The following is a 60948-nucleotide window of genomic DNA, read 5'->3' on the forward strand; positions in this document are numbered from 1 at the left end:
TCATTATTTCAAATTGAAGTGAAGATTCCAGTTGATTGAACTGAGTTAAGACAGATACAAGTCTGTAGAGTTGCAGATATTGGCAACCCCTGTCAAAAGCCCAAGCCCTGCCCACCTAAAGCCCAGCTGAGCCCAGCCTTTGTCCAGTCAAATTAGGCAATGGCTAATAGACAATACATACCTCCAATAACTGACTTTGAGACTTGGGAATTTCACTACAATGCAATGTTAAATATGATTGATTGAAATTGGAAATAATATTTGGTGAAATATATATTGAAAAAATTACAAATACATGTGGTGAAATATATTAATGTAAATGTATTCTTAAATGCATTTTAGATATAATTTAGGAAAATGTATTTTGAACTAAATATATTTTACATAATATTGAATGATATGTCCACATATTTTTATAATATATTGCAATATATTTCCTTTCCGTATGGGTTGAGAGCTGCTGTACAGCAGGTTTCTCTAGCAGACTGGCATATTGTACCTCCACTGCTCCATCACACACAGTAGTGTGAGAACAGTCTGCTGTGAACACCACAGAGAGACAACACTGTGCAGGATACTGTGTGTTTCCAGCTATTGCACACACAGCTGTTCTCTATTCAATGATAATGATTTACTCAAAAAATCATTTTGACTGATTAGGTGGGGGGCAAAATAACAAGAAAAAAAATTGGTTGATTTAAACGGTGATATATAAAAAGTAAACTAAACAACACAGTAACAAAATGGTAAGAGAAGTAGATAAGTAATATGTAATATTTGGTCTTTCTTTTTTTTGGTACCAACAATTAGCTCACAAATCTATTTCAGCTCTTTCAGGATATTTGTGTCTGTGTGGATGCCTCCCGTCTCAGAGTAGTACAGCCGGAAAAGCAGTGATTGGACGGGAAGGAGACACCAGATAGGGGGTGTATATAAGGGCATGGTGACGCGACGGGAGTTTGAGTTTGAGTGGGAGATTAATGAAGAGATAGTTCTGTTGTTTTGGGGAGAATCTGAATGAAAGAGGGGGAAGTACCCCGGTGAACAGATTGATATACAACAGTTTTTGTTTTGAGTGCTTTTATTTCATTAGCAACCTTTAAAAGTCAAGGTCGCTACAATATAGTTGATTTCCAACATACCCCAGTGTATCACAATGTCAATATACTGGAGTGTTTACTTTTGTATTCATTTCAAATGAATACATCACAAAACACAAGTCACTACACATTTGAAACATTACTCAAATGTAGATACCAAATTGTTATGACCATCTTCTTAAAGGGGAACTGCACCCCAAATTTGTGTATTTAAATTCTGTTAGCTGTATATATTGCTATAAGTATGGCAATGTTGAAAATAGTCTGAAGTGAATATATATTTAGGAAAACCATGATTTATGAAGGCATAGGTGGCAGTCATTTTCTCTCTAGTTGACAGTCAGTGACGTCATTGCGGCTCCACAGTGCGGAGAAGTGGGGTATCTGTCTGACATTGACAGTGCTGGGGCAGCGCAGTCACCGTCTGTGTGCAAACATACCACAATGTGTGGCTTTTGGCTGCACACAACACAGTGGACACCGTCAACAAGCCAAAGATCATTATCAAGATGACGAGGAGGAAGTAAAATTATTCCCCTTCCCAAAAGATCGCCAATTTGCAATCAGTGGGCTGTAAATATTTCTTGATCGCGTTCGGTTTGATAAAGGTAAAACAAATTCAGGTTCTGTAGCAGGCACTTCACTAGCAGGCACTTCACCTCAGATACATATCAATTGATTGATTCACAAGACATACAATTGCAAAGGCTATATGCGCTGTGCAGTCTGTAAAATATGTTATTATTTATTCCTCGTCAGAGGCCCTAGTTATCCATTGCGACTTACAGGATACGTGAGCAAAACAAAAGTGCTAAATACAGTACAAAATAACAAATTGGGCACAATACACAGTTTTGAAATTACAGAACTGCAGGTAAAATATACAGTTGGTTATTTTAATCTTTGGGGAGGGGTCTTTGTGTTTTGGGAGATTGCCGGTGTGCGGGACAGCAGAGTGTGTGTGAGATAGCCGGAGCCTCCTTCTGTCAGCATCAGTGACTGTGTCGCCGTAGACTCTGGCCATCAATTTGAATGGAAAGATGTACTTAAACTCTAAGTTAAACTCTACTTAAACTTTAGCCTGTATTAGCCTGTGGGTGATGCTATGGCAGGTGTCAGGTTATGCGCTGCGCCAGAGCCACAGCTGAAAGAGCAGAGGACAGAGGGAGAGGGAGAGAGAGTGTTTTCTGGGCAGAGTGGTTGCCACGTCTGGATTTGTTTGTTTTACATTGCTTGAAAAAAAAAAAACTCTGATCAACAATCACGTGTTTGCTAGTTTAGTTAAGAGATACATTGATTGTTTACATGGTTACTTGTTTAGCTAAGAGTTATATATCTTGCACCTGTATTGTAGTAACGGAAGCGACTGTTTGTTAGTTAATTAGCAACTTGCACACTCGACACGCACTTTCTGTAAATCAGAAGCGATTACATTGTAGGCTGTTATTATTTAGCATTGTTGCGAGCTATTGATCAGCGTAACTGCTTGTGTCCAGCACGGTCTTTGTCTGTATTCAGATATAAAGCGGACATTAATTGTGCTATTAGTAGTCCTGCGTGGGAGAGATTGCCATTCTGACAGCCTTGTGCCATTCAACACAACACAGGTGTGTAATGTCCTAATTAGCTACAGGAGAAGTATTTAATAGCCCCCTGAACCTCTGTGCCAGGAGTCAGCACCAGCAGCCTTCAGTGCCCCCCTTCCTAAGGGCCCCATCTCCAAAGGGCAGGGACTCTAGCTGTGGGACTCCAGCGAGGAGAAGACTGCGAGGAGACACTGCATAGCAACAACAAGCAACCATGACGATCTCTCTGATTCCTGTCCTGCTTTCTCCTTCCACTCGGCATGCACCTGCATGCCATTGCCTCCCTAATCCACCTAACCTCATCTCCCTGCCTCTCCCCTCCTCCTCCCTCCCCTCTACTCCTCTCTTTGGAGGCCTGTGGAACTGCTATTCAGCTTCCAACAAGGGCAAATTCATCTCCACCTTCGCCTCCCACCACTCTCTGGAATTCCTCGCTCTCACCAAGACTTGGATCTCCCTTGGATCTCAACCACCCCTGCTGCCCTATCCTCTCTGTTTTTTCTGTCCCACTCCCCCCATCTTACTGGGTGGAGAGGAGGAACAGGGCTTCTGCTCTCCCCTTCTCTCCTCTTCTCTGCCGCGCCCTTCTCTCCTCTATCACGACTAACAGCTAACTAACCACACAGTGGAACTCACCTCTCTCTCTCACCTCTTCCTTCTAGTTCTCTATAGTCCTCCTGGTCCACTCACCTCCTTCCTGGATGAACTCGACTTTCTTCTCTCCTCCCTCCCCTCACTGTCCTCACCTACCATCCTCCTGGGAGACTTCAACATCCACCTCTCCAACTCCTCCCACTCTGCCAGATTTCTTCCTCTCCTTCACTCCTTTAATTTCTCTCTCTCCTCATCTCCCCCCACACACGGCGCAGCCCGCCAGCTAGACCTCATCTTCTCTAGAGGCTGCTGCCCTTCGACACTCACTGTTACACCCCTGGACATCTCAGACCACCACTTCATCTTCTTCTCCCTTTCTCTCCCCTCCCTCCCCAACCCACCCACTCCCTCTGTCACCTTCTGCCGTAATTTCCACCCTGTCTCCCCCTCCACCCTTGCCTCCACTGCCCTCACTCAATTACCTTCCAATGACTGTTTTTCCCATCTGTCTGTTAACTGTGCTACCTCCTCTTTGTTCTCCTCCCTCACCTCCTCCCTTGATTCTCTCTGTCCTCTCACGTCTCATCCTGTCCGTCCCTCCCCTCCTCAGCCTTGCATCTCTTCCGTTCTCCACTTGACCCGATCCAGTCTGCACGCCGCTGAACAAAAGTGGAAAAGGTCCAAACTCCCAGCTGCCCTCGAAGTTTACCGCTCTCTACTGTCCACATTCTTCTCCTCACTCACCTCAGCCAAGAAGTCTTACTTCCAATCACTCTTTGTATCCACTGTCCACAACCCCCACAAACTCTACTTCACATTCTCCTCCCTCTTTGCCCCCCTCCCCCTCCTCCTCCCTCATCTCTCACTGCAGATGATTTTGCCTCCTTCTCCTCCAAGATCACAGACATCCGCAAGTACTTCAACAGTCCCCCCTCTGCTCCCACCACGCCCAAGTCTCTCACCAACCAAGCTTCCTTTTCTTCATTCTTGCCTCTCTCGGACTCTGAACTTTCCTCTCTCCTCCTAGCTCACAAACCTACAACGTGTGCCTTGGACCCTCTCCCAACTCGCCTCCTCCAAGCAACTGCTCCTCTACTCCCCTTAATCTCCTTTCTCCTCAACTCCTCACTACTCACTAGCTGTACCCTCTGCATTTAAACAAGCTGCTGTCATCCCACTCCTCAAGAAACCTACCCTTGAGCCTACCTCGCCACAGAACTACTGCACCGTCTCCCTACTCCCCTTCCTCTCAAAGACCCTCAAGCGTGCTGTCCACCACCAGCTCTCTGCATTTCTTTCCCATCACTCACTTCTTGATCCTCTGCAATCCAGCTTCCGCACTGCTCACTCCACTGAGACTGCTCTCCTGGAATCTCTGGGACTGCTCTCACCTGGTTCTCCTCCTACCTCAACAACCGGACCTATCAAGTGACATGGCGAGGTTCTTCATCCACCACCCAACCTTTCCTTACAGGTGTACCCCAAGGCACCGCCCCCCCTCTTCCTCACCTTCCTTATCTCTCCATCTCAATCCCCTTGGAATCTATGACACTCTCTACTTCCTCTGCTAAGAATCTAGGAGTCACCCTCGATCCTGCGCTCTCCTACACATCACAACGCTGACACGCACCTGCAGATTCTTCCTGAGCAACATACGCTGAATCTGACACTTCCTCACCAACTACTCGACTCAGCTGCTTGTCCAGTCACTGGTCCTCTCCCGTCTGGACTACTGCAACTCCCTCCTGGCTGGCCTGCCTGCAACTACTACCCGCCCGCTCCAGCTCATCCAGATCTCTGTGGCTCGCCTGGTATTCTCTCTGCCCTGATTTGCACATGATACTCCACTGCTCCACTCCCACCACTAGCTCCCAATACAGGCACGTATTCAGTTCAAGACATTGACCCTCACCTACCGCTGTCTCGACCACACTGCACCAAGCTACCTTTAGATCCTTGTCTTCCCATACATCCCCTCCAGACCACTGCGGTCTTCCAGCGCCAGAAGACTCACTCTACGTCCTCTGCACTCTCCTTCCTCCAGAGCCCGCTCCTTCTCATCCCTGGCCCTTAAGTGATGGAATGACCTTCCCACTGAGGTCAAGACAGCACAGTCCTTGACCTCCTTCCAGCGCTTACTCAAAACACATCTTTTCAGACAGTACTTGTAATTTAGTCATTTACTCTCCTATAAGATAGCACTCATACAACGTTTATAATACTACTTGCCTTGCATTACTAGCACTTGTATTGTTTATTTTGACCTCCGCTATGCTCCCTTCCCCTGACCCTGGACTGTGACCGAAACATCTTGTCTGCACTTATCAGCTTTAACAGTCCAGGATGTAAGACCTCATATATTGTGTAAATTGGAATTTGTAAAATGTATTATGCCTTGTACTGCACTGTATTTTTGCACTTTGTATTGTGCTTATATTTTGTAAGTCACCCTGGATAAGGGTGTCTGCTAAGAAAAAAATATTATTAATAATAATAATAACAACAATAATAATTTACCTATCTTATTCAGATTGTAGTGCTTTGTAAGCCTGGTGTGTGAACAAAAGCACTTTGGTCCACCACTACGTCACGTTTGTATCATAGCCTCATTTTGAAATCCAAAATGGCGCTGACCATAGGGAGAAAAAGTTAGCCGAAATGCGTACAAAGTTGTCAATTTCTTTAAAATGGAACATATCCTGGCTCAGATGACTAGTGGTATGCAGTTGTTATATATATAGCTAACAGAATTTAAGTAAAACAAATTGGGGTGCAGTTCCCCTTTAAGCATGGATTTTGCATCATTGGTCGTTTAATATCTGGGTCTGTTTCAGATGCATTGGTTATTAACGGTGATGGTTCTGTAACTCCTGATTTGAATTTTGTATTTTTTAATCTTCACCCTTTAAGACAGTGGTGGGCAACCTGTGGCCCAAAGTGCATCCACCACCCCTGACACCCCCAAAATCTAAAAAATAAAGTAGTATATTTATGACAACTGCTTATTTTGAATCAGTGTAACCACAGTTACAAACAGTTAATACATTGTTGATATGTATTTATTGCATTATATTGCTATTTTTAAATTAAAATGTAGCATGTGTGGCTTGTAACTGTGGTTACATGGGTCTTGCGGCACATGCACTTATCTGACACCCGTACTTGCAAGCCGCTGATTAATTTAGGTTGCTCTCCACTGCTTTAGGAGGACAGAAGTAACCTTGTTTTACATACTTTTTGACATACAGTTTTGTTACATGTATGTTACATACATAGCTTTAACACGGTACTTCTCGTACAGTCACATAGCAATACACAATTCTCAAAGTTTATATATTATGATGATGATTTTGTCACACCAGTTGCCTACAGATCAATCCCATCCCTCAGCTTCTGAACATTTCAAAACACAGTATTCACAGACTGTGATTGAAAAAATAAGATTCTTGACAGAATAATTATTATATTATTAAATGTTGGACTATTACTCACCCAACATACCAATCAGCAGAGTTGGTTTTAAATTAATTAGCTTTTCAACCACTCCTGAACCTGTAACTAAAACAAGGCTGCCTGGAGACCATTGATGACCCATATACTGTATATGACATTGCCAGAAGCTGATATCTTTTTCTGTTTATTGGAATGTGTTAGCCAATGTTTTAGTCTGCCCTTTAATATAAGGCAGACAAACAAGTTCACTTCCTTCCCCCTCACCCACTCGCCTCCTCCATTTCCATTTCAATCAACAGGCCACAGTTGGTTGGTTGTAACTTTGAAGTGAGCAGACTTTCCTGTATACTTTTTCCTTATTCAACCTATTTTTCCACCATAAAGAAAGTTTTCCTATGTATTAGTATATTTGAATTGGGATGATTTAGTACACAGCACATTGGGTCTTACTTCTTACTTGATTTTGTAATGGTACCACAGTGATCCAGCTGCTTCTGATGAGACTCTGCTGGGTCTCTATTCACACACACCCCGCCCCACCATCCCTGGAATGCATTGTTTCTGCTTCTCTGACTTAATTAGCCTGATAAGGTGGGGGTGGGGGTTGGTGGCCAAAACTACAGGTACATCAATCTGAACAAGTAGTATTTGGTTGATTTAAACTATGTGATGTATGTAAAGATAACTAAACAACACAGTAACACAATGGTAAAAGAGGAAGATTATTTGTAATATCTGATCTTTGACAGTAAGGGAGACTGGGGACAGCTGTATCATGTGTTACCTTGTGCTCAGTTCTGTGAGACTGTTTGGGCTGCTTTTTTTAATACAAAGCACTTGCATCTGTCTGCTGTGATTCCACACTGTTTTCGTCTCTTTAGAGGTAACATGCAGATCGAACAATTCTTCAGATCCAAGGAGTCGGACATTACAGTTGAGCCCATACCCAGAGTCAGTTGTAACAGCAGCCAGAGTCAAATATAACAAGTTGTGAAAAGTAATAAAATAATAGAAACACCATATATTTAACGCAGAAATGCAAATCTTAATTGATATATTGTTTTATATAGATAATACATTTTCCAACAAGAACATTTAAAATATATATATATGCTAAATGATATGACTTGATTATATTCCTTAGGCTGCATATCCAGTCTCATGCAGCCTTGTTCAGCAGAAGCAGGAGCAGGCCCACTTTTCAAGCTGTAAATGTGTGAAACCTGTAGGTCTTCACTGTGACTCAGCTCCTCTGTTCATCTTGCTGCTCCTGTACTTCACGGGTCCAGACTGGCAGGACCAGTGCTGGACACATCCTTTATTCACTGTCTTTATTCATATATTTGCTTTCCATCATCCATTAAGTGTCTCTCATTGCACTGTATCTGAGTGTAAACACACCTGCAGACTATAGACACACATGTATATGATTTTTTTACTTAAGACTTTCTTTTTATGTTTAAAATGTTTTCAAAAGTTTCAAAACTGTTCAATTTTAATAAATAAAATGGAAACATATTGATTTCACCATTCTGTCACAATAAAGAAATGTTTGATCCTATGCTAATCTAATGGTAGTAATCTCATTGTGTGTGTTTCCTGAGTGAGTGACATCAGTCTACCCAGTCTTAATTGCTTAATTGAATCCTGAATTGCCCTAACAAAGCAATAGACCATTCAATTAAGTAATTAAGACCTAGGTTGGAACAAAAAACAGCAGGGCATGGGGTACTCCAGGACCAGTTTGAAAACCCCTGCGCTATAACAGTGGTTCTCAGTCCTGGTCCTGGCGGAACCCTGACCCTACTGGTTTTTGTTCCAACTGAGCTCTTAACTCCTTAATTGAACCCTTAATTGAAGTAATTTGATTACATTTGAATCTTTAAATTGTGTAAATGATAAAAAGTTGGTTCCTTAATAAGATAATAATTTCCTTATACAATTTCATACTTAACATAAAACCCTTATTGTAAAAAAATAATTAAAAGGCTCTGATTTAGGAAATTATACCTTCAATTAAGGGTTCAATTTAGTAATTGGGAGCTCAGTTGGAACAAAAACCAGCAGGGTCGGTGTTCCGCCAGGACCAGGATTGAGAACCACTGCTCTATAGGAAGCTAAAGTAAGTGAGTTCAGAACTGCCAAGCAGATTGCCATTGGGGTATAAAGTCCTTTTTACCTCTTTGTGGCCATCCATACCACTATCATTTCTAAATTGCACGTACGATATATTGCATTATATACAGCTCTGGAACAAATTAAGAGACCACTGCAAAATTATCAGTTGCTCTGGTTTTACTATTTATAGGTATGTATTTGGGTAAAATTAACATTTTTGTTTTATTCTATAAACTACTGACAACATTTCACCCAAATTCCAAATAAAAATATGAATGGAATATGGCTGCCATACATATAGAGATGCTGATTTAAGAAACAATTTCAGTGGTCTCTTAATTATTTCCAGAGCTGTATATAAGAAGCACAGATGCTGAATAATCACCTGCTTATTGTATATATTCATAATGTCAAAGGAAACATAAATCACAATAAAATCACACCTACAAGAAGTCTGCAAAAATCTATTCTGGGTGAAGCCATGGTATCAGTGAAGAGTGATACTGACCCAATAAAAAATACAATCAGAAACGAAATAAGTGGAATTGATGTTTAGGGGCAGGGAGTAGTTAAACATGGGTGTGCCTTTTCTATAACAAATAAATGCTTCCATTCTTGTTCAGTCAATCCTAGTCAGCTGTGAAGAACATGCAAGTTGCTCTCCACAGTTTCCAGGGCAACCACGTGATGCTGCATTCTGGGTAAGGATAGTTATGTAAAGTATTTAAAGCAATTTGGCAGAGCTTCAGAGGGAGTGGAAGGGGGTGTTTGTGTGTATGTGTGTGTGTGTTGAATTACTAGTTACCTTCCATGGGGGTATATTCTGTCTGTGGTTGAAGAGTATGAGTCAGGGGTTAAGAATGAGGGGGGCAGACACTAAAGGAATTCCTACCAGTCTAGGTCACACAGTGTTGCAGTTTAACCCTTGCTTGACTTCAAGACAACATAGTGTCTCTATCTCATCTCTCCAGGTAGCCAACTGCACTGTAGGAGAAATGTATAAGCAATGGAGGGGGTGTGGGCTGGGGAGGAATCAATTGACAGCAGAAACTGGTGAAGATAAATCAATCAGAAAAGAAGTCTGGTTAAAGGCCACCCAAGGATGGACATTTCCACCCAAGTAGTAGTTTCTTTGTTTTTTTCTGCACTCCACATTTTGTTATGTTGGAAAAACAATTTAATTTCCTTTGATTGTCAAAGTGTGGATAAATGTGGCAGTCCTCAGGTTGTTGATAAGAAGGTGCTGAAATCTATCTATCAGTAAGTTAATGGAAAAAAATATACAGTCGTATTTAAGTCTAATGAAAGTGTATTCCTGCCTTACAGCTGCAAAATGTATTAAGTATGACATTGACAAAAATGTTGTGAATGTTGCTTAAGTGTAGTTAAATGGCTTCAGCAGTTTGGACATTCCTTGTATGATTGACTAAAGGAATGGTGGAAGAATGGACCAAGAGTAAAGTTTGGGAAAGCACAGTGAATTTATGATAAACCACAGAGAAGAAGAGGTAAAGCAACCCATGACATGATGCAAACATTGGAAAACTAAGACATGGCAAAGTTTATGCATGGTAAATAAAACAATTCCAAGAGCCGTTCTAAACCATGGAACATATTGAGCTTTTGTCTGACTGAAGGCAACATCATTGATTGATTTTCACCGGAATTTCAGGAATTCAGAATCAGCCATGCCTGCTGGATGCCCGAGGTCAACACTGATCAATTGAAACGGCAGCTGGGAGTTTTCTTTTCTAAATCCACTTGGAATTTTGACTGCTCAGAAGTTCCACTGCTTGTATAGCAGGTCCTGGGCGTAGTCTACCAGGGAGTCAATCTTGGGTGGGATTTTGAGACGACAGCCAGCAACTCCGTCTCACCCACGTTCAGGAAGGAACATGACAGAGCTAGATGTGCTTGTCAGAGCTCTGATAGTAGCAACAGCAGCACAGCAAGAGAATACTAGGGCTTGAGGTTACCCGGCAGGAGGTGGCCTCCATAAGGGCCCAATTGGATACCATGGCGACTCCTACTGCCAGTGCTGGAGCTATACGTCAAGTGTCAGAAAGTTCTGTATCAGTCACAGGTCATGGGTCCTCCAACAGGATAATGACCTTAAACACACAGCTAAAAGCAACCAAGAATGGATAAGAATAAAACATTGGACTGTTCTGAAGTGGCCTTCTGTGAGTCCTGATCTGAATCCTATCGAACATCTATGGAAAGAGCTGACACTTGCGGTCTGGAGAAGGCACCCATCAAACCTAAGACAGCTGGAGCAGTTTGCTCTGGAAGAGTGGGCCAAACTACCTGTTAATAGGTGCAGCAGTCTCATTGAGAGCTACAGAAAATGTTTGATTGCAGTGATTGCCTCAGAATATTAGGTTGAGGATCCCATCATTTTTGTCCATGCCATTTTCATTTGTTTTATTATTTACAATATTATGTTGAAAAACAAAATCAAAAGCAAAGTCTGATTTCTATTAAATATGGAATAAACAATGGTGGATGCCAATTACTTTGTCAGTTATTTCAGAGGAAATTGTACTTACGTCATGTCTTTGAATAAACAGTAAATGCACTGAATGAACTTTCTGCAAACATTTAGACAGTTCTCTGTGGAGCAGCCTTTTGGTATGGGCTCAGATTAGCGCCATTAGTAACGCATTCAAAATAAAAAATATTGTAAACAAAAAATGTTTTATTTTGAGATCAAAAATAAAACAATCGAAAGCAAAATGTATAGAATTGTAAACAAAAAATATATATATCGAGAGCAAAACTCTGACGCGCTCGCCTGCAGTGCCTGTCTTTGGTTGCGTTTTTTTTTTTTTTTCGTTTACGACTTTTGGTGCTGTTTTGTCGTGAGGGCAGGATATACAGGGAGGCGTGGATCATGGGTCTCCATTGGTCCAGTAGGTTTGAGTGACGGGTCTTCGTAACCCAATCAGTGAGCAGGGTGAGCTGGTCTGGTGATCTTTGTGTGGGATGGGAATCGATTGTCTCAGTTTCAACAGCAACGCGGATTCAGCAACTCCTTACATATCCTGTGTGTTCATAGACCTGCAGTCAAAAGCTGGAAAATCACTGGATCCCACCGCCATTTGAGCCCATACAAACAGCACTGAAACAAAACACAGGATTCACCTGCTACGTGCACAGTAAACTGTTTAATATCATGTGCATATTAATGTAACCTGCAGAGCACTTTAATTCAGCTCCTCAGACAACACAGCGCCAGACTGATGGAGCTCACATAATTTAGCAAGAGGCAAATGGAGGGGCATCGTATTCATTAAGAGCATGCGATGTCGCACTTTATGTTTAGGTAAGAAACACACACACACACACACATACAGTGAGGGAAAAAAGTATTTGATCCCCTGCTGATTTTGTACGTTTGCCCACTGACAAAGAAATTATCAGTCTATAATTTTAATGGTAGGTGTATTTTAACAGTGAGAGACAGAATAACAACAAAAAAATCGCATTTCAAAAAAGTTATAAATTGATTTGCATGTTAATGAGGGAAATAAGTATTTGATCCCCTATCAATCAGCAAGATTTCTGGCTCCCAGGTGTCTTTTATACAGGTAACGAGCTGAGATTAGGAGCACTCTCTTAAAGGGAGTGCTCCTAATCTCAGCTCGTTACCTGTATAAAAGACACCTGTCCACAGAAGCAATTAATCAATCGGATTCCAAACTCTCCAACACGGCCAAGACCAAAGAGCTGTCCAAGGATGTCAGGGACAAGATTGTAGACCTACACAAGGCTGGAATGGGCTACGAGACCATCGCCAAGCAGCTTGGTGAGAAGGTGACAACAGTTGGAGCGATTATTCGCAAATGGAAGAAACACAAAATAACTGTCAGTCTCCCTCGGTCTGGGGCTCCATGCAAGATCTCACCTCGTGGAGTTTCAATGATCATGAGAACGGTGAGGAATCAGCCCAGAACTACATGGGAGGATCTTGTTAATGATCTCAAGGCAGCTGGGACCATAGTCACCAAGAAAACAATTGGTAACACACTACGCCGTGAAGGACTGAAATCCTGCAGCGCCCGCAAGGTCCCCCTGCTCAAGAAAACACAGGCCCGTCTGAAGTTTGCCAATGAACATCTGAATGATTCAGAGGAGAACTGGGTGAAAGTGTTGTGGTCAGATGAGACCAAAATCGAGCTCTTTGGCATCAACTCAACTCGCCGTGTTTGGAGGAGGAGGAATGACCCCAACAACACCATCCCCACCGTCAAACATGGAGGTGGAAACATTATGCTTTGGGGGTGTTTTTCTGCTAAGGGGACAGGACATCTGCACCGCATCAAAGGGACGATGGACGGGGCCATGTACCGTCAAATCTTGGGTGAGAACCTCCTTCCCTCAGCCAGGGCATTGAAAATGGGTCGTGGATGGGTATTCCAGCATGACAATGACCCAAAACGCACAGCCAAGGCAACAAAGGAGTGGCTCAAGAAGAAGCACATTAAGGTCCTGGAGTGGCCTAGCCAGTCTCCAGACCTTAATCCCATAGAAAATCTGTGGAGGGAGCTGAAGGTTTGAGTTGCCAAACGTCAGCCTCGAAACCTTAATGACTTGGAGAGGATCTGCAAAGAGGAGTGGAACAAAATCCCTCCTGAGATGTGTGCAAACCTGGTGGCCAACTACAAGAAACGTCTGACCTCTGTGATTGCCAACAAGGGTTCGTCACTCAAACTTAGGTCTATGAACACACAGGATATGTAAGGAGTTGCTGAATCTGCGTTGCTGTTGAAACTGAGACAATCGATTCCCATCCCACACAGAGATCACCAGACCAGCTCACCCTGCTCACTGATTGGGTTACGAAGAACCGTCACTCAAACCTACTGGACCAATGGAGACCCACGATCCACACCTCCCTGTAAATCCCGCCCTCACGACAAAACAGTGCCAAAACTCATGAACAAAAATAAATAAATCGAAAGCAAAGAAACTGGCACCGAAGTTAAGATCGCAGCATCGCAACCAAAGACAAAGACTGCAGGCGAGCACTTCAGAGATTTGCTCTCGATTTAATATTATTTGCTTTCAAGTTTTTTGCTCTCTATATAATTTCTTTTTGTTTACAATTCTATACATTTTGCTTTCGATTGTTTTATTTTTGATCTCAACATCAATTTTTTCTCAACTTTTCTCTCATTCCCTACCCCCCAATTGTATTGGTGGACTACTTATTTGAAACCCCCTAATGTATGCCAGCTGGGCAGTGGAGAAATGAAAAGGCTTCCCTCTCTTTCTCTCTCCCTCTAGCCCCCCCCTCTTCTTACTGTTTCCTTTCTATGTTTTTTATTTGTTCTGTTCTGTCCTGTTTTGTTTTAATTTGTTCTATTTAATCTCTTAGGGCCTCTCCCTGCTTTGTTCACTTCTCTCTGTCTTTCCTCTCTCTCTTTTTTCTCATCACTCTCCTTTCTTCTCATTCCCCCAACAGGCCACCCTTTTTGGCTCCTTGCTATTCCTGTCACTATAAATCTCTATCCCCCAGTCTCTCTCTTTCTCTCTGCCTTCCTTTCTCCTTGTTTCATTCTCTCCCTCCCAGCCTCTGACAGGTTGTTAGGCTTGCGTGCAACTGAGAGGAGTATAGTCTTTCACTAGCCCTCCCAGGAGCAAGGTAAGGGTGGGCAGGAGGGGGATGGGGGGGAGTGTTTGGGAGATCCTTTTTCAAAGCCCATCTTTTTATTTGTCCAATTTTAACAGTTAATTCCTGGGCTGCAGAAAAAAAGCCCAGATGATCATCAGCCAAATAGAAACATTTAAAAAGGGAAAAAAATAAAAACTACTTGTTGACTATGAAGACTTACCACAGCTTTACATAGAATGTTGGCATTCATCTGTTTCAAAAGTTGAGGACCATTCACTTATAGATGCTGTTATTGTGTAGGTTTGATAACTGCATGATGGTGCCAGGTGTACAGTATTGTTTGCAATTGTATTCCCTCCCAACCTACCCAACCTTCCCACATACTCTTGAAAACAAGATACCTAACATGCATTTTTTCTTTTGTTTTTCATAATATGATTAAAACAATACATGAATAAATATATGCAAAACGTATTGTTTAGACAACAAAGGTCTAGCAAGGTGGCTGAAGCCTTCCCGAGTATGTTTTTGCAAGGTTGTGGTGTAATATATCATTTAGACCGCTAATTTAGTAAGTAAATATAGTGTGAATGTAACTTTCCTGATTTTTTGCCCCCACCTCCCTCTGTGGTTCTTTCTCGTACTTTGTGTGCTTATAGTATTATTTGATTTTTATATTGAAGGTTGTTTGCTGTAAGGAGAATATGATACTTGGCTGAATGTATGAGAAATGGTTTGATTATGAAATTCGCTGACTTATTGAATGGATATTGACTTTGAGATTGCGTTTTGATATTGTGACTGTTCTGTTATTGCACAATTTTCATCTTGTATACCCAGTTTTTGTTTCTATATAGTTCTTTCCTGGTGTTTCTTTCTCTCCTTTTATCATAACTGATCTCTAGATTCTCTAGGTTTTCTATTTTTTTCAATTATAACCTAAAATGGAAGCTATTGGTAGTTGGAATTGGAAGTGACCAAGTACAAGTGACCATTACTGGGTATGGATGGGAATGGGCAGATTTGGTAGAACAATTTGAAATGTTTTTTTTTATTGTTCTCTGGCCATGCAAGGGATATATATTGGGGGTTGACTGCTTAGGCCTGCAATACTTATGTCAATTTGAAAGCGGCTATGGAAAGATTCTTATTCTCGTCTGCTAGTGAAGACTGGAGTAGAGTGAATTTTCAAACTATGAAATGTCTAACCACATAATCTTCTAGGGAGTTTGGTAGTAGTTTTACATGTTGGTAGTGAAGATGTACAGATAGGTCGATATATATTTAGACAGTGACACAATTGTCATCATTTTGACTCTGTATGCCACTACAATGGATTTGAAAGGAAACAATCCAGATTTTCATTAAATGTAGACTTTCATCTTTAATTTGAGGGTAGTTTCGGTGTAGGAATTACACCCATTTTTATATGTAGTCCCACAATTTTAGGGGCTTAAAAGTATTTGGACGAACTAACATAATCATGAATTAAATTGTGAGTTTCAATACTTGGTTGAAATCCTTTGCAGTCAATGAAGTCTGGAACCCATAGACATCACCAGATGCTGGGTTTCTTCCCTGGTGATGCTCTGCCAGGCCTGTACTGTGGCTGTCTTTAGTTCCTGCTTGTTCTTTGGGCATTTTGTATCTGCCTGTATGCCAAAGCTATAGATCACTTTGCCTCAAACATTTATTGGGGGAGTGTAGTGGTCCCACAGACAAACAAATATACAAATCCTCAAAGCAGGACCACAAATAGGCAGGTGTTAACCACCACACAGCTCTCTCCCACTGAATTCCTTGACCCAGTTCTTAGACCCAACCCCAGACCCCCTAGACCCAACCATTAGAGAATAGGGGTGACAAAAGAAACATTAAAAACATACAGCCCTAAACATTTATTTCTAAAATAGGTTTACATCAAAATACCAAACTTATAAAAAAGGTGATGCATGATTATAAAATCAATCTAAACTATAAACTAAGTAAATAAACACTAACCAATAGCATGAACTCTCTCCCATGTCAGCGATAAGGTGACCCAGGTCTCTAAATTCCCTTCCCTTTGTAACCTTCCCCTACTTTCCCCAAGATGGCTGCTCCACAACCCCACCCCAGGTAAGCCTTTGTTTGTTTGGAAGATTTTTTTCAAACATTTTAACAGAGAGATGGGCCTACTCCATCACAGGGATTCTGTGACTGCATTAAAAAAAATGTTTCGTTACTATGACTTTTAATTAGCTTTAAAATGTTGTTCATATATCTATTGATTGGAATTGTTTTGTATATATTGATTGCGCAACTGTTTTAATGTTAGTTTTTCTAGTTTTGCTATAACGTTTAATTTTATAAAGAGAAAAGGTCTTATTGATTGATTAAATAAGATCTAGTTTTCTGGGTTCTGTTTCCTAGAACTTTCCCAGTTCTCTGACCCAAGAATCACCCTGAATTCAAATCCAAGAGAGAGAGAGAGAGAGAGAGAGAGAGAGGAGATTGTTTTTAAAGGACTTCAGACAAAGGGTTTTTGAAAGATCATGTGTTGAAATGTATCACTTTACTTAAATAAAGATTACTCAATGTAATGAAACAACCATTGCAAATTTTGTTTGACTTACATATTTCTTAATGTATTGCATACAAGAATCCTGAAATATTGTATTTGTGCAGTGTCACTGATGTTTCCATGGCTTAGCTGGTGTGTTGCTCGATGCGAGTTATTTTAATGTTATTCTGAAGATGTCATATCAGGGTGTGACATTTGGTGGAAATATGATACAACTCACAACAGTGAGCTTTGAAACAAAAATATAATTGCAGGTCTCTCCCATTCTTTTGTGTGCTTTTATATTGTCAGAACACAATAAATGACAGCCCCTGTCTTTTTCTCCTGACAGGTGAGTGGGCTCTCTGTGAATAACTCAGATGGAAGTGTCTTGTCTCCCTGTGTTTTAAAACACCCATGTGACCTCCCACTCTTGGACACAATTTGCACAGTGACTGGAAACAGCCTGGGGCTGAAACACAGGGCAACAGCCAGTGATGAGTAAAGAAGAAAGGGGGACAGACAGAGAGACAGAGAGAGGGAGGGAGGGAGAGGACAGAGGTGAGGTGAGGGGAGGGGAGGGTAGACTAGACTAGACTAGACTCTGGCTGAAATTTGAAGAAAAATGCTGGTGAGAGACATATACTCAGAGTTCACTGCGGATAAGGGAAAATGTAGAAGTAAATGCAGGAAACGCAAAATGACTAGTTAGCGCTTTACTGATTTGTTCTCTCAGACAGATCTCTAGAGATTTTGATCACTTTCCAGTTCTGGAGTGCTGGACTGGCCCTGGACCCACAGCTAAACAGTGACCACATCCTGAGATTAATGCCTTTTTTGAGGTGTTTTGGGGATTTCATTATTTATTTTTTATAAGACACTCAATCTCAAAAAATCAAAGAAAGAAAAAAAAAAAACTAAAAAAAAAACACTGGAACATGGACCTAGAAAACAGCAGTGCAGACACAAGTGGAAACCATAGGAATGTACTCTGGCTGCGTGATCTAATTCAGTGGCTTTTACTGCGTTTGCATATAAGAATAAAAAATGTAAAAGTGAAATAAAAAAAAGTATTGAAAAAAATACCAAATTGAAGGATGAGCTAAAACCAATGCTCCTAAATCTGAAGGGGAGTCCAACCATTGAACCACAGCCTATGAGCTGCTTGCAAACTCCCCACAGAGTAATGATGCTCCAGGGAGCCCCGGCCAATGGCTATTTTAATTAGAAATCTGAAAACAATTTTCTGCGGAGCCCAGAGTCTGCAGGGTATCCTCCAGAGCACTCAAGGCAGCTTTCTGTTTTTGCATCGGTTACAGGTCTGCACTGGCACAGCATTGGCTGAATGTCATAGGCATGGGGTTAATAGCAGGGAGCCTGTGTCACGAGTTAAGATTAACATTAGTCTGACCAAACTGAATTATTGTTGCTGGGTCATATACCAGGCATATTTAATCCAGCAGCAAAGGTTGCCCTCCCCACCAACAGCCAACCAAGACCACTTAATTGCCAACCCTACATGCTTGTTGACCTGTTTATGTGGTAGTGAGACCAGGCACCTCAGTATAGCACCTGATCAAACAACATGAGGAAAAGAGCCAGTGTGATTACTTGTCATACTCTGCATTAGAGTGACATACAGTTGCTAAAGAGGAAATGGTCTTAGCAACCAGCTTGATGTGTGCACTGAAGTGCCTCTCGCCTTCTAGAGGTCTGATAAATTGAATAATACCTCTTGACAGAACAGAAAACACACATACACAAACACACTGCAGACATGCACACACATACATGAACACAGCAGTTTCTGGCTTGGTTACTTTTGTGCTGAATCAATTCTGATGAAGTTCTGGATTACTGTCTTAAACACAAATAGGAAAGGTTCTGCACCATTACCAACAGGTAGGGTGGGGTCAAAGCTTTGTTTCTTGAAAGTTTTTTTGCTAAACTAAAATGTTTACATGCTCTAGAACACAGACATTTCTCATTAGATGATATTTAGTTTGTGTGGTCACTCACACTCACGCACACACACACACACACACACACAAATGCATATACACAGAACCCAAACGCACAAAACGTCTCAGGCGAACATACTAACACAGAAAAATACCTCTAAAGCCTGTACACATCAGACTTCAAACATTGCAAAGAGATGTTCAGTAATACAGAGAAGAACATACAAACACACAAACACACCCACACACACCCCGCCAGCCCAGTCCTTCTACTCCAAGGTCTCATCTAAAGCCGAGCATCTGTAATCAGAGTGTGGGGTTGGCAGTGCTGTTGCTCTGGCTCTGTGGTGGTTTGACTGAGGGCCAGACATTCCAGGAACAATCAAGAGCCCAGACATCGGCAGCAACAGCAGCAGCCAGTCAGCGCGGAATTCCAGAATAGCAGTGCAGAAGGCTAAAAATAGACTTTGGACCAGAGGGAGGCAAGGAAGGGGGGGATTTTTTTTCTTGCACTCATTCACAATGTTATCACAGCAGACTTGTGCAGAAAAGGGGGAAAAAACAGAAGTGAGACCATTGTTGGGTGAAAAATCTATTGCCATTAAAAGACCAGCATGACCCAACAACCCAGAACAAGAGGATTTATCTGTTTGTTATTGCATAACAAAACCTTTCTTTTAAGTGTTTGGTTTTGCATTAATCAACAGAAGATTTCTGTTTAATTTCCCTCCACCCCTCTATGTGGAAATTCCAGTTCCCTCACTGCTTAGAGTCCAAATATATAAGACCATTTAAGGGTGCTGCATAGCAGTAGTTTGTGGGTGTGTGTTGAATCTCAAGGTGCCTTGAGTCATCATTGTGGTGTGGTAAAGGTTTAGATAATTTACCGTATCATTTTGGCCTTGGGAATACTTTCATACACCATGATAAATGCTTCTAACGTATGTCCACTATAGTACACCAAAATATACTCCAGTCCAGTGCAGTAAAGCACATTGAAGGCATGTTAAATCCACTGGAATCCACTTCAAAACTATGGTTGATACCATATAGGTTACAATGGAGTAAACATTGCAAATCCAATCCTTTTGTAAATGTACCCAAGTACCAGCCTCTCACCACCTCTCTTTACTATATTGAGACCCAGCTAGATATAACAGTTCAAATCTGGGTGGGTGTCTCATGCTACATGCCTGCCAAGAGCAGCAGCATCTTCTAACCTACCTGCTTTAGCCTGTGTGGATATGTTCAGATCCGAATTCTGTGTCTTTCGATTTAGTAGTGTGTCTGGATTTGAGTGTTGGATGTTTTGTTTAATTGTAGGAGAGACAAAAAGGTACTGAGAGAGAACAGCAGAGAAAGAGTGAAATGAGAGGGATCCCCTCCTGACTACAAGACTTCTCTATAAGCAGAGATATACACACGAGAGAACTGGAGATCAGGGACAGAGCCAAAGAGAGAGAGTTCAAACTTGCAAGCATACAAACAAGCACATACATGTCCTAATCTCTTCAGGATCTCATTTTCATTATCTTCAGCTTGTTTGTCGAAATCTCCCAACTTTAAATATTTATCAATATGTCAGATGTAGATGTTGAAATAACTACTCCTCCTTCCCACTTGATTTTTGCTGATACGTGTTTTTTTTAGCTGGTACTGTACAATTTATACTAATGCCCAGTTTTCACTGTCCATGTTTAGGTGCCCAGCGGCATGTATCTTTGAGTCCAGGCATTTCCACTGATGCTAGGGTGCACCTCCCCATGTACCCAAACTAGTTTCAGGAGGTAGTGTTTCGTATCTCGCAGAGTCTCAATCTGGTCTACGTGGAAGTACCGTTACGTCCCCTTGTATAGCTAGACACAATGTCACTGCATTTTGCAATATGTGGTTTACATTGGAAAGACAATTACATTAGAATCCTTATGCCATGTCTCAAATCACATACTTGTATACTACACTACTTGTTTTTTGAAAGTACCAGACAGTGTGTGATTGTGTGTTCACAATGAGGAAGATGATGAAATTAAGTACACTAATAATACCTGGATGTTATCCTAAATTAGGTCAAACATTTAAGTGTGCAATGATGTACACATTGTGCACTCAATATGTCCAGTCAAGAAACTAAGAATACAGTAAAAATGCAAAAGGCTGTTAATTATAGGATATACAATGAAATGGAAAAAGACAAAAAGACTTATGTCTACAAACCAAACACTACTGCTGCCACTAAATCCCAGAATGCTGATTGTCCCAGAATGCTGTTTGACTTTGGTGCCTCACATTCACTTCCTGGGGCCGCTGTACCTAACAAAAATGCAATGCAAATGTAGGCAGCCATGTTTAGGTGCGGTGTGGCACGAGTCCGAGGTGCACTTATGCATGGATGGTGGAAACAGGATACAAGACAATAGCTCTTACAACAAGGACATGATAAGAACCTGTATTGTATCCATATGCATGTTTAAACAAACCTATGAGGAGGCTGGTGCAGAATGTAAGACAGCATTTGTTTTAAGTGAGAAAAAAAGACACATAGACCATACAGACATTTTAAATAAGGATTTTTTTATATGATTTTTTAAATTATTATTATTGCAGCTGTAGCAGTGGCCAGCAAGAGGGTTTTTATTTTCCACAGTCCCTCTGCTGAAAACTATACCTGACAGGCTTTTCCAATGAAGATGCCTGGCCAGAATGGGAGCTACAGCTGTAAATTCATTGGCAGGACTTCTCTGAGCCACCAGAGACAACATCTAAAAGATCTGTAACATCTGCAACATCTGCCCACATTGGCACATCAAAGTCATAACAGATTGATGAACATTACACCAAATACAATGGCTTTCAGACCAATAAATAAAATATAAAAAACAGCATTAATATTTTTTATAATAAAGGCACAAACAAAAATAAGGCAATTGAGCTACCACAGCAGTCCAGATTTTTAACATTAAACATAACAAAATAATTATAGTAATAATATAACAATCATCATCATCTTTATATGAATAATTAAATAAAATAACACTATAATAACATTATCCAGTCAAGTTTTCCTTTGTTTTGTTGTTGTTTTCTCCTAACCAGTAATTCAAACACACTAATCATTTCCAGTTTGGCAGAAAGCAAGTTATCAGTTTCATTATAATTATTTGTTCTGGTGTTGTTTGGTTTCATTTTCATTCACATTTTATTCATTTTCATGTTGTTTTATTTGCTTGTTTAATTAACATCTTTGCAGAAATGCTTTGCATGGCTGGCTATTCTGGGGTAGCTGTGGTTCTGGAGGGGTATACCTCATTGATTAGAAAGATTTTTCCACCCCACCAAATCAGTTCTTAATAGTTTATTTGAACCACTTATCCAATTGATTGAATACATGTGAATTCTAAGGCAACACATTAAACAGTGCTGTAAATCATGTGGCTAAACTGGACCTGGGCCAATACAGACTGTGAACAATGCCCACACAGATATGGCACCCTTTTACTGTAAGGTCTTTCGTTGCTTTAGGATTGACACTAGCAATCTCCCCATGTTAATCCTGTTTACAGCCATGCTTCAGAAGCATGGTGTCTGATATAAAGAAAGCAATATAAATATCAATATTTTTGAGACGTTACAAAAGCGAAGAAAAAAATACATATTAAAAATACTAACATAGTATAACTTATCACCATAAATCCAGTTAACAATCAACATAAAAATAAAATAAATAAAAACACTGGTGGACAGGGTTTTTTTTTTTTAAACCCAGGAGGACATTTAAAAAAACAGACCTTGGCCCTTGGTGTCAATATTACACAACAGACAAGAGAGAAAAGTAATGTCCTCTTGCTTGAAGGCAAGCAAGGTGTATTAGAGGTTAAACAGAGATCGATGATCAAATGAAATTCAACAGGACAAGAAAATAAAAATAAACAAACAGAAAGCAGGATTGCCCTCAGGCTTTGATAACTTGGTGAATTCCTCTATGAGTTTCAAGGCAGATTCATCCCCTCAAGATCCTTGCTTAATGTGGTTGTTTAACTGCACTGTTATGTATATATTAAATATATTTGATCTGTCCAGATTTCATCTCAACTGTTCAGTCAGTGCAGGCCCTCCCTTAAACACCATCTCTTGAGAAATCTCTCTTATTTCCCTCTCCTTCCTCTCTAAGAATTATCTGGGTGGCAGCAGCATTGCAAAATTCCCAATATGTTCTTTGGAATATTTCCACGTGAATGAAGCATTTCTGCAAACACACTTGTGAGTACTCCACATTACCTTGAAAAACACATTGTCCCAAAACAAAACTCGAAGAGGCTATGTTCCCCTGTGGGCTCTGGCATCTCCTTCATCACTCTTTCTTTGGTTTCTTTTTACAACAGACTTATACTACCCTCCCTGGCTTTACACACATTCACAATCCCGCTTCTACATTGTCCCTACATTACTGTTCTTTTCTACTTCACTCCGAACTAATGACTTCATCTGGAGTGAGAAGGGTATAAAGACAAGCACTGTAGCTCCAGTACAGCAAATCAGATACATGTCAGTGGGGGTGGTTTAATACATAGAGGGATTAAATGGATGGAGCCAAGTGTTAGTTAATGAGGGATTTTCACTGGCATACAACCCTAGCAGATCAAATTAATTTATAAAGAGGACCAGGAAAGCAATGCAAATTATTTTTGAACAGCTGTGTTGGACACAAAACTGTGTTGAGTACACCCACATCATATTTGGACTGAGTGATTCTGGCAATATATATGACACACTCATCCTTGAAACAAGTATAACACGCTAATAAAAACTACTGCCCCTCCTACTCTGTTGGTATAACTTGTCATTATTTAGCAATCAACTGTCCAATTACCTTTATCTTTCAAACTTATAATCATCTCAATATTTCATGACTTGAGTCATTTATATTTATTTTCTAGATTCAAATTTTTACTTTTAAAAGGGGTGTTTATGAGTCACAGTGATTGCAATTAATAATAAGTGAAGTAGTGTCAATATGCCCATCTCACAGCAGGTTGGAAGACACCTATGCTGATTTATCTCTATAACCACCTATTCAACACCTTCTACCATCATAAATCTCACATCTCTCTATCAGCTTTCTGAAAAAGCAAAAAGAAACTAAACTAAAAACCTATAAGACTCCTATACAGACTGCTATGTCAATAACTACCTATTGTCCATTTTACTGCTTGAAGCATTTTTTCCAATATTCTGACATTCTTTGCATCAATCACTGTCCCTTTGAGGGCTAATGACAAAAAAAAAACACTCCACTTTGGAAGGCTGTAGTTCCACTACCTATGCAAACTTGTCACAGCATTGGCTCTTTTTTGGTTTAAACAACAACTTCTGTCAGAACCTACAGAACCTACTGTCAGGTATACCGTGAAGAGGAAAATTCAGGGCTGGCACCAAGCTGTGGTTTTAAGCTGTAGGCACCCTAGGCTGGGTAAATGTACCTTGCCGAGAATGGCTGTGGAGTTTAAACAGCACAGATACAAAAATATTACTGTAAAGAGCATGTTTATATATATGTGCGTGTGTGTCTGTGTTTTTCACAAGCACAAAGAGAGATTGTACTTTCAGCAGTTTTTACCGAGATGATGACAAGGGCCCCACACACCCAGCTGGCACCAAATCAATTTTAAATAATTTGCTGCAGAGCTCTCAGTCTTACCTAAAAACCAATGACCTACTCACTACAGGGTGAAATGAACAGGATTGGGTGAATAATTGCTTTTGTTTATTTTATTTTATTTTCCATGTTTTGCCCCACCCCGTGTGAACTGTGAGGCTTTTCAGTGCACCATAACACAGATTGTTTAAATTATCTTAATATTGGTGTCTTGGTTGAAGTGGCAGTGGCCCAACAGAACAAGAGAGGTGTCTTTGGAATGTGCCAGTTCTATTTTGTACTGTGTTATTTTTTCCATTACTCACTCTGATAGATTTGGAGCCAAGTTTAGTAGTGCATCAAAATATGGACCTAATAATGTTATAACACTTGGGATAATGATTTTGGATTATGGACCCCCTCAATACATGTTTTAGTTTGTCATTACTGGGGTCTGGAGAAATGCTGTGTGTTCTAATACCATTAGAAAGGAAGGTTTAGTTGTTCTTCACAGTCAGGTTAGATCCAGTAATTCACAAGCAAAGCCAGAAACAAGTGAGGGGTAATCCTGCCATTTGTCTTTATATCACTAACTCATCCTAAATGAAAGGACATATATGATTTCATATCCACTAAAACAACATAACACTTCATAAACAACACATACATACTTCAAAGAAAATACAGTACACTTACATTTGTGTATAGCACATATATATGTTAATAGTGATATATGTGGCTTTAGATATTACATAGGATTTATATACGATGATTTTTCAAATACAATAGTTTGGACACTATATTTGCCAGAATTATATATTAATCATATATGTCACTTCCAGAAGGGATAATACTCCAGTATTGCCAGAATAAGTCAGTCGTGTCCAACTGGACAGACTTTATTCTATGTATGTAATGTTTCAAGAAGGATATCGCTGGTCTAGAGGCAGTTCAGAGGCGAACAACCAGACTTATTCCAGGTCTGAAGGGAATGTCCTACTCGGAGAGACTGAGGGAACTGAACCTTTTCACCCTGGAACAGAGAAGATAAATCATGAAAGGTATCGACCACATCAAGCCAAAGGAGCTTTTCCAGATCTGGAGGGAAACGCGGACCCCGGGACCCAAATGAAAATTGGCAGAAGGCAGAAGACAGGAGACTTCTTCATACAGAGTTGTCACAATCTGGAACAAACTCCCCAGCGATGTGGTTGAAGCCAACAATTTGGGAACATTCAAAAATAGACTGGACGTGATCCTTGGATCACTTAGTTATTAATGGACACCAAACAAGCATGATGGGTCAAATTACCTCCTCTCCTTTGTAAACTTTCTTATGTTCTTTATGTATATAGAGAGATATAGATATAGATAGACATATTATGAAATAAAATACAAAATTAAATAAATGCAGCTGTCAGTTTTAGAAAAGATCCTGATTCAGGTTTCGTCTTGTTTTTTTTTTCCTTTCAGTCAAGGAATAACATTTTTCCTCAGCACAAACAAAACCTGTGCTCGGCTTGTGTATTTAAGGTGCTTTTTCGTGACGCACAGCTTGCCTCTTTGCAGCAACGGTAACTGCAAAAGCTTACAGCAGTGCTAGAAGCATGGCCTCTCCTTGTCATTGGTGCTGTTGAGTGTGTGTGCCAATTTGTGTAAACATTTTTAACACAGCAATCATCGCTCTTTGTGCTGCACAGGAGGCATGGCAAGGCAGGGGGGAGGGGATTGGTGTGCCCAGGATCTGCAATGTGCTCTCTCTCTCTCAGCCTGAGGTCTGAATTTTCAATTGGGGAGTGTGTCTCCATGTCAGACTCCCCCCCAGGAGGAAACACCCAGGTCTTATCCATTTGTGTTGTTTGCTGATGTCACTTTGAGAATCCCAGCAATGTACTGGTCATCAGTCCTGAATCCACAGCCACTCACACCCTTCCCTACTCTCAACACTGTTCCCCCATAGAACCCCCACCCAGCACTCAGCTGCTAGGTGAGGTTGCTGTTGATATCAAGGGCTTGCTGGTATACCTGAGTCATGTCGTCCAGATCCCCCAGCAGAGAAAAGCTGCCATTGTCACCCAGTGACCCCCGTGGCCCCCGAGCCCCCCTGCTGAATTTGCCCTGCAGGAGCTGGGGCACAGCCTGTAGGCCACGGAAATCCCTCAGTTGGAGTAGGTCCTCAGCTGAGACACAGCTCCTGATCCTAGGCTTGCAGGGCTGGGGCCAATCCGTGAGGTGGAAAGAGTCGCTGGAAGACATGGTGCTGTCGTCACTCACTACACTGGAGGGCCGGCTCTGGCTGCGGGACAGGCCAGAGTCTCGGGGTGGCACCTCACCGGTGGGGCCCAAAGAAGGCAATGCGCTAAGGGTGGAGTACTTCCCATTGCGCTTGAGGATCCCCTTCCTGCCAGCTGCACGGCTTTGGGGGGATGCGGCAGCAGTGACAGCAGTAGTGATGGGGGAGGACAGTGTGGTGCCCCCTAGCAGCTCAGAGGACTCGCTGCGCTCAGGGGAGGAGTAGTAGCCCGACTCCCGCTGTTGATTGTTTTTCAGGATGCCCTTCTTGGGTAGGCTGGATGCCATCTTAGCAGGGGAGCCACCTCCAGATGGTTCCTCTTCTTTCCCCGGGCTCACCCCTTCAGAGTCTGCATCCAAGATACAGATGTTCCCATCCCATCCACCCACCTCTCCAGTCTCCTTGGCTTCTCCTATCCACCCCCCACCTGGCAATCTTAGCTCTCCAGATGCCCTCGTCTTCAGGATACTTTTCGGACGCTTCAGCCCTGGTTTGTCACCCCCATGCACCGCACCTGCCTCGCTGTCCTTCTTGTTCTTGCGGACAGAGCGCTGGTGTGAGAGAGACGTTGCTGAGGCAGGAACTGGTGTGGAGGGAGAAGTTGGAGAGGGCATATCAGCTCTCCCCACTGACCCTGATTTGCCCATTCGTGGCTCAGCTCGGTTCTGCCAGTCAATGAAGCGTGCCAGCAGGGGAGAGGCAGATTCTCTCTGAGCGTCACAGTCACAAACACTGCTCTTGCAGCCCCAGTTCACCCACCAGTGACTGGCAATGTCTTCCACAGTTGCGCGGCGCTCCGGGTTCACCATCAGCATCCAGCGGATCAGACCACGAGCATCTGCAGGTAAGGATCACACACAGACACATACAGGCTCAGTTCAGGTGGTCCTACAAATTCACCAGAACCTGACACTAGCTGTAGCTTAGCTAGTGTACACTCACCTAAAGGATTATTAGGAACACCATACTAATACTGTGTTTGACCCCCTTTCGCCTTCAGAACTGCCTTAATTCTACGTGGCATTGATTCAACAAGGTGCTGAAAGCATTCTTTAGAAATGTTGGCCCATATTGATAGGATAGCATCTTGCAGTTGATGGAGATTTGTGGGATGCACATCCAGGGCACGAAGCTCCCGTTACACCACATCCCAAAGATGCTCTATTGGGTTGAGATCTGGTGACTGTGGGGGCCAGTTTAGTACAGTGAACTCATTGTCATGTTCAAGAAACCAATTTGAAATGATTCAACCTTTGTGACATGGTGCATTATCCTGCTGGAAGTAGCCATCAGAGGATGGGTACATGGTGGTCATAAAGAGATGGACATGGTCAGAAACAATGCTCAGGTAGGCCGTGGCATTTAAACGATGCCCAATTGGCACTAAGGGGCCTAAAGTGTGCCAAGAAAACATCCCCCACACCATTACACCACCACCACCAGCCTGCACAGTGGTAACAAGGCATGATGGATGCATGTTCTCATTCTGTTTACGCCAAATTCTGACTCTACCATCTGAATGTCTCAACAGAAATCGAGACTCATCAGACCATGCAACATTTTTCCAGTCTTCAACTGTCCAATTTTGGTGAGCTTGTGCAAATTGTAGCCTCTTTTTCCTATTTGTAGTGGAGATGAGTGGTACCCGGTGGGGTCTTCTGCTCTTGTAGCCCAAGGTTGTACGTGTTGTGGCTTCACAAATGCTTTGCTGCATACCTCGGTTGTAACGTTCAGTCAACAGTCAAAGTTGCTCTTCTATCAGCTTGAATCAGTCGGCCCATTCTCCTCTGACCTCTAGCATCAACAAGGCATTTTCGCCCACAGGACTGCCGCATACTGGATGTTTTTCCCTTTTCACACCATTCTTTGTAAACCCTAGAAATGGTTGTGCGTGAAAATCCCAGTAACTGAGCAGATTGTGAAATACTCAGACCGGCCCGTCTGGCACCAACAACCATGCCACGCTCAAAATTGCTTTAATCACCTTTCTTTCCCATTCAGACATTCAGTTTGGAGTTCAGGAGATTGTCTTGACCAGGACCACACCCCTAAATGCATTGAAGCAACTGCCATGTGATTGGTTGGTTAGATAATTGCATTAATGAGAAATTGAACAGGTGTTCCTAATAATCCTTTAGGTGAGTGTATAACTGTATCCAAATTATTAAGATTCACTGAGGACAAGGCAAGGCAGAAAGAGAGAGAAAGCACGAGAGTGACAAAAAGAGAGAGGCAGATAGATGGAGGAGATTGTACCTGAGGACTGCGTGGGCTCCCGGTACTCTCCACTGGTGATCTGCCTAATGAGGTTCTTGTGGTCTCCTCCATCGAACGGCATGCTCCCATACACCAGGGTGTAGAGCAGGACACCTAGTGCCCAGCTGTCAACCTGCACACAGCACACTGTAACTTACAACTCACAGCACTACACTGTAACAGTGCACACAGCACGGCAACATACTGTACAGCACTCCCCAGTAAAGATTGTATTTTTAATGTATATACCTACTTACAGCACCTACAAAAGATGTCCCTCTCTAGCACACTATGATACAATAATAATAAATGCATTATCCCATAAAGAGTATTGTTTTTAAAATTATCAGGAATAAATTATTATTTTGCGTATGGTCTAATGAAAACATGAAATATGATGTGCCACATCAAGCCACACACACTGTTATTATCTCAAATTATATCCGATAACAGTTAACTGCAGTCATCATTATCAGACATTCCTTGCTTGTGGACTGTTTGTAACTTGGAAATCACTGCACTGTCACTTTACCCCCAGTTGTTCAGATACCCATCAACACTGAGAGATGAAAATAAGAGATTTCTAAAGGGGGGATACTTGGTGGGCAAAAAGTAACCCCAAAATATATATTCTTATTACATTCATTGCTTGAACATAAACATACACTTTCACACGCAATTACATACTGTATGTTATTGGGCTGAGGTTTTGAAGTTTTGTTGCAAAATTAAGTATTTTGGAATACTGGAGAAATACAAGAGAAATTATATTATGGGAGGTGTACCCGGAGAAGAGCTCAAATCACAGGTGGAACAACTATGCGTTACTTGGGAACAGTGTGCATGGGCAGGGTGAAGGTTGTCTCTGGGGGTGGGGGTTAGATCTCAGGACCACATTCCTCTTGACTTTGACAAGCACTTTGCATAACAGGCCTGTCTCAGGAAGCCTGCAGGGACAGTTACATAACATCTGCGCACAGGGTTAATGAAAGGGCTGTGAGCTCCTGCTGCAGTCCTCTCTGGGAATGAGCTCTGATAATGAGAGAGCAGGGAGGGGCAATTCCTCCTGCCAAAGCAACAGGGTGGGAAGTCAATTACTATTATTTATTTTATTTTATTATTGTTTTTTTTATTATACTTTTTAGAATGACACAGAATAATTCAGATATCATGAGCAAATCTGTTAAGAGCCAATTAGTCTAAAAAAGGTTTCAATGAGTCCATGTCTGTCTGGCACTCCTCCAGAGAGAGGCATCCTGTAACGTGGCAGAGTTTAAAGGCTCCATAGGAAATTATCTGATTCAGAAGTGAATTGCTTTGTGTGTGTGTGTTTTATTTTCCCCCCCTCCATACTGACTTATTTTTTTGTGTGAGACAGCTCAGTGCCTGGGCTTGTGTGAAACGGCAATCTGTACTGCTCCCATAGAGACACCGTAGTTATCAACTATTCTATTATTTTCTCAGTGAAAAAGTATACACATTATCCCCAGGACTGACCTGCATCATTAAACTTTGTATCATTATTGAGTTGTTTTTCTCTGTATATATTGTTTATAACAGTGGCTCTCAGTCAATTCTAATAATAATTATAATTATAATAATTTGTTAGTTCAATTAAGTAACTGAGGAGTTTTGGACAGAGCAGTTTTGGACAGAGAATTTACCATAATATCTACAAATGCACTAACCCTAATAGCAGTGCGATAAGACTGGAATTTTTGTAAACACCTCCGCTTAGCTCCGTCACATGTATGATCTTATCCAATAAGCAAGAATAGATTTCAGTTTAGGGGTACAGGTTAGTGTTAGGTTTCTAAATTAATTGAATCCTCAGTGAAACAGGATCATATGAATGAGACTAAGAATTTGCACACAATTAGTGTGTTACCCCCTTTTTTTTTTCTTTGTATCTCTCCAGGGTTCAGTTCAGCATTGCCCACTCAGTGCCAGAACTGTTATAAAAAAAAAAAAAAAAAGCTTTTCAGGACGCTCCTGCTCTCATGATTTTAGATGATACTTTTGTGAGGCTGTTAAGTGCTGATATATGCACCACTACACCTCCCCTCTTCAGAGATTATGACATAATTAAGGAACCCTTACTGCTTAGTAGAACTTTAACAAGGCAAATGTAAGGGCATTAACATTCACCCGTATGAATGCCATTTCCAATTGAATATTGATTATAACTACAATTATGACATGAGGGAACAACAGCCCTCTGCAGTATTAATGGCTGGTATACATTTTTTTGGTAGACACATGCAGTTAAAGTCTATTTTATGGTAATGCTGCTTGTGTTCAGTTCTGGTTTGGAAACTGAATTGGCATTGGTATCCATGCATGTGGCTGTTCTATTAAACCTCTATCCACGTAGGTACGGCAGAGACACATAATGACACAATGAACGCACCTCAGGGCCGCGGTAAGGCCTGCCATTGACAATCTCAGGGGAGGCATAAAGGGGGCTGCCACAGAACGTCTGCAGGAGCCGGTCTTTGTGATAGAGGTTTGAGAGCCCAAAATCAGCAATCTGAAGGGAGAGAGGGAGAGTCAGGGAGCGAAACAAAATCACAAGAGAGCAAAAACTACATCTACATGATGATAAAAAAAAATCTAGATAAATGCTAATTCTGTACTGCTTTTGTTCAATACAGCGGTTTCATCTTTATGTCAAGAGCTCAATAAATTGCCAATAACAGACTAATCCAACAGCCTCTTCAATGACTTAATTGTTTAATTAACTAGATACATTTAAACACCTATCCAGGCCCTTGGATATTTTAAAACAACTGTACCTTGAATCAAATGCACTTTTAGATCATCAACTGTAAAATACCTCACAATATATTTTTTAAATATGTCAAATTGAAAAATGAATTGGACAAATAAAGTAATTGAGGATTCGGTTGGAACGAAAACCAGCAAACACACGGCCCTCCAGGAATTGAGTTTGAAACCCCTGTTCTAGACCAACAGGCCTGCCTGAGTCTAATTTACAGTACTCAGTCACTTCCTTCCTCTCAGACTGATCCTTATCTCTGCCATTCAGCCCTCTCCTTCCTGCCTGCCAGATTAACAGGAGCAGCATGACTTCACACACTGGGCATTCAGGGTTCAATGCAGAGTGCTGGGAGACAGACAGACAGTATTCCTGCACTGTATCTTCTCCCCACCTTGATGCTTCCTGCTTTCACTACTTATTGGACTTTCAACTGCTGTAGTGGGAAAATGTACTTTTATTATTTCCTTTACATTCTGTATATATTATATTATTGTTTCATGTTGTTATAGTATACACTGTTTCAGTTTTATCTATGAAGCAATCATTAGTTTGTATTTAATCTGTCCGAAAGGTTACTTCAATCAAACATTGTCTTCTCATGATTTCATTCAGCCACTGTCTTCTAGGATATTCAAATCAGCTGAAACAGTCAAACAGTATAGAGATTGTGTGTTTTGGCACAGGTATTTGGTTAAGGTTAATCAACTCATCAAACACTTCAACAACAGTAACAAACTTAGGTCTGTGTTAATTATTATATATGTGGTAAAGTATGTTGTATAACTATTTTAATGAGATGTAATCACTTCTGACAGAGAAGACTGTAACCCATTGTCTCTGAAGATACAAAAAGGCTTCTCCAACTCACATCCTTAGTTATTTTCTTCACTTCATGTGCGAGGAGAGCTCCGGGTTAACCTGTATTTATGTTTTCTATAATAAACTTGTTACTTCTTCATCGGTGTATCCTGGGATCCTTAATTGTATCTGTGCCAATTTTTGAGAACATTACCATATTTCTGATTTCTTCCCCAGAACTCTCCCTGAAAGAGACTTGCACTGCAGCCTGCAATGAGTTCTCTTACCTTGATGTTACAGTTGTCATCCAGCAGCACATTTTCCAGTTTCAAGTCCCTGTGCACTACACCATTCTGCAAGACATACAAACCGAGAGACACAGAGAAAACAGCTGTCAGTTTAACAGTTTAGGCTTGTAGTACATTTAAAGACTGTGTCAGACAGGGAGGTCCATCAGAAACTCCATTGGCTTTTCTGCTTTGTATTCCACCCTGAGCCCTGCCAATTCCAATCTGAAATACACCTGGGTTTGATTTAATGTAGACCCCCCATTTCTTAGGATGGCATGGTTCAACACAAGGGAACTTATGTTATGTTATGTCCGACTGTCTGATGGTTCCAGATGATGTCGTGCAGGCTTCCTTGAGAGAATGCATACCCGACGGGGCAAGTGATAATTGAATGCATTGAAGTGAATGCAGCACATTTGTCTACATCAATGTGACTGAAAGGAAATTATCAATCAAAATTATGTCAGACCATGCATGGTTTAGAAACTGTAAACTCTGCTACACTGTAGCACTTTTGAGAACCTGCTAAAATCGCTTTGACACAGGGCAGCTAGAATGCCCACATTTGCCTAATAAACCGTTAAACAAACCATGGAAAACCAGGGCAGAAGAAAGTAAAAGCGTGTAAAACTATAGCATAATCATAATCAACAGCCAAATTACCAAACAAATGTACTGTGGTAAACATTTATGAGGGTGACTCCATTGAAGAAAAGATATAGCATAACTATTACCAACTCTTCAAAGGCAATCTCTTAATTGGAAATGTGATACAGCCAGCATTCAAGGAACTTTCTTATAAACTCTGAAAGCACAAAACCATTTTTGAAAGTGATTGTGCCTTATTTTGTCTTACGCAATGTGTGTTTCTAATCTGTTGTGCACTGGATGTGTATGTATTCCTGTTACATACACTCCCTCGTGCACACACAGGCTGTGTGAGTGTTAGTTTCTCTCCACACACTGCAGATCTCCTCTCTGTAATGGATCGTTTCTTTTGGTTGCCCATGGTGAATCAGCCCAGTGCTCTGATTGGCTGTGGTCAGGACAATAGACTCCCAGCTGGAAGAATGACATCATCATGCCTCCAGCTGCACAGACAATGGCCAGCCCACCCAGCAGCTGGTCTCAAGGGTGAGTCAATAAGGAAAGAGAGACATACAGAGAGAGAGGAGAGAGCTAGGGGGGCTGACTGCAGCAATTTACAGCACATTCACTCTCCCATACTCACATTCTCTATGACTCTGTGAGAAGGGATGGCCCAAAAGTAAAAGGAAAGCAACAGGACAGAGCAATGCTTATAACAGGACTGGATCATGTACTGCCAAAGAATTACAATGTGTCAGTAGTGTTCAGATATACAGCAGTATCCCTGGCCTCACCTTTTGGCAGACGTGTACAGGCATGCACTAGTGCACAATATGTCAGTAGTGTACAGGTATGCAGTACTGCACAATGAACCTGCAGTATACAGTAGTGTCCTGTCCCTCACCTTGTGGCAGTAGTGCACGGCTGAGACGATCTGCCTGAAGAAGTGGCGCGTCTCTCTCTCACCGAGTCGGCGCCGCTCGCTGATGTAGTCATACAGCTCACCCTTGCTGGCATACTCCATCACGATCACAATCTTGTCTTTGTTCTCAAACACTGGAGGATAGACAGAGGGAAAGAATAACAGGATGAAAATGGACCAACGAGGAAATGACAGTTAGGGGTTATTGGGAGGCACCACTATACTATTTAGGGGTAACAGAGACCCCCAAAGTGGAATATGACCCCTGTGTGTGTGAGGGAGGAGCAGCCGTGTCAGTTTCCAGGCAGTGGGACAGACAGACGAACACTCAAACACTTTGCAGGTCATCAACACGATTCACAACAGTCCACCACATTCCCCTGCTTTACCATGACCTCATATCTCTGTACCAGGGAGGTCTGCTTTCCAGCTGAAAACAAGAACAAATACCAAACAAATACCCACAGCTATTATCAGGGGTGTGAAATGAAAATCCCAAATTGGGGGTGACATCAAGCAATTTTTAGAGTGTGGTGCTGCATTCTGAGCATTTTCTTCGTTTAAATGCTCAGAATGCAGCACAGGAGTCAAAGAGCAGATTACCTAGAAAACCTGGATATTTGACTGGTCACAGCTGCATTTAATTTAAAATATAAGTAAATGTTCAAACAATTTACAGTAAATGCAAAAATATCTTCCAGCTTCAATTATTCACTTTAATTCCTGTTTGCTTCTCTGTCAATCAAATAACACATAATGTCTCTTGTTATGTATGGGCAAATGTCTAAAAAACTGAACCTCTAGGTTCAAAGATATTTACAGATATATACAAATAACTGTTTCACTTTTTCTTCTTTAGCATCAGTTTCTTCAGTTTAATGCAAATTAAACAATGGTACACATGTAAATCTAGCTGTGTAACACAATCACATACACTACCAGTCTAAAGTTTTAGAATACCCCCATTTTTCCCAGTTTTTATCGAAATTTAAGCCGTTCAAGTCCAGTGAATAACCTGAAATGGTACAAAGGTAAATTGTAAACTGCCAGAGGTTAACAAAAAAGTTTAGGTTACCAAAAACTGAAAAATAATGTACATATCAGAGTTATATACTGTGTTACTACACCCTCTTAAGCATTATTTGGCAATGTTACACGCAGTTCCTGTGCATAGTTAAGTTATAGTTACACTGTATTCCTACAATGCGCATATCGATTGAAAGCTTATTCTCTTGGCTACCAGAGCTCTCTACGGGTATGTGTTGCTTCTACCAAAACGTGGATGGTCTTGTTTTGATCAGTAGACCGTCTAGTTGCAGAATATTTTTCACATCAGTGAATGCTTCACATTTTTAGAAAGCTGAGCGTCTCAGCTGTCATGGAATACCAAACACAACAGTGAAGAGTACACATGGGATTAAAGAGAAGCACACAGATTTGGTGGCCTTTGGTTTGGTACCAGAGGGGTTTGTCAGCTTAAGGGGTTACATTTTGTTAAAAAATAAATCATGGAATCATTTTGTTTATCTCCAATTGTTTATTTGTTCTATGCTTTAATTTCAGAGTATATTGAGACATTAAACTGCTTAAATTTCAATAAAAACTGGAAAAATTTAGGTGTGTATTTAACATGTATGTTTAAATATTTAACACTGGTTTCTTGCAGTCAGTGTGATCAAAATACCAAAATTGTCTGCATAAAATATGACAAGGTGTGCTGTACCACAGGGTTATCTTGTGGAAGCACTGGCCAAGGGGGTGGGGTTTCTGCGTACTTCCGTAGGAACCCAATCGAAAACGTCACAATCAAAGCTGCCACTTGCCCCTGCGCTTATCACTCAGAACAGGTCCCTTCCCACTTCCTGTTCTATAAAATATGACATCAGCGCAGGTTCGTCCTTTTTTGCCATTTCGCCTGGACCAGAGAACGTGAGCTCTCTGTGTCTTGTTTGTGCACTAGACCCTTTGTTATTATTAACAATTATTAATCGGTTGGTTGGCTTCACGGCTGTGTTGTTCACCACCGTTTACTGTGTATGTGTCTCTTTTTTACTGTTTTAGTTCTTAGTAACAGCTAATCCGACTCTGTTCCGTCCATGCCCCGGGGCTCCGGTTGCGCTTTCGGTTTCAGTTTCAGCTACAAATAGAACATTTTAGAAATAATAATCGTGTTAATATAGTGCCATATATTATCCGATTGCTTGCTGTGCTTATTTTGTGTCCACAGGGCTTTTTCCTCCACAGCAGGAGCACTAGCAGCGGCAGTAAAATCCAAGGCCCAGCTGCCTGGCCTGAGCCTCAGTGTGTCATAAGAGATCTCGCCCACATGAGGTGCTCCTCCGCCGGCTTGTGCCCGCACTACAGCCCGTGACTGCAGCTGTAGGGGATCTCACTCTCTCAGTTTGCTGAGAACGAGCTCTGCTTAACCTCCTTGTCCATGTGTGCAGGCCTCGGTTTTAGATCCCGCTACGGCTGGTGGTCTACTACCCTCGGCCCCCTCTAACCACAGACTCTGCGTCACCCGGTGTCCCTGGAAACCCCAGCACACACGGTGTGGTTAAGCCTACAGGTCTACGTTGCGCATGTATCCAGCACCTGGTGCTAGGCACACACAGTGTTCTGTCCGGCAATAGCAAGGTTGCATTTGGTTGTGTTGCAGTCCCCCTGTGTACCTAAACGTTGCCGGGTGGAGACGCACTTACAGCAGCAAGCCCGCTAGGCACTCCACTTGTCGAGGCAGCGTTTCAGTTGTGTGCCCCCTGGTTCAAGCACTGATTGGCACCCCCGCTGCACGTTTCCCTGTTCACGGGAATGTGTTCTCGGCGTTGTCCTCCTCTCACCCCTACCACTGTGCCGCTTGCGGCAGATGCACCTTGCCCGCCTGGAGGGGGGAGGTCCTATGCCCCATCTGTCTGGGCACTGACAGCGGGCTCGATTTGGCTGCGACTTCTGGGTCCACTACGGCGCCCGATGATCTCCCACTCCGGCGAGTAACAGGGGTGGTCTCGGGGCGCTGGATCTCCGCCTCTCCCTGAGCCCCTCAGTCTCCTCCTCCTGGGTTGTAGTGCTGGAGACAGCCGGGCCTCCCACATTTGTGTCTCTGCCTGCACCTGCTGCTGCGCCGGCTGTTGCTCCCCCCATGACAGCCGCACCCCTCCGTCTGACATGCCCACGGTGCACAACGCTACGGCCGCGCGTGCCCCCGCACGTGCACGTGAACGACAGGGAAGAACAGTGTAGCAATGCCCACGGGCTCCTTCCCCCTCTTTTGAGTCGTCGCATTCCTCCTCCCCGCCGTGCTGTCGGCGAAGGAGGTCAGGCTCCGCGGACAAGGAGTGCGATGAGGCCATCCACGTTCTAAACAGCAGGATGGACCAAATCTGCGCTCTGCTGGCTGCGCAGGCAGCACAGGCACAAGCAGCGCAACAGGTGCCGCCCACCCCCACACCATGACGCTCCACCGCCAAGCAGTACTCCTTGAACTGTCTCATTTCCTGCCAGTCCTACGGGACAGACGTGCTGGTTCACGTGGGGTGGTTGCCTATATCAACAGGCAAGGAGGTCTCAAGTTGTGCAGACTGTAATGTCTAGCATGCTGTCTGCTTCTGTGGGCGCAGTCATTGTTCCACTCCATCAGAGCAGTTCACCTCCCAGGCCTGCCCAATACAGCGCCAGAACTCCTCTCTCAGGGAGGCTGGCCACCCGGTTTCCGAATGGCACCTCCACCCGCTTGTGATACAGCAACTATGGCGCCGGTTCGGCAGGGCGGAAGTGCATCTCTTTGCCTTGGCAAGGTCCACACACTGCCCACTATAGCTCTCCATCTGGGATTGACTCGCTATCCCACATATAGCCACGCTGTCTCCTTTACACGTTCCCACCATTCCCCCTTCTCCTGGTGGTCTTGGAGAAGTTCGGGAGATAACAACCGACAGTGGGGCTATATATATATATATATACACACAATGTGTTAAACAGCAGGACTGTGGCTCCGTTCTGAAAATGTGCAGGATGAAGCTGCGGTTCCCAGCTGATGACGCTGGAGTTTCGCTGCCTCGCTGTGTACATAGTTCCTTGGTCAGCAGGTCTGTGGCCCGCTCTGGCTGTGTGCCATAGAGCAAGAATCCGCTGCTGCTGTCCTCAGCGGTGAGTACGTGAGCAGGCTCTCATGTTCCACTGTATATATAGTTAATTTGTCAGCACAGTAGAGATAATGTTACCCTGCGTCAACTGCTCCTGTGTTCCATGGGTGGCGCATGAGTTTGTTCCCACGCCCCGTGGTGTATATAGTTCATTTGTACGAAATTAAGTTGTCGGCACAGTGGAGTTCTTCCATTCTGTACTATTCAGTTGAGTAGGATGCTCCTGTGCTGTGCGCCAACAGCATGAAGGTCTTGCTGTCACGCGATATGTATATATTATTAAGAACATAAGAACATAAGAAAGTTTACAAATGAGAGGAGGCCATGCGACCCATCGTGCTCGTTTGGTGTCCATTAATAACGGAGTGATCCAAGGATACTATCCAGTTTATTTTTAAATGTTCCCAAACTTTCAGCTTCTACAACATTGCTGGGGAGTTTGTTCCAGATTGTGAGTACTCTCTGTGTAAAGAAGTGTCTCCTGTATTACCTTGCACTTGTCCACATTGAATTTCATCTGCCAGGTGTCGGCCCACAACTGAATATTATCTAAGTCCCTTTGAATAGCCTGTGCTGCCAAGATTGTATCTACTGAGCCACCTATTTCGGTATCATCTGCAAATTTGACAAGTTTGCTAACTATTCCAGAGTCCAGATCATTAATATAGATTAGAAAAAGCAAAGACCCAAGTACTGATCCCTGTGGAACTCCACTCACAACCTCATTCCAGTTAGAAGCGACTCCTCTAATCAACACCCTCTGTTTCCTATACATCAACCAGTTCATAATCCATCTACTTACATTACCCTGAATGCCTACAGCTTCCAATTTGAGGATCAGTCTTTGGTGTGGAACCTTACCAAAAGCTTCTTGAAAATCTAAGTATATCAAATCATATGCTTTCATGTGATCTACAGCTGCAGTTGCATGTTCAAAAAATTCTAATAATTTCTAATATTGTTCAGCTTGCCTACTCTGTTGACTAGCCAGTTGACTATTATGTTGTGTTTTTCACTGGGTCTGTGGCCCCGCTCCTATTGGATCAAAGATCCACTACCATGATAATGCGGAGGCCACACATGTTGCTTGATTGCCTGCACCAGATATCGTGCAAGTAGCTGCACTAGTAGAGCAGTTGGCCTTGCTGCTGTAAGCAGAGGGCATAGGAGTTAACCTCTGTAGCCTCGCTTTGTATACAGTGAGGGAAAAAATTATTTGATCCCCTGCTGATTTTGTACGTTTGCCCACTGACAAAGAAATGATCAATCTATAATTTTAATTGTAAGTGTATTTTAACAGTGAGAGACAGAATAACAATACAAAAATCCAGAAACACATTTCAAAAAAGTTATAAATTGATTTGCATGTTAAAAGAGCAAAACAAGTATTTGATCCCCTATCAATCAGCAAGATTTCTGGCTCCCAGGTGTCTTTTATACAGGTAATGAGCTGAGATTAGGAGCACTCTCTTAAAGGGAGTGCTCCTAATCTCAGCTCGTTACCTGTATAAAAGACACCTGTCCACAGAAGCAATCAATCAATCAGATTCCAAACTCTCCACCATGGCCAAGACCAAAGAGCTGTCCAAGGATGTCAGGGACAAGATTGTAGACCTACACAAGGCTGGAATGGGCTACAAGACCATCGCCAAGCAGCTTGGTGAGAAGGTGACAACAGTTCGCAAATGGAAGAAACACAAAATAACTGTCAGTCTCCCTCGGTCTGGGGCTCCATGCAAGATCTCACCTCGTGGAGTTTCAATGATCATGAGAACGGTGAGGAATCAGCCCAGAACTACACGGGAGGACCTTGTTAATGATCTCAAGGCAGCTGGGACCATAGTCACCAAGAAAACAATTGGTAACACACTACGCCGTGAAGGACTGAAATCCTGCAGCGCCCGCAAGGTCCCCCTGCTCAAGAAAGCGCATGTACAGGCCCGTCTGAAGTTTGCCAACATCTGAATGATTCAGAGGAGAACTGGGTGAAAGTGTTGTGGTCAGATGAGACCAAAATCGAGCTCTTTGGCATCAACTCAACTCGCCGTGTTTGGAGGAGGAGGAATGACCCCAACAACACCATCCCCACCGTCAAACATGGAGGTGGAAACATTATGCTTTGGGGGTGTTTTTCTGCTAAGGGGACAGGACAACTGCACCGCATCAAAGGGACGATGGACGGGGCCATGTACCGTCAAATCTTGGGTGAGAACCTCCTTCCCTCAGCCAGGGCATTGAAAATGGGTCGTGGATGGGTATTCCAGCATGACAATGACCCAAAACGCACAGCCAAGGCAACAAAGGAGTGGCTCAAGAAGAAGCACATTAAGGTCCTGGAGTGGCCTAGCCAGTCTCCACACCTTAATCCCATAGAAAATCTGTGGAGGGAGCTGAAGGTTTGAGTTGCCAAACGTCAGCCTCGAAACCTTAATGACTTGGAGAGGATCTGCAAAGAGGAGTGGGACAAAATCCCTCCTGAGATGTGTGCAAACCTGGAGTCCAACTACAAGAAACGTTTTGGGTTTTGCCACCAAGTACTAAGTCGAAGGGGTCAAATACTGATTTCCCACATTAACATGCAAATTAATTTATAACTTTTTTGAAATGCGTTTTTCTGGATTTTTTTGTTGTTATTCTGTCTCTCACTGTTAAAATACACCTACCATTAAAATTATAGACTGATCATTTCTCTGTCAGTGGGCAAACGTACAAAATCAGCAGGGGATCATATACTTTTTTTCCCCTCACTGTATGTTGATTGTAGACAGTTCCCTGTAAGAGCATGACTACGGCCTATGGGGCCCCTGAGATTACTGTCTGGAGTTGTGTTGCCGAGGCCCCCTAGCAGTACACCTTGGGGCAGGCTCCCTTATCAGCTCGCTGCCTCCTCCCAAAACGGTTTTGTTATACAGTAACCCCTCCCCCTTGGGCAGTGCTTCTGACTTCAAAGATAACGATAGGTTGTGAATGCAACCCTGGTTATCTGAAAAAGGAAGCACTGCCCAAGGGTTGCAAAGTCGTGCACGAACCTGCGCTGATGTCATGTTTTATAGAACAGGAAGTGGGAAGGGACCTGTTCTGAGTGACGAGTGCAGGGGCCAATGACAGCTTGGACAGAGTGACGTTTTTGATTGGGTTCCTACAGAAATACACAGAAACCCCTCCCCCTTGGGCAATGCTTCCTTTTTCAGATAACCAGGGATGCATTCATAACCTGTCGTTCTCTCACTACCCCTTGTGACACCAAGCTAAGAGTAGACTACTAATATAGCAGTTTTCAAAACAATGGCATTTGAGTGATATTAAAATTATGTATTTTGTAGTGATCACTGTTCAGTTTCAGATTAAAATAAAAAAAATCACTGCTGTAAATGACTGCTTTCAAACTCAATTTGTCAGGGAACCAACCAGAGAGAGCGCGCATTAATTGATTTTATATTTTCAAATGACCAAGATAGAGTCAGAAGAGCATTAGTTAGAGAACCAATGGTAAACTGTGATCACAATATGGTTAGCATTGAGCCATACTTTCAAAAAACAAAGACCAAATCCAAAAAGTTAATGCTGGTTTTGATAGAAAGGTGTCAGTACACACAGTGCATCGCAGTTTGTTGCGTATGGGGCTGCGTAACCGCAGACCAGTCAGGGTTGCCCATGCTGACCCCTGTCCACTGCCACAATGTGCCTACAATGGGCACGTGAGCATCAGAACTGGACCACGGAGCAATGGAGGAAGGTGGCCTGGTCTGATGAATCACGAGTTCAAGGTGTTGTGTTGTCCAAATTCCCCAGATCTCAATCCAATCGAGCATCTGTGGGATGTGCTGGACAAACAAGTCCGATCCATGGAGGCCCCACCTCACAACTTACAGGACTTAAAGGATCTGCTGCTAATGTCTTGGTGCCAGATACAACAGCACACCTTCAGAGGTCTAGTGGAGTCCATGCCTCGATGGGTCAGGGCTGTTTTGGCAGCAAAAGGGGGACCTACACAATATTAGGCAGGTGGTCATAATGTTATGGCTGATCGGTGTATAGAACTGCAAAAAGAGTGATCAGCAAAGCAAAGAGGGAACTCGAAAGAGACTTTGAGCTAAAATTAATGCAAAGAGCTTTTTTCAATACTATAACAGCAACAGGTCAACAAAGGAGGAAGTGAAACAGCTAAAAGCTAAAAACTGAAGCATCTTAGAAAATGAACAAGTTGTGGCAAATGTTCTAAATGAGTATTTTACAGAGGTCTTAAAAACAAAAAACAGATAACATGCCACAGGTTAACAATCAATCCAGTCAAACTCTAAGAGATATCAGGATAAATGAGGAGGAGGTCCTAAAGGGACTAGCAGAATTAAAAACAAACAAGTCACCTGGGCCAGATGGTATATTTCCAACAGTACTTAAAGAAACTAGGGAAATTATTTATAGGACACTAACTACAATATTCCAAATGACACTTAGAACAGGGGATGTGCCAACTGATGTCATTCCTATCCACAAGAAAGGGGACAAAACTGAGCCAGGAAATTACAGACCAATCAGTCTCACCTGCATTACCTGTAAAAGTTTGAAAAAAATTATTAGACAGAAAATCGAGGAGTACCTCAATGAAAACCAAATCTTTGGTGATAGTCAACATGGGTTAAGACAAGGCACATCATGTTTTACTAATTCATTAGTTTCTTGAACTTGCAACTGCAGCATAGATAATTTGGAAGCATATTAAATGATACTAAGGTTTTCAAAAAGCTTTTGATAAGGTTCCACACCAAAGACTGATCCTCAAATTGGAAGCTGTAGGCATTCAGGGAAATGTAAGTAGATGGATTATGAACTGGTTGATGTTTAGGAAACAGAGGGTGTCGATTAGAGGAGTTGCTTCTAACTGGAGTGAGGTTGTTAGTGGAGTTCCATAGGGATCAGTACTCAGTTGTGGGCTGACACCTGGCAGATGGAATTCAATGTGGACAAGTGCAAGGTATTACATGCAGATAATAAAAATGTCCATTGTAATGAGAGGAATAGAACTTGAAGAAGTAATGCATGAGAAAGACCTAGGAGTTGATTGACTCCTAACTTTCCCCATCCAAACAATGTGGGGAACCAATTAAAAAGGCAAACAAAATGCTAGAGTATATTGTCAAAAGCGTAGAATTTAAAACAAGGGAAGTAATGTTGAGACAGTATTCCTGATGAGGTCTAACTATTGCATTGTACAATGTACAATTCTGGGCACCACACTTCAAGAAAGAAATCGCTGCTCTAGAGGCAGTTCAGAGGAGAGCAACCAGACTTATTCCAGGGAATGTCCTACTGAGAGACTGAGGGAACTGAACCTTTTCACCCTGGGAGAGAGAAGACTATGTGAGGACTGGATTCAAGTCTTCAAAATCATGAAAGGCATAGACCACATCAAACCAGAGGAGCTTTTCCAGATCTGCAGGGACACATGGACCCAGGGACACAAATGGAAATTGGGCTTAAAGGCATTCAAGACAGAAATCAGGAGACACTTCTTCACACAGAGAGTAGTCACAATCTGGAACAAACTCCCCATCGATGTGGTTGAAGCCGACAATTTGGGAACATTAAAAATTAGACTGGATATGATCATTGGATCTCTTAGTTATTAATGGACACCAAACAAGCACGATGGGTCGAATGGTCTCCTCTCATTTATAAACTTTCTTATGATGATTTCAACAAATGAGATAGCAGGCTGTTGAGAATGTTTTGCTGGTTTGGTCACTTAAGTATGTTATTGATTACAGGTCAACCTCATTAGTATAACAAAGGAAACTAGAGTTGAACTCCAGGTTTTCCCCTTCCCTTCCCTGAAAATATCTCTGACTAGAAGACTCCACACGAAAAACAGTTTGTTTCCTTGGGTAGAACACTTGGTAAACCTCTTACACATTATACAATTTTTGTTTTTCCAATAATCACATTGCAATGCCATATTCTCAGATTCCTTCCATCTCTTTTCAATCACATAAATATGAACAGTGTTAATAATTCACTGCAATATGTGTCTGTGCCTCTATGTGCCTGTCTGGCACTGGCCAGTACTGCACCTCCCTTGCTTGGCCTGTGCTCTGCCAAGCTAGGTGGTGTTTTCACTGCATTTTTGTTTATATTTCACAAGGTGTAGCTGTGAAATTCACAATCTGCAGACAAGCCTGGACAGCCTCCACAAAATGAAGTACAAATAAACCTTTGTTGGTGAAATAACACTCTGGACTGTGATGCAGGATTACTCCTGGTTTAACATACAGAACAATGTCGGAACAGATCAAATGATGACCATTTACAAAATACTCAAAAATTCGTAATTAATCTGCAGAGAAATTTGCTATGGTTTTCTGTGTCTGTGTTTGGGTTGTTCCTTTGGTATTGATGCTATCTAATACAAGTGAAGACCTGCTGGTTCATCAATGTTTTTGCTGGAACAAAGCTTTTTAGCAGGACTCGGTTCCCTAATATCCCTAAAACTGATCCCAGGAATGCTCCCCCTGATTGACTGATCCATCAGTCAGGCCAATTATGTGTGCAGGAAGTGAGGCAATCTCATTTACATATTGCAGTCTGTTTTTTGGTTATGCAGGTGAAAAAGCAGTGCAGTATAATTGATGAGGATTATGATAAGACCCTACAAAAGTGCATCTCCTCACTCCTTGTCTGAGAGACCATTGGACCTGCAGTACTTATAGGCCACTGAAATCTGCAAGAAGCTTAAAACGTCCTGGAAACTACCGAGTCACTATCACACATAGTTATTTAAATAATTGCTTCAATTCAGTCACTGTGATGGAATGGGGTGAAAACCAGACAGCCCTGAGCATTCTGGGAAAGACAACTGCTTCTTGTTAAGCAGTTAAACAACATAAGATGGGGGTCAGTTCTACGCACTCTCTCATAGCGTAATGAGATAATTCCTCTGATTATGCAACCCTAAAAACCAGACAGAGCTCCCCAGGCTTCTGGATGCAACACCAGCATACAGGTCATTTGGGGCAAAGCTTTTGCAAATCTAGTTAATCAGTGCCATGCACCCTGTTCTGCTGCAGTTCACAAAGGCAAAAATAGATCAAATAAAAGTAGTTTTCTTCACTGCCGTTTTCAGTCATCACAGTGCATAGAAGTTAACAGGTGTGTGTTGATGCTAAAGTAACATGGCAAGGGTTGTTCCTCATGGTTTGTGTTTAAAACTGCTACAGAGCTTTATTAGATTAAATGGTAGATTAAATTCTACTTGTTATATGACAACAAAATAAGCAGTTCATGGTCAATTAATTGAATAAAATCCTGGTTGCATTACAGAGTCCTTAGAACAGGGGTACTCAATTAGATAAACCCACGGGCCAATTTGAGAATTTTATGACTGTGGCGCGCCATGAACAGAAAGTTCAACTGAAAATACATATAGCCTGTTGCTTACAAACGTACTAGTATTAGTGTTTGTAATTCAACTAAGTTTATGAAGTTGTCTATAAAATATAAATGTTACCTTTGTTTGTGTCAACCAAAATGGAGAGGTGACCCGCGGGCCACAAAAACAAATCTTAAATTGACGGTCAGTTAAGCAATTAACAGTCAGATAGATTAATAAAGTCCTGGTAGGGTAGGAAGGGAGTACCAGGGTACTTCCCCCATCCCTCTAGATGGCCCTGTTCTCATGAGGCAGTGTGAGAGTGTGGCCACACTCCCCAGCTGCAGCTCTCTATCTCCAGGAGCAGATGTGTGGAGTGTGTTTCAGAGAGACAGAGAGGGGGGAGGCTTTACACACAGACCTTCTGATGTGGGACCATTCCATTTCCCAGCCCCCCCTGCCCCGCACCCCTCTCCCCAGCCCCCAACAATACACCCCTACACATGCAATGACACACCCCAGACACACACAAACAAAACAAACAAACAAACAAACATGGACACGCACAGATACAGAGACTAACTCACACCCATTCACGCATTCAGACAGACACAGGGAAATGTAGAAGAACAAAAGGGCACAGACAACAAAAGGTATACAAGACATACAGACCTTCGTACACAGAGATGATGTGGGGGTGTTTCAGAGAGGACATAATCTCGATCTCACGGCGGATATGCACCATGTCCTGTTCGTCTCTGATTTTCTCCTTCCTGATGGACTTGATAGCCACCTATGGGGGGTAAGAGGAAAGGGGGTAAGACGTTAAAAGCAGAACACTGAGTGTAGAACCAGAACACAGAATAGGAGCAGGTGGGTCGCGTTACTGTGGGTCGAGACATAACTCTGCAGCAAGCACAGCAACACTGAGGTCAGGGTGAGAACACAGACACAGAGAAACACACTATAAGACATACAACTATAGAAGGAGTGAAGAGGCATAACCAGGCATTCTATTCCTTGAGTTATTGATGGGACATTTGATAGGGCTAATTCTTGTTTAGCCTTGGTAGGTGTCAGGTAAAGGAGCATGTGCAAAGTTTAAAAAAAAAAAAAAAAAACAGAATCCAGCTGTTAATTCCATCTCAGAACATCCAGGGGAGAATGTTTTGGGTGCCCTTGACAGAGCTCCCCCACACTAGAGGTCTTCACGGGTCCAAAAATGGGTGCCCGAACCCAAAGAGACCCGTAAATGTGCTACCCGGACTCTGGACCCGGCTATTATTTGAAAGTTTGGACCCGGACCTGTGCAGAACCGAGAAGTGCCGTAAATGTACAACCTGGACCCGACTCGGACCCGTCTATTGTTTGAAAGCTGGACCCGGACCCGGCCGGGACACACAGACCCGATTGAACCCAATGGGCACAGATCCCACAGCTAATCGCTAATAACAAGTTAATTAACAAGAAAATAAAACTTTGTGTCTTACCTAATGTAACGTTAGTAGCTTCTCTCCTGTACCTGACCGTGACGCATACAATGCATCCTCCTTGCCAAGAAAGTTGGTATAATAACATCCATGTTGCTCCTCTCTTGCTGATTGAAAGCGCATGTATAATCCACTCATTATTTCAGCTCCACGGTGGCGGAGGACAAACGCGACTTTGCAGCTTTGCAGTTTTTTTTGTATCTCGCATAATATGATAACTTCCACTGTTTGCCCTTTTGAACTATAATAACGACTGCTCGTTCAGTGCCACGGCCGCTGACATTAGCATTACTAATCTGCTGTCATCTGTGCTGAGACGTGTCTGCCATAGATTTTAGATACAAAGCAAACAAACTCCAACCACGATATCTCAAAAATCGCGACGACGCCAATAATGCACTTCGGTTTACGTCATCTGTCAAACACCGATAAGGCGGAATAAGTCCCGCCTTCTAAATAAAAGAGCCAATCGTCAATTGGTAAAGTCCTCGCGTCACTCGGGTATTACACACAATGTTAACCAGACCCGGGACCCGAAGTACAAGAATGGGACCCGACCTGGACACGGCTGACGGTCCTCTACCCCACACTGTAACTGCAGCCCTATGCAATAGCATTACAGTGATGTTGAGTGAAGCTGCGAGTAGCTCAATCCTAATGTTGTTATTTCTGTTGCATCTGCCATTTGATTCTGCTTTAATAGATGGATCAGATGGGAAATTACAGACATGGGTCGGTGCGTTTCTCAGCAGGTGGCACCACACCACTTTCTCCGCGTCTGCTTGCTGTGCCTCAACCAGACAGGCAAGAAATAAAAAAATGAAGACCTCTGCTTTCCACAACACAGCTACTCCTCTCACAACTGCCTACCAAACCTCTCCCTTGTCAGTAGGGAAAACCAGTTAGAAATCAGTATAACTTCCAGCCCGGAGACATGTTTTCACCAAAAAAAAAAAAAATCATTTTTTTCCATCCTACAGGTTCAATTGTTACATGTAGCATGCTACAGAGGTGGAAAGTGTACTGAAAAATCCTATTCAAGTAGAAGTATTGTTACTTTGATGAGTTTACTCAAGTAGAAGTAAGAGTACAAATTACATAGTTACTTTTAACAAAGCGTTGTCACACGATCTCTAAGCAAACACTAACACACATATATACACACACCTGGGTGACAAATTAAAAGAGAAGCCTGAATAAATGAGTGGAGGAACATAACGAATGCAGATGCCTCCAAATCGGTGTACTGCATGATACAATTAAGCAATTAACATCCTATCAAGCATGTTTACAAATGCTGAGCAGGCCCAGTTGACCTCGATTTTGGATCAAGATGGCAAAAGGAAAGGATCTAAGTGACTTTGAAAGAGGGGTCATTATTGGGGCACAAATGGAAGGAGCTTCAGTCACAAAGACGCTCAAATGGCTAGTGTTCTCGACAAGTGGGAGAGTGCATTTGTGGTGACACCAAGAGAATGGCACAAGCCTGACTGCTGGACCCCTACAGTGAGGGGGTCCAGAGGCTCTGTTATGCTGTGGGGGGCATTTTCCTGGCATGGTTTGGGTCCACTTTTCCCCTTAGAGCAGTGATTTCGAACCCTGGTCCTGGAGGACCCCATACCCTGCTGGTTTTTGATCCAACCGAGCTCTCAATTATTTAATTGAACCTTAATTGAAGTAAAAATCTGCTTAGATATGACTTTTTAAATTGGGTAATAAAAGTTAATAATAGTAATAATCATAATAAAAAGGCTCTGATTTTGGAAATTAGTTCAATTAAGGGTTCAATTAAGTAATTGAGAGCTCAGAGATATGTAACAATGAAGTAACGGTTTTATTGATTTAAAAGTGTTATTATTATTATTTCTAAATGGCTGTAGCTGATATTTAAATAAATAAATACAAATAAAATCACAATATCACCTTACCTAGAACACAAATAAGTGTTGATGTAACTTTATTATTAGTTTATTGTGGACAGACTAAAACTAATGACAAAATGGAATGCCCATTGACTATAATGCCCATAGAATACAAGGACGATCTCCAAATCCCACACAGGAATCCTAAAATCCTGACTACACTTTCTTTAAAATAACCTCATATAAAAATAAATGGAATGACATGGAATGACAGCTGCTTTCTATGGAATGACAGGCCTGAGATACTGAAAACATAGCACAAATAGGATTGACTGCCTATTCATATATATTGCATTAGTTTACATACAGTTGCCCATTTACACAGATAATTTTCAGATAAGGTTGAACTTGCAGTGTACATCAATGTGTATATATATATATATATATATATATATATATATATATATATATATATATATATATATATATATATATATACTGCATTCCTATGGAAACCTGGCCCTGCTTATAGAGGGCAGAATAATCCTGAATAATTAATAATAGATGAAGCTCTGACACTAATTAGAGTAACAGGAGAGGGCTGAGGCTGCAGGGAGCCAGAAAAAAAAGACATAAGATTGGTAGTTAGACATAAGGGGACAGATAGAGAGTGTAAAACAAGTAAGAAAATAGGAGAGGAAGGACAATGAATAATTGAGCTAGCTAGAGATAGGTAAAGGAGAATAGAAGTTGGAAGGGGGTGGGGAGAAAGGAGATAGGACTGAGAGGCTGTGTAATGCAGAGAAAGAGAGCAGATGAGCTATTTCTTGTCAGAAGCCTCCCAAAAACTATTTTCCCTCCCCCACTTATCTCTCTCTCTCAATATTCAAAGATTCTTGATTCCAAATAAATGTACTGGTATGATAAGGTTATACCCCTTTTTCCTTTTTATTCTGTCTCCCCCAGGCTCTGTGTACCGGGGCCTCTTGTTCTCAAGGCCTGAATCTCCATTTGGAAGTATGTTTATACATACAAGAGTGTTACCATAGAGGCAGCCAGAAAAGGGAGGCCCTGCCACTAAAAAAGTCTTCCTCTTAGGCACATCCTTTAGCCTCCAGACCTGCCCTGACCCTGTGAAACCCCTTGTCATCATATTGTTAGCTACATCATTGAACTATGCCAGCTTTGATCCCACTTCCAGGCCCCAGCTCCAGCTGCCAGCCCCTGCAGTCCTGCCTCTTAACCTCTTTTGGTTTTAAGTGAAGTGGATCACTGTGTTGGATCTAGTATGGCTTGCTTGGCCCCCCATACATGCCTTCCAATGGAACAGACAAACTTATTCAGTCCTTCGATAGAGGAGAGCTCTGTCTTTGGACTCTTTGGATGGTGGGAGGAAACCGGAGTGCCCGGAGAAAACCCACACGGACACAGGGAGAACATGCAAACTCCACACAGACAGGCACCCCGAGCCAGGACAAATCCAGAGATTGCTAAATTTTATACACTGTGAGCCCAGACTTTCACCGGACTTAGTTTATTGTACTTGTACACTATAACTGTTGTGTTAAATGCTGTGTAAAGAATGACAACTCTGAAACAGCGGTTTTCAGTAAAACATGTAACAATTTATTCTCGAGACCGGAAGCTCTCACACTGTACACAGTAAATCAATGATGCGTCACAACAGTACTGTACATCGAACATATCTACATAATACCCACACTGTAGAACTGTGTGTTAATGTAACTCTCTGCAGCACTCTAACTCAGTGTGCAGACATAACATTTCCCCCCCCTCACAGGATTTCACACATGAAATGTAGTGGCAAAGTCCTGTAGGTGGTGTGGGCGAGAACGTGTATGAATGAATTTGAGGCTGAAATTGTATTGGCGAAGGTGGTCAGACCAGCAGTGTAGTCTCAGTGGTTTCTGGCCCGTGCCTGACATCGACAGCAGGGCAGTGAGTGCCTGATGGTCAGTCCGCAGGGTGAAGGCACTGCCATACAGGTACAAATGCCAATACTCTCAGGTCCAGACGCAGACTTGCGCCTCAACACAACAATGTCCAGTAAATGGCCAACCAAGGGATGCCAGTGAGAACTGAGGTCTTGACCATCTGAAAGCAGCTGGATGCCGAACTGAGCCAGAACGGCAGTGAAGTTCTGGCTACTTGGGTGGAGAGAAACCTGGAGATAGCCCTGCCACAGGTCCAGTTTGGAAAATATGGTGGAACCGTGTAACAGGGCTGTGAGCTCCTGTGATGTAGGAAGTGGGTATTTGTCGGGTATGATGGCCTTGTTCACTGGTTGAAGATCCATGAAGATGTGTAGAGCACCAGACTTTTTCCTAGTGATTACCAAGTTGCAGATCCAAGGGGAGGCATCAACTGGTTCAATCATGTCCTGTTCCAGTAGTTTTTTCAGATCAGCCTCGACCTCTTCACGAAGAGCCAGCCGGATACAACGCAGTGGCTGAATGACAGGTGTAATGGTGGGGTCGATTAGAGGCTTGTGGGTGAAGGGGGTGAGACAGCCCACCCCCTCAAACAGTGCTGGCTATTTTTGTTGCCATGGTGAGGTAACATGCAGAATCTCTGATCCACCGGTGTCTAGGAGTGTGAAACCCAGATAAGTGAAGAGATCCAGTCCCATCAGGTTAGCACCGCGGCATGCTACATAGAAGCTGAAGTCGAGCGGCACTTTAGTGCCATAGCATACAGTCAGCTGGAGTGAGCCCATTAGATCAATTTGTGAGTTACCATATCCACAGAGGGCAGTGGAGGGCACAGAGTGTGCCCGGGAGCTGAAAAACTGATTGTATATGTCCAAATTCAGCAGTTATACACTGACACCAGTATCCAATAGCAGGGAAATGCACACATCACTCAGGTTGACTGTGCATGATTTGAACACCACTGGACCAGACCTCACGTTGTGGATAGTTCAGGACTGAGAGTGACATTCAGTGTTGCTGGGGCTGATGGGGCAGAGCGGCAGACGTTGACACATCTGAGGCAGGTTTGGCCGCGCACAGGACAATTCTGCGCTTTGGAGGAATGGGAACAGGACCCGCAGTTTCCACACTGCTGCCATGGTAACGGACACTGCTGTTGTGCGAGCAGCACTTCCCCTGTAGAGTTATGCCCCGTTTCTACTGGCAGACGCGTCCGGATGCTTAAACGGGCGTTTCCACTAGCTTAGGCGTCTGGACAGGTTTTGTGGACGGTTATCTGCTGCCAGACGTGGCCGTAAGCGTCTGTCACGCCCACTAAGGACATACTTCGTTTTCAGAAGCGGAGATGTGTGCTTGACTTGCAGACAGACAGGGAAGAGATCAGCTACATTATGTCCGAAGATCATCTCAAGCCCCATGTGGGATCACGAAGAAATTAAGTTTTATTAGCAGCATGGAGTGAAATCCACGTACAGAAACAATGACTGCTTACAGTTAATATCTGAGTGTATTAAAAACTTGGATTTCACAGGACCCGGTACAGTGCCCCGACTAGTTAAAAATAAACTGAAGAATAATAAATCAGATCGGTAGCAGCCGATTAATACGGCAAAAAGTGTCGTTTGCAGTTACAAATCTGCAGAAAGAGTAATAAGTTAAGGGTGTCACGTTGTGCCATTTAAAATACATATATACTAACACAAATGATGATGAAAATAATACTAAATAGCAAATATGTATTGTTATTGTTGCACATGGAAACGTATTCTTATGGGAACGTGCTTGTCTGAATATAATGTTGTCTATACACGTTTAGCTCTTCCTAATATCTCTTAACAGAAACGTGTATTTATTACACTGTTTATAATCATGTAAAGCAGAAAAAATAAAATAGACACAAAAGTCCTTTCCACGTCAGGCTATATTGCTCGTAGTGTTGTTCTCTGTCTTTGTTTTTAAAACACAATCGCTCTGCTCCTCCCATAAGAGGGGATGGATTCACAATGGCCTGGTTTTAAAAAAAGCTCTGGGACACGTCCGGCACAGCATGGCATGGCATGACATGGCATGGACGCTTAAGCCAGTGGAACCAAGGCATTAGAGTCGGGGGAGCAGGATCGAGAGAGCAATCGTATGCAGGCAGTGTGGAAGCCATGAGTGCACTACCAGAGTATAAGATATCGGTGGGGGAGGGGCGGCCGTCTCACTGTGTTAACCTAGCAGCACACTCCACTTGAAAGGCAAGATTAATTGCGTTTGGCAATGTGAGATTGTCATTCTCAAGGAAGAGTCTCTATCACACTTTACCGTTGCTCATTTGTTCTATCAATTGGTCCTGGACCATCTCGCATTGCAACGCCCTAAACTTGCATGGCTAACTGGCTAACCCCCTCAAGTTAGCAACTTATGTTTGCACAGACTCGCATGGGAGTTGGTGACGCTGTCTAAAAATCAGCGGAGTAGTGCGCTTTGTAGTGTAGCAAAGTGACGTCGTAGATGTCTGCTGTTCCCGAAGTCCCAAACACATGCTGACCTTCCGTTCCCATGCAGTGGAATAGCAGTGATATGGCCCAAGCGCTATGGGGTAAGTTTCAAAGCACTGTAACCAGTAAACCCATGGCATTGGTAGGTCGCCCTGTAATGAGAGGAAAGGAGGAGGTGGTGGGAGAGAGAGATCAGCCATCCTTGTCTCCAATGTTGTGTTAAATGTGTAAGGAGTGACAACTCCGAGACAGCAGTTTACAGTAAAACATGCAATTTATTCTAGAAATTGTAAGATCTCACACAGTACACAGTAAATCAATCAGGTGTTATAACAGTATTGTACATCGGACATAACTACATCATACCCACACTGTAGAACTGTGTGTTAATGTAACTCCCTGCAGCACTCTAACTCAGTGTGCAGACATAATAACTCCAGTCTCCATCAGTACAGGAACTAAAACAGCCAGGCTGAGCTTTCTCCCTCTCTTGCCTCCACTCTCTGTCTTTTTTCCTCTCTTCCGTCTCTTGCTTCCTCTCCATTGCTCATCCACTCTTCTTCACATTCTCCCATCCCATACAACCCATGAGTCTGCTTTCTCATCATACGGAGTGATTGATAACTGAGGAAACTCTCAAACTAGCTTGTTAGAGTGTGCCCATGATGCAATGCAACTATGTAAGTTTACAGCTGGTCTGTGTGTATATATGTGCGGCTGTACTGTGTGTGTGCGTGTGTGCATGCGCAGGTGGTTGAGTGAGTGCGTGTAGTTGATTTGATTTTTGAGACATCAGAAAAAGCACAGATGTGTGTGGATGTGCATGTGTGAATGTTGCGATTGTGTTTTTTGTAAAATACTGATTTGGAGGCTTTTAATGATCAAGTTCAATAAGGACATATTTCTTTCCTATACGTTACATAAATAAATAAAAACATTGTAATTTCTAGTTTAGATTTCTAGAACTCATGGGACATTTTTCTAAGATGCTGATTACAATACAATTATTTGGCCACTCTGTCTTTCCCTCATACACACACAAATGTACTGCACACTTCACTTTTCATGGTACAAAAGGAGACTAGACTAGACAAACTTCTCTGTCCATAGTGCTGAAGGGAACAAAATCAGCCTGCTACTCACAACAAACAAGCACTCACACAGAGAATATACATTACACACTATAGGACATGTAACCTGCTGACATTTATCAATTGATTCATAATAACATATACCTTCTTCAGTTCAAACACATGCCAAGACACTTGCACCCATGGTTACTACGACAAACAAACACAAATACACGCACACATGCATGCACATTCCCAAAAACACAAACAAGTCCAGGTCTGGGTATTTATAGAAGTCTGATGCACTAGTCACACTCATCCAACAGCTGTTTTTAAGCAGGATACAAACACACAGTCAATCACACACACAGTGCTGGCTCTGGGCCCAGTGTGACTCCTCTGCTCACAAACACACCCCAGACAGACTGATACACAGCTGGGCTCCCTTGACACACACACACACACATGTCTCAGATAATATTGTTCTGTTGGGCCAGCATTAGCTGTACATCAGCCACTGCAACCAGGGTGGGGCACCAAATTGTAATGTACATTGGGACAATGTTCGCTCTGTAATTTTTTAAAGGACTTTAGTTTACCATCACAGCTGCTAGTGTCCATGGTGAGACAGTCTTTAGATTGCCAGATTACAATACGTGAAAAGGTAAAAGGTTGCTTTCACAAACAATCGGTTATGAGGTTCCCACACAGCTACTTGACCACCACAGAGAGCCATCTCAGAGAGCAGTGGTGCTGGGGCTCTGGCTCCTGCCTCTGGGAGCTGCAGGCTCTGAAGGATTGAGATCCCCCTTAAACTCCCCAAACACCTAATCAAATTATTAGTTCAATTGGTTCAACATAAGAGACTGCCCAAATGCCCGACACAGTTTCCAAGTTCTGTCGGGCAGGCTTCTTCACTAGATTACATGCCCAACGAGGCAAGTGATAATTTTACCTTATGTCATCACGGCTGATTTGTTTACATCAGAAACAGACATGTGACCACCCCCCACCCTGGTCTACCATCCCTCCAAGCTTGCCCCCACCCCCCCAGTGATGATTCTGAATGTAATTCCACTCCAATACCAGGCGAAAAGTCGGGCAGGTACATTTTTTTCTGGGGGGGAGTACATTTTCAAGGCACCTGCCCTGCTGGTCAGACAATATAGTTAAAGATTTAAGAGATGCACTTAAACCAGGGTGACCCGGTGACCATTATTGAGGAGTACATATGATATATTAGACCCAAACAGGTGATGTTAACTAGGCTAGGAGATGCTCCAGTCCTCCACAGAGATTGGGTGCCACTTTAGGAAACTCATGTTCAAGTTGTTTAATGGTGTAGTTCCCAATACTGACTCGTGGCCACAATGCTTTGATTACTGTTATTATCTCACAAGCACAAGAAAAGTCAAAATCTGTATCCAGATAGGAACTGTGCAATCAGGTCTGCATACAGCCTTTTCTAGAGAGGCCCCTAGTTTGGCAACATCATGTGCCAAATCCACTCACCAAAATTATTACGGCCATTGTTTTCCAACAACTGACTGGCTGTAAAATTCAGTATGGTGCAGATGAGTTTCTCTATGTGGTATTAAAATCCTCAAGGCCTTTCAGTGTGAGCCTAAACCATCCAGCCAGGAGAACTGCACCCAGCACTGACTAACAAACTCTAAATAAAGAAGGTCTGCCTTCCCTTCTGCATCTACTTTTGGTAAAGCTACAATTTAAGCCCTCTTGAGCTATTTAGAGAGCTGGCTTTAAAGTGCAGTTACAGGAATTGTTTTTAGGCAACTCCAGTACTATCCTGCATTACATTTCTTTCTGCTTTTAATGTAATCCCATTTCCAATCTTGATTACATTATTGAATAATTACATGGATAACAAGCCATTTCAGCTCTAAGGTCTCTTTCAAGTCTGACTTTTTTCACCTCTAAAATCTCTAGGAATCTGACTCTCGAGGCGTGGAGTTACCTATCCATAGGCAGAGAGACTTGTTAAATTGCCCTTTAAATCTATGAAAATATTCAGTCAGATTAGATCCCGATTCTTAAAGGTTGGCGGCTGTGTGGGTGGCCATCAGAGAGACCTGTCCTGCTCTGAGGATTGTACTCCATAATGGTGGCCTCAGGCCCCAGGTTGCTGTCCAACAGAGAGCCCTCCTCCTTACTTTACATAGAACACAGTATAGCACATAGAACAAAGCCAGGTTGTCTGTACAGAAACTAACAAATTTAAACAAAAGCAAAAAAAAAAAAGTCAAAAGAAAATGTGTTGTCAATGAACCACAGGCCTTCGGCATAGACCAATATCACATGCAGGAACAGAAAGCTAAATCTTCTGGATTTTGCTCCAGCTGAGCTGTGAATGACTTAACTGGACAATCTAATTGATTGAATGGGACAGGTAAACATATGTATTTGATATTTTGCTATTGACTGTTTAAAGCTTCCTGCATTCTTAGAACAAATGTGTTTAAAACAACTCATTAATGTGATACTGTTTTTACTAGAAGCTACAGAATTGCTACAAGTTATGTTTTAGTAAGTATGAAATCTGTAGGACAGTGGCTCTGCAGGATCAGGGCTGTAGGTGACCTCCGATCTCAGAGAGACTAGGGAAAGAGATGAATTGAGTGCCATAGGTTATATTGCTTACTTTAAGAGAGAAGAAAAGAGGGGATAGAAAAGAAGGTGAGGGAAGGAGAGAGGAGAGGTGGGAGAGTGAAAAGAGATGAGAGGTGAAGGGAAGAGGGAAGGGGAGAGGAGATAAAGATAAAGGGAGAGAGGGTAGTGGAGAGTAGATAGAGGGGAGGTAAGATACGAAATAAGGGAAAGGGGAGAGAGGAGTGAGCGTGAAAGTGAACTATTATTAAGTGGGAGGAGGGGCTGAATAAAGTATTAATGGAACGTGACAATCCAGTCATTAAAGGCACATTTGACTGCAACAATAGAACAAAATAAAAGAGTGGCAATTAGGTAGCACTGCTTGGCGACAACGCGCCTCTGTCTCTCACCTCTCTGCCAGAGTCTCGTTCGATGGCTTTCTTCACTTTGCCGTAGGTCCCTCTGCCCAGCGTCTCCAGTAGCTCGTAGCGGTGTTTGAGGTTGTGCTTGTGATGGTGCTTCTTCACGCTCGGTCTTCTCCTGCTCTCCCCGGCTGTCGAGCCACAGCCGCCGGCCACCGGGCTAGCCGGAAGCGGGCAGGGCAGGCTGTCTCTCCGGGTCATCGCCGCCCCGTGCAGGGCTAGTTCCGCACCAGAACGGGGGACCCGGGGCGGCGAGGGCGAGATGCGAGCAGTATCCATAAAAAAAAAAATGCGCACTTACTTTTTTCCTTTCTTTAACAGTTCTGTGATCTATTTTTAAATATATTTATAAACAAATGCATATATCGACGCTAAAGGCAAATACCTATAAATAATAATAATAATAATAATAATAATAATAATAATAATAATAATAATAATAATAATAAATAGGTTTTAAGATTTGAGCTGCATCGCCTCTTGTATTCCTGCTAGCTAGTTTTTTTTAATCACTACAGCTGATTATCTCTCCCGGTTTACATAAAGAATTAAGTAAAGAAAAAAGTACCCATACAGTGAGAGAAAGGGCGATTGTATGGATGAAAACAGATGTCATTCGTTAATGACATTTCAAAATAAAGTGCACAGTATTCTGGAGCAGGAGGGGGATTTTTTTTTTAAGTTAATAGGTTTGCTAAGTTCAGTAATATTATATATATATATATATATATATATATATATATATATATATATATATATATATATATATATATATATAAGGTCGAATTAGGTTTCCTTCCTCACTTTCGCTCTCAGAGCGAACACGGTGTCTTCACGTAGCCTGTCCAATCCAAGCACATACAGACCTGAATTTACACCACATATTGAATATTAATTTATATAAAATAATATAAAGCAAAACTACATTAGACTCGCCCGAGGATTTTAATTAACAAACTGTAGTCTTTTTTCCGTTTCCGTTTATCGTGTTGAGACATGGTCGGCCGTTTTCGGCTGCACACCGTTATGCACTGCGAGTGTATACAGCTGTACTGTAGGTAGGTCCAAAAAAATGCAGTTTAGATTAAGATATAAAAGTCTGAGAAATAAATACTTAGGAGAAAAAAATAAAAATAAATCAACGCCAGCGTCATCGGCTCCCGAAAAGGCAGTGACCAACCTGGTGCTCCTGGGGGAAACGGAGCTCATTTTGCCCCCATGCCCGGCACTCGGAATCTGGACCTGTAATCCGTGGCGACGGTGCGGTCAGAGGTGTGCGGTGTACAGTTACAGGCTGCTGAAGCTTTCTCTGAACGGCCATGCTCATTATATCCCCTTTCGCTCTCGCCCTCTCCCTCCCTCTCTGTCTTTCGCTCATCTGGAAGACTGTGAATAAGGAATGCGAACCGTATGCAACCGGAGGTGGAGTTACACTTCACAGAGCCCTCTCTTCCCTCCCCTCCTTCTACTGCCTCTGTGTTGGTCTGCCTCAGCCTTTTTTTTTTTGGCTGCTGCTTTCCCTCCGTCCTCACCAACGATCAACGTGCGTAGCGTCGTGGGCAGCGAGCAGACAACAGCACAGTATGGAGCATAATAAGGGTCAAAATTTAATATTTAATTCATACATTAATTTGTCAATTCGTAAATCAATTAATAAATGAATTCATTAATTTATTGCGCTGTTTGCCAAGTGATCTTTCCATGTAATTTTCCAATGTATCTTTCTATTTCATTTGGCAAACGAACTTTTTTAATGCAGGTCAATCACCCGAGGGGGCGGGGTTTGACCTTTACGAGGCACCAATCGCACACAGGAGGCGGGTCCGATCGATGGTGCTGTAATAGTGTAGCGGGGCTGCTGTGCTGCTGGGGAGGGCGGACCAGTCCGTTTTGACCCGTGATAAGTACTTAAAAGTCTCCTAAGTGCTGTAGTATCAATGTCCAAAAAGCATATGTAATAAAGTGCTGTAACCCCATACACACATCTTTTTCTCAATGTATACATTTATTTTAAATTAATTCCAAAAATTCACTCATATAGACTACACCTAATTATGACAGTTGGCTGCAGGGGACTTTATTGTGTATGTGCTGGTTTAGTGGTTAAGAAATACAGTTATGAAACAGGTTGTGGGTTCGATTCCACACAATGGGGAAGTTAATTATTATGTATTGATATTTTTTAATTATAATATTTAAAAAAAGCAATATCTACATATGAAAAAAAAAATAATGAGGCTTGAACACAGCTTAATAATGTATTGTTATTGATTTCTAACATTTAATTTAATCCACTCTAACTGGTAATATAACTTACTTTATATTACATGTCCTACCAGTGGCGTAGGCAGGAATTCCCGGGGGGTACATGGCAACGGTCTTCCCCATAACATTTTGAAAATTAAAGACCTGAAATGTGCTATTCTGAGTCATTTCGAAGTCGAAAAACTTTTTTGACTCAAATATACTGTACCTTTGCTTCACAACCACATATCACTATGGGACACATCTGGCAAAAAATCGCACATCAACCAACATTGAACCTAGACGCGGTTTTGGTGCTTGTCAATCGCATATGTGTGCGCTGCTAGAAATACACGGCTTCCTGGGAAGTCAGCTGTTTCTGCCGCTGATGTAGCAGTTTCTAGGTGAATGGAGTCTCCTGTTGTGATGCCCGAATTCATCAATAACATCAACACACATTAGTTTGAGGTCCATATTAAAGTACAGGTGAAGGAGTCCATAAAGTCTTTCTTCTGTCATAGTGGAGCGTAGTTGTTTTAGTAACTGAATGATCCCTCCCCTCTTGTGGATGTGACTGGTATATTACACTTACACTTGACATAACTGTACAGAATCAGTAGCGGGCTGAATATGGGCTCATATTAGCGCCATAAGTATCGCATTCAAAAAATATATATTGTAAACAAAACAAAAAAAACTAGAAAAAATTGATGTTGAGATCAAAAATAAAAAAATCGAAAGCAAAATTTATAGAATTATAAACAAAAAACAATTATCG

At 42.4% G+C, this 60948-nt stretch overlaps 1 protein-coding gene across 2 annotated transcripts; it reads right to left on the bottom strand.

Moving 5' to 3' along the window:
• Positions 1 to 21521: 21521 nt before the first annotated feature.
• On the bottom strand, positions 21522 to 59387 carry nuak1b (NUAK family, SNF1-like kinase, 1b). Of its 2 annotated transcripts, XM_066705563.1 has the most exons (8): positions 57915 to 59387; positions 46713 to 46833; positions 34515 to 34666; positions 33020 to 33085; positions 31563 to 31682; positions 29153 to 29285; positions 26629 to 27734; positions 21522 to 25636 (listed from the first exon to the last, which is right to left on the bottom strand). In XM_066705563.1, exons 1-8 carry the CDS (start codon positions 58203 to 58205, stop codon positions 25544 to 25546), a joined length of 2082 nt encoding a protein of 693 aa, XP_066561660.1. In that variant the 5' UTR covers positions 58206 to 59387; the 3' UTR covers positions 21522 to 25543. The 2 variants fall into 2 exon arrangements, with proteins under 2 accessions (XP_066561660.1, XP_066561662.1); XM_066705565.1 differs by having other exon boundaries at positions 21522 to 27734.
• Positions 59388 to 60948: the final 1561 nt, after the last annotated feature.

The sequence above is a fragment of the Amia ocellicauda genome, chromosome 5 (genome assembly GCF_036373705.1).
Source record: "Amia ocellicauda isolate fAmiCal2 chromosome 5, fAmiCal2.hap1, whole genome shotgun sequence".
NCBI classification, from domain to species: Eukaryota; Metazoa; Chordata; class Actinopteri; order Amiiformes; family Amiidae; genus Amia; species Amia ocellicauda.

Coding starts and splice junctions, on each gene's coding strand:
- nuak1b (XM_066705563.1), bottom strand. CDS start 58,205: ATGGATACTGCTCGCATCTCGCCCTCGCCGCCCCGGGTCCCCCGTTCT. Junction 29,286..31,562: donor GGCCTTACCGCGGCCCTGAG/GTGCGTTCATTG, acceptor TGCTGTGTGCAG/GTTGACAGCTGGGCACTAGG. Junction 27,735..29,152: donor GGAGCCCACGCAGTCCTCAG/GTACAATCTCCT, acceptor CCTTACCTGCAG/ATGCTCGTGGTCTGATCCGC.